Here is a 72,089-nt window from a genome sequence, read left to right as displayed (position 1 = left end):
CAAAACATTTAAAAAGTGAAAATAAACATAAAAAACATAAAAAACTGGTATGAGTGACACTAAAACATATCCACATTTAAAAATCCCACTGACGTGCCAAGTGACACCAAAAATTGGCAACTATAATTCCGTTGACTGGAAAAATCAGAACATATAAATACAAAATATATATATATATATATATATATATAGATGTGCAGCAATAAAAAAATGTATAAATTTGATAAATTAGTTTGTGATTGTGTGCAACCAAAAAACGTGTAATAATTTTATGTGCACCAATAAAAATTGTCCAATAAAAATTGTCCAATAAGTGTGAAAAAAAAGTCCCTGTGTACAGATGGTATGTGTATCCAAGTGATCCCCAGCAGGTTTTCAGTACTGATGTTATCCGTTTTTTGTTAGGCCCCCACTTGTGCCCTAACTCACCGGAACGCCCAACCCCTGCAGGGGTAATGGGCATATGTGTGTAGATCCAGAAACCAGAGTCCTGAACAGCCGATATCCCTCTCTCAGGGTCCGTGATCTCCTTCCCACTTAATTCGCTATAATCCTGTTTATTTGAAGTCTTCTTTCTCAGCTGTCAATCATAGGCTGGATCTCCCTCCCCATCACCTTTTTAGCTCTAGAGGGATATGCTTTGTTCATATTTCTTGTTAGAGGTTTAAAAACACTTTATATTTTCATGATTGTGTGCAGTTACTGTAATCGCGAGAGCAGAGTAACAGATTGACCAGCTGGAGACTGAGATCAGCCTAGAGGACAGAGGCTGCTGCAATCAGCAGTGGCTCACTGATTACAGTAACTGCACACAATCATGAAAATATAAAGTGTTTTTAAACCTCTAACAAGAAATATGAACAAAGCATATCCCTCTAGAGCTAAAAGGGTGATGGGGAGGGAGATCCAGCCTATGATTGACAGCTGAGAAAGAAGACTTCAAATAAACAGACTTTCTCCGGTGGATACCATTAAAAGGATTATAGCGAATTAAGTGGGAAGGAGACCACGGACCCTGAGAGAGGGATATCTGCTGTTCAGGATTCCGGTTTCTGGATCTACACACATATGCCCATTATCCCTGCAGGGGTTGGGCGTTCCGGTGAGTGAGGGCACAAGTGGGGGCCTAACAAAAAACGGATAACATCAGTACTGAAAACCTGCTGGGGATCACTTGGATACACATACCATCTGTACACAGGGACTTTTTTTCACACTTATTGGACAATTTTTATTGGACAATTTTTATTGGTGCACATAAAATTATTACACGTTTTTTGATTGCACACAATCACAAACTAATTTATCAAATTTATACATTTTTTTATTGCTGCACATCTATATATATATTTTGTATTTATATGTTCTGATTTTTCCAGTCAACATCAGAGGAATTATAGTTGCCAATTTCTGGTGTCACTTGGCACGTCAGTGGGATTTTTAAATGTGGATATATTTTAGTGTCACTCATACCAGTTTTTTATGTTTATTTTCACTTTTTAAATGTTTTGGTGATTTGCACACTCACATCCCATATGACATATACACTGTAAAAGGGTTTAGCACGTTTACAGGAATTATCACCAAGTTTGTTGTTGGACTCTGGTGCACACTTTTTTATTTTTATTTTTAGAATTCACCTCTTCATATATATTGTCTGTGAACAGTGCCATTCCCCTATTAGCAGCCTTATCACTGCCTAACTCTTTCAGCCAATAGGTGCTGAGTGGAGGAGCAGCCATCATCAGCAGTGGCGGTGACACAGCAACTGTGTCTGTGTGTGAACACACTGAGAACGACAGGCCACCACAGCAGGCTGAGGAAAGCGTGAGGAAAGTAGAAAGCATCAAATCTGCAATGAATTCTTTGGCTCCAAAATGGTAGTTAGTCAGTATTACCCTTAACTAGGGATGAGCTTCGAGTTCGAGTCGAACTCGAACATTGGCTGTTCGCAAGTTTGCCGAACAGCGAACAATTTGGGGTGTTCGCGGCAAATTAGAATGCCGCGGAACACCCTTTAAAAGTCTATGGGAGAAATCAAAAGTGCTAATTTTAAAGGCTTATATGCAAGTTATTGTCATAAAAAGTGTTTGGGGACCTGGGTCCTGCCCCAGGGGACATGGATCAATGCAAAAAAAAGTTTTAAAAACGGCCGTTTTTTCAGGAGCAGTGATTTTAATAATGCTTAAAGTCAAACAATAAAAGTGTAATATCCCTTTAAATTTCATAGCTGGGGGGTGTCTATAGTATGCCTGTAAAGGGGCGCATGTTTCCCGTGTTTAGAACAGTCTGACAGCAAAATGACATTTCTAAGGAAAAAAGCCATTTAAAACTACTCGCGGCTATTGCATTGCCGGTCCGACAATACACATAGAAGTTCATTGATAAAAACGGCATGGGGATTCCCCACAGGGGAACCCCTGAACCAAGATTAAAAAAAAAAAATGACGTGGGGGTCCCCCTAAATTCCATACCAGGCCCTTCAGGTCTGGTATGGATATTAAGGGGAACCCCTGCCAAAATGTAAAAAAAAAAATGACGTGGGGGTCCCCCTAAATTCCATACCAGACCCTTCAGGTCTGGTATGGATTTTAAGGGGAACCCTGCACCAAAAAAAAAAAAAAAAACGGCGTGGGGTCCCCCCAAAAATCCATACCAGACCCTTATCCGAGCACGCAACCTGGTAGGCCGCAGGAAAAGAGGGGGGGACGAGAGAGCGCCCCCCCCGAACCGTACCAGGCCACATGCCCTCAACATTGGGAGGGTGCTTTGGGGTAGCCCCCCAAAACACCTTGTCCCCATGTTGATGAGGACAAGGGCCTCATCCCCACAACCCTGGCCGGTGGTTGTGGGGGTCTGCGGGTGGGGGGCTTATCGGAATCTGGAAGCCCCCTTTAACAAGGGGACCCCCAGATCCCGCCCCCCCGTGTGAAATGGTAAGGGGGTACCCCTACCATTTCACTAAAAAACTGTCAAAAAATGTTAAAAATGACAAGAGACAGTTTTTGACAATTCCTTTATTTAAATGCTTCTTCTTTCTTCTTTCTTCTATCTTCCTTCATCTTCTTCTTCTGGTTCTTCTGGCTCTTCTGGTTCTTCCTCCGGCGTTCTCGTCCAGCATCTCCTCCGTGGCGTCTTCTATCCTCTTCTCCTCGGGCCGCTCCGCACCCATGGCATGGGGGGAGGCTCCCGCTCTTCTCTTCATCGTCTTCTCTTCTTCCTCTTCTTCTTCATCTTCTTCTTTTCTTGCCATGGGTGCGGAACGGCCCCGCCCCATAGCACCTTGTCCCCATATTGATGAGACAGGGGCCTCTTCCCGGCAACCCTGGGCTGTGGTTGTCAGGGTCTGAGGGTGGAGAGCTTATCGGAATCTGGAAGCCCCCTTTAACAAGGGGCCCCCATATCCCTGCCTCCCTATGTGAATGGGTAGAGGGTACATCGTACCCCTACCCATTCACCAAAAAAAGTGTCAAAAATTAAAAACCTCAAGAAACAGTTTGACAAATCCTCTATTAAAAAATAAAAAATAAAACAATAGTGTCTCTCGATGTAAATCTATTGTCAATCATGTCGCGAACCACTGCTGATGCAGAGGAGGAATGCCTGCAATGCAGAATGGAGGAATAGCACTTATGCACTAAAAAAATTTAGTGCTGCTGCAAAAATATAATAATTAAAATTAAATAAAAAAGAAAAGAAAGCAAAAACCAGAAAAGGGATACCACTGCTGACACAGGAAGAGGAACACCTGCGATGCAGAAGGGGGAACAGCAATTATGCCCTAAATATTCTTATTGCTGCTGCACCCCCCCAAAAAAAATAAAATAAGGAAACCACTGCTGTGCTGAGGCAGAAAGAGAAACACCTGCAACACAGAAGGGTAGTACTAATAATGCAGCAAAAGAACCTGATGCTGCAAAAAAAAATTATCAATGAAACAAAAAAATGGGATCAGTGGTGACACAGACGCGTTGTACACACCAACATTTCAGTGGCACCACTACACTGTTATTCACAACACTACACTACACTGTGTTATTCACAACACTACACTGACTGCACTAAACTGACTGAACACACCATCCTAATCTCCACTAACACGCTACATAAGGCTGCCGTCTAAGCATCCTTATACAGTGTGGGGCATGGACTTAGCCCCAGAGCCATGATTGGCCAAAGGCACCCTGACTGGAGTAAGGGATGATCATAACCTCTGTCAGGTTTTTTTTTTAGTGTCTGTGTCCTATTGGGGAGGTTTCCCTTCACTTACTGTCCCATAGCTACAATAGGAATTGAGAGAAGATCCTTCTATGTGGTACTGCTGTGAATACCAGGTATAGGAGAATTTGTTTTGGGTTGTTCTTTGCTGGTGGGTCATGATAATGGCAAGAAATATACATCCATTAACATTTACCACCAAATGCAGGCCCATGTACAGTTTTACTAACATGTCATTTAGGAAACTGAGTTCAAGCATTTCTTCTATAGTAAGGTGTCACACACTTCTCCACCAGCCTTCTACTATATGTAAAATAATGCCCTTGCTCCGACGGGACCACACTCACCAAATGAATGACTTATACCAAGGTAGGTCAATAAGGCTTCTTCCACAGCCCTGCTGTGCATGGCAGTTTTCCTTTGGTTGCAGCCTATGTGTCAGAGATCCATAATCGTTCATATGCAGGAAAAGATTCATACAGAGAGGCAACTCATAGAGCATACCATTTAATGAAATCCACAGTTTAAAAACAGGAATTAAGAACAGTCACAATCTCTGGTGCCTCTCCTGGCACCTTGGGATCATCTGCCGATTTTTTTGTGTGTAGCCCATCGCCGCTCCACATGCGGGAGTCGGCATGCGTTCCAGTCCATGGAAACGGCTGTCAGACAGAGTGGATTCCCGTCCCAACTTGGCCAATGCCTTGAGCTTTTACAATGTCATGGAAGTTCCCCTTAAAATTTATAGGAGCTTGGCAGAGGCTCTAACCCATCTATGCCCTATCAAAAATGAAATATAATATTTTGCCTGGAGTTAGGTTTTAAACTTTAAATAAGGGCTAGCAATTTTTATTGAATAGATTTTTTAAAAGAGCAAATTCCTGTTTAAAAGTGAATTTTCTTTAAATGTTAAATCTGTTTCGCAGGAATGTAGGTGTCTTCTTTAAAAAATAAATATATAATACTATTAGAAGAAAGACTGAATTGTAAGGGTATAGTATTTGAAATATTTCTTCCTTAAACCAAGATTTTTTCTAAATTGGAGAGACTTTTAAAAGGTGGCTACTTTCCCGAGATTGCAGTCTAGTGTTGTTGTCACTGTTGTCTTAGGGGTCCTATAATTATTCTTGGAAAGGCTTGGAAAGACAAGTAGAGTATTCTACATGATTTTGAGTAAAGGCACAGCTCTAATTGCTGATGTTTCAAGAGTCTAAGTCTGTGTTGTAGCAATTCTCAGCTTTCTTTCACATAGGTTGACATCATCAGCAAAGGGCAACTGAAAGCCCAAAACCTGATACTGATATGTGCATAAATTAGGGAAGCAGGCACAACATTGCAAACCATTGAATGCCATTTTATTAAATGGTTAGAATTACCATTAGACCACACAATGAGGAGCCTACCTTCCTAGCTGTTGTACAATTGACTTCAGAATAAATACAGTATATTGCCAATTTTTTACACACATTACTGAATTTTTTTTTCATAAATATTTGCTTTATTTGTATGGAGTTACTGTAATTGTCTGAACACTCCCTTCTCAGAACAGTCTTTCCTCCCTAAACGTGTAGTTCTCTTAAAGTGACTATGCCACCTGCATGAGCTCACAGGCTGCATGGATTCTGCATATTCCCCTGTCTCTTAAACCAGGAAAGCTCTGGCCCTTCCTGCTAATATTGAATCTTGCCCACGTCATCATGCCACATGCATGTACCTATTTGCACATGAGGTCACCCATCATAATCGTGAGCCAATAGGATTGTGTGGGAGGTGAGAGTGAGTGAGCAAGCTACCAGGAAGTGTTAGAGCTTTGCTTAATTAGAACAGTTCAAGGCATGACTCTGAAGATAGGACTACAGAATAGGTACCTGCATGCTACACTTGAGAGCAAATTTATAAAAATAAATGATAGGCTCAATAGTGTTCATTAAAAGAATCAGAAAAAGTCTGTTTTAATAATAACCGTTTGCTACCTCTTGACAGCATCACATAATCAGATAAAAAGTACAGGTAGAAGATTGATATACGTTGTTAAGATACATTTTATTATAGCATTTTCAATTACATTGGTGTCAGCCTGTGCCACAAGAATGGCTGAACAGAAGGGATATTTATACAGTATGTATTTTACTCTCAGCCACAACCAAATCTAAAGGATCCATAGGCTGCCCATAGCCAGTCACATGTCTCAGTTAAAGGTGTCATGGAAAATGCCTTTCTTTTCTTTCTTTTATCATTTCATATTACCATCATAGCTGTCCAGATGTTGTTCCCATCTCCACAAAGCAAAAGTAGGGCATTTGAATAGTTCAGTTGCCTTCTTACTGCCCTTATCAGTACCAAACCACTGAGCTCTGTGCCTCCGCTGCTGAATGGTATAATGCTCTGTACTCCTAAACCTGGCAGCTTACAGCCTGATAATGTAACCCAGAGACGTAACTAGAACCTTCAGGGCCTCTATGCAAGAAACCATGAAGGGCCCCCCTGACCCCCTCCTGGGGCCCTTTTCATTGGTCCCGGGGCCCTTGCCACTGGTCCCAGAGCTCTTTCCACTGAATCCAGGGCTCTTTACTCGTGTCATGGGGGCCCGTTATCATGGTCCTGCTGCAGTGGGCCCCCTTCCTGCATAGACACCAGCCTTTCTAAAAAAAAATTCAGGGACACCTTTTTTTTTGCTATGTGTTCTGTCAGCCACTTTAGGCGGAAAACGTATCAACACCTTTGCGCCACCATATGCATATATGTGGCCTCTTGAAGGGTGGGCCTTAATGCCAAGAGGCCGCTTATATGCATACCAAAATGTCAACAAAGCTGTGCCAAGAGCACGCACCCTGTGCGCTCCCAGCTCAGTTTCCATTGGGTAACGGATCACTACTTGTGATCAGGAGCATTCCGACCATGTGACCGCTGTCGAGAAAATATGTTTAATCCGTGCTACCAGTTTCAATTGAATCCTATAACATGTGATATTAATTATATGGTATTAATGGATGGCTGCAAGCAATCTAATTGTGTTCCCACAATGTTATTGCTATAGTTTGCACAGTTTTATTTTGAATACGATAAAAAGAATCACTAATAATGCAGACCACATTACTGAGATATTTCAAGATATATTTTCTGTCCACATTTAATCATTTTTTGTTTATTATCAATCGAGGAACAAACAAACACATTTATTTGAGTACAAAGGAAGTAAATTATAGCACACTTATTTGAAGAAGTATCAGTATTTTTCACAGAATAGGTGCAGCAACATTTATTTGGTTTTATCATGTGACCGCTGTAAAAGACATTCACGGCGGTCACATGACTGAAATCCCCGCCTCCACCTCTGCCTCCTGGCATATGAAACCTCTTAAAGGTACGTCTTTGCACACCCTCCACACTCCTAACTAATCTCTGTGCCCACTTGCTCATCTCTGCACCTTCAACCCTCCCCCAGCACACCTCCAACCCACAGCATATCTCTTTAACCCCCCAACACACACAGCAGTGTACTTTAGGTACCTTGGTTACCCCCCTGGCCACTCACCTCTGCTGCACATATTTATCGTCAGCTTTGTAGTTCTCAACATCTCCCACTGCACCTCCAGCCAGCAGTTCAATATGCAGTGGAGCAGGAGGGGGCGATTGGCAACTCTGTGGTGCCATGGCATTTCACTCTGCTCCTTCAGCCAGCAGTGCAGCGGGAGGGGAAGAGGGAGATGTCGCGGCATGACAGAGCTGCAGATCGACCCCACTGTATAGTGAACTGCCGGCCAAAGGTGCACGGAGAAAATCCAGGTCTGGCCCCCCCCACCCCCCGCCCCCACAGTGTCACAGAGCTTAGCTTTAGACCTAATTAAATTATGGAGGATGACATGCACATCTATCACTCTGAGAACACTAGTTACCTGGCTGCCATGCAGTAGATTTAAGATTTCTGTGTCAATGGCCCTGAGTAAGTTTTGATCTATGAAATGTTACTTTTTTTCCTACTTGCATTTGCTGCATTCTTGTTTCAGGTCTAGAAATGGTCTAGAAATGGGTGGAAACCCCCCTGTTCAGTTTGCAGCAGAACTCCCGAACAGGGGAAAAGTTCTGACCCGAACGACGAACCCTATTGAAGTCTATGAAGTCTTAAAAGAGATATGGAGGTCTGGGTACTGCTCTGGGGGACATGTATCAATGTTTTTTTAATTATAGTTTTTTCAGGAGCAGTGATTTTAATGATGCTCAAAGGGTAACAATAAAAACGAAAAATTCCTAAAATACAGTGCCTGGGGGTCCCCTTAGTCTGCCTGTAAAGTGGCACATTTGTAGCATGTATGGAATATGCTGCAGAAAAAATGAAATTTGTAAAGAAAAAAAAAAAAAAAGAGTCATATCACATTTAAAGCAGAGTTCCGCCGAAAAAAAAGTCAGCAGCTACAAAAAGTGTAACTGCTGACTTTTAATAATCAGACACTCACCTGTCCCACGGTCCATCGATGTGGGCGTACAAAGTCCCGCTCCTCTCCCCCTCCTCTCCAAGGCGCCAGCATTCTTACTATGGGCGCCCGGCTGTGGCTTCACAGCCAAGGCACACACTGCGCATGCTCGAGCCGTGCTGCGTGCTGTGAATGGCCGGGCAATCTTCTGGGACCTGTGACATGTCCCAGAAGATTGCAGGGAGGGAGGGGAGAGGTGAACTTCCTTCCGGCGCCGCGGAAAGTGGGAGTTGGATGCCTCTAAAAAGAGGGTATCCGCTCCCCCCCTAAAAAAATGACATGCCAAATGTGGCATGTCAGGGGGTCACCTTCACTTAAAGAGGAAGTTCCATTTTTGGGTGGACCTCCGCTTTAACCAGTTCCAGACCAGCTGATCAGTTCTGTAGTGAATCCGATCATTGCGGCCGCCTAGGGGACGCGCGACGTATAGCTACGACGCTTCGCCCAGCCGGGACAACCTGCCGCAGTATAACTGGGCGAAGCATCGTAGCTATATGTCACGCGTCCCCTAAGCGGCCGCGACGATCGGATTCGCTACAGAACCGATCAGTCTCCAGGCCCAGGCCAATGATTTCTGGCCTAGACCTGGTGATCGGTCCTGGTGAATGAAATCCTTCCCCTGCATGTGTAAGTGTAAACACAGCAGGGGAAGTGATGTCATCTGTCCTCATGGAACTCTTTTCCTTTCCAGAGAGAGAAGAGAAGACATCTCAGAGTAAGTGCACCAACACTACACTGAAACCAGTTCTCGTAGGCACACTTGTCACCCCCCGATCATCCCCCGATCACCCCCTCAGTTAACCCCTTCACCCGCTGTCACTGTGCCACCCAGTGCAGTGTTCATATTTTTTTTGATCACTGTATTGGTGTCATTAGTGACAAAAATCAGTGTTAGGGTACTTAGTGGTAGGCCCAGATAGGTCTAGGGACCCCCCCTACCCCACCCTAATAAAGGTTTAACCCCTTGAGCACCCCCTGTATTAGTGTCACAGGTGACGCTGGTTAGCTAGTTTTTTATTATAGCATCAGGGCACCGGCGTATATTACCTAAATAAATGGAAAACACAAAAACTGTGCTAAACTTGTAGGAAAAAAAAGTTTAACCCCCTGATCACCCTGTGGGTGATATCAGTTAGGTTTTAGTGTCAGATAGGGTCTGCGTCGCCCCAGGCAGCATCAGTTTAGTGCCAGTAGCGCTAACACCCATGCACGCACCTCCCTAAGTTGTATAGTGTCTGAACGGATTAATATCTGATCTGATCAGATCTATACTAGCGTCCCCAGCAGTTTAGGGTTCCCAAAAATGCAGTGTTAGCGGGATCAGCCCAGATACCTGCTATCACCTGCGTTTAGCCCCTCTGCCCTGTCCAGCTCACCCAAGTGCAGTATCAGTTGATCACTCTCACTTACAAAAACACTAAACATATAACTGCAGCATTCGCAGAGTCAGGCCTGATTCCTACGAACGCTAACAGTTTTTTTGTAGCATTTGAAGCAGTCGCTGACAGTCAGGCGCTCTTTTTTCTGTCAGTCTCACTACCAGTAACCAGTACCAGTAAATCTAGAGACCAAAATGTCAAATCGAAGATACAGTAGTGAAGAGGCCTACACGTTTCTGAGCATGACAGATAGTGAAGAGGAAGTCACCCATCTGTCAGATTCAGGCTCAGAATACGAACCGGTAGACAGCAGTGGCACCCTGACAGATAGGTCTGATGTTGGAGGAGTGGTCCCTGCCAGGGTCAGGCGTACCCGACCATTCTTCTGCTGTCGTTGAGGTGCAAGAACCGCAGGGCTCTTGTATGGAGCAGAGAGCCAGTACTAGTGCCACTTATCCTTCTGGTGAACTGGCAAGCACCAGCGGCCTAGTACGTCCTGGTCGTACATCCAGCACTGCAGTAACACTTGGTCATGTGGCGAGACCCATAAGTGCAGTTCAAGCTGGTGAGGTAAAACTAATAAAGATAGAACCCGCATTGTGGAGAAAAATAAATAAAATTGTAAACATTTTTAAATAAATATTGAATAAATACAAAATGTACATATATGTGTGCGTTTACACACACCCATGTACATATGTAGTAGGGCTGCCGCTGTAGTGCAAGGTGAGTACCCCAAAAGATGTGACAACAGAAAATTTTATACTCAGCGCTGCCCCTCTAAATCATGAATATACATATACTCACATCAAATATGTGTCATGTGACAACATGTATAGCAAAGTGCCAATCAAGTGCAAAAAAATTAATTCAATAAAGTTCAAAAAAAGGTGCAAAATAAAGTGCAATCAATAAAGTTCATCAAGTGTGAGGTATAGGGCTGGTGACACGTTGATGTAATCTTGGTGACTTCCTGTGCTCCCCTCCTGGGTCCCCACTCACCAGATGAAGATGATAAATACGCCTGTGTATATCAAGATGATGTCTCCTGTCCAGCAGATATATGGGTTGGTTGTGCCTCAGAGAATGGAATCTCCTGTCCTCCACCACTTGATGTAGATCCTATATACTTTACTTGGTCAAAGACGATCGAAGTAGTAAAGTCTGGACAAGTGAAGAAAAGAGGGCATATAGTGTAATACTGCAAGGTTTATTAAAAGGTTTAAAATTATTACACTTACATCAGAGTCTTTAACCGGTTCCCGACCGGTGCACGCCAATGTACGTCGGCAGAATGGCACGGCTGGGCAAATGGGCGTACCTGTACGTCCATTTGAATTCCCCGCCGTGCCATTACGTCGCCGGCCGGGAGCTCCGTGAGTCGGGTTGCGGGTCCCGCGGACTCGATCACCGTGGGGATACCCGCGATCCCTCACGGAGAGGACAAACGGGGAGATGCTGATGTAAACAGCATCTCCCCGTTCTGCCTAGTGACAAGTGCCACTGATAACAGCTCCCTGTCATCGGGAGCTGTGATCAGAGTAATGACACACACAGCCCATCCCCCTGACAGTTAGAATCACTCCCCTAGGACACACTTAACCCCTCCCCACCCCCTAGTGGTTAACCCCTTCACTGCCAGTGTCATTTACACAGTAATCAGTGCATTTTTAATCGCACTGATCGCTGTATAAATGACAATCGTCCCAAAAATATGTCAAAAATGTCCGACATGTCCGCCATAACGTCGCAGTCACAATAAAAATCGCTGATCGCCGCCATTACTAGTAAAAAAAAAATTATTAATAAAAATGCCATAAAACTATCCCCTATTTAGTAAACCCTATAACTTTTGCGCAAACCAATCAATAAACGCTTATTGCGATTTTTTTTTACCAAACATATGTAGAAGAATACAATCAGCCTAAACTGAGGAAAAAAAAAATTTTTATATATTTTTGGAGGATAATTATTATAGCAAAATGTAAAAAATAATGCGTTTTTTTCAAAATTGACGCTCTTATTTTGCTTATAGCGCAAAAAATAAAAATCGCAGAGGCAATCAAATACCACCAAAAGAAAGCTCTATTTGTGGGAAAAAAAGGACATCAATTTTGTTTGGGAGCCACGTCGCACAACCGTGCAAATTGTCAGTTAAAGTGACGCAGTGCCGAATCGCAAAAAACGCTCTGGTCAGGAAGCAGTTAAAATGTGCAAAAAATGCCACCTTGGCATCCAAACAGCCTTCACAGATTATCCTTAGCTTGACATGCTTCGCCCCTCCCACTGGGCATCATCAGAAGCTTATGAAGTCTGTGATTGGCTGTCTTATATACTTTAAGTACTGACTACTACACCCAATGACTCCCACTACTCTCATTGATGGTGCAGTATGAAATTGGCCTCACTTCCGGTTTCCGCCGGAACCAGAAGTGAGGTATCTGCCGATACCGGAAGTGATCAGCAGCACAGGAAGTGATGTAATCTTTGTTGACAAAAAGTGAACACCAACTTCCTACTTCCTGAATTACCAGGGAGTGATTAGAGGCCATCTAGTGTTAGTAATTCGGTATTACATAAAAAACATAAAAAGCAGATCTTAGTATATTACATTATGTGAACCATTGTGACGATAGCAGTATACTCCATATGAAAAAATATAAATAGTTAAATGATTGGAAATGATATAATGGAGACCTGGTCTGACAAATAATAAACAAAACACATCAAATAAATAAAAATAAAATGAAAATAAAATAAAATAAAAATAAAATAAAATAAAAAATAAAATAAAATAAAAATAAAGATAAATACAAATAAAAATAAAAATAGAAATAAAAATAAAAATAGAAATAAAAATAAAAATAAAAATAAAAATAAAATAAAATAAAATAAAATAAAATAAAAATAAATATAAAAATAAAAATAATAAATATATAAATAAAAATGAAATAAAATAAAATAAAAATAACAAAAATAACAAAAAGGGTTATTTAAGGGTGTAAGGGTGGAAAGAAAAAAAAACTACACACTTCAAATCTAGAACAACAGGACAAATATATGAAATCTCCAAATTTATAACCTGTGGCACCACGCATGTCACATACCTTTTGGAATGTGAATGTGGTCTCCAATATGTGGGAAGAACCACAAGAGAACTAAAAGTTAGACTGAGGGAACATATAAATAACATTAAAAAGGGTTTCCGTAAACACAGTTTATCATATCATTTTAGGAGATGCCACAATAGAGATCCATCAAAAGTCACATTTTGTGGCACTGATAGGGTTGAGAAACATTGAGGAGCACCAATCTTAAACAAAACGAGACCCAATGGATATACAAATTACAGTCCTTAACGCTGAAAGGGTTAAATTAGGACTTTTATTTTAATTTTTTAAAGGGTTTATTAGTAATTTTTGACTGTTTACTTTTGTTATTTTTGTTATTTTTATTTTATTTTATTTTTATTTAAATATTTATTACTTTTATTTTTTTATTTTTTTTATATTTATTTTTATTTTATTTTTATTTCTATTTTTATTTTTATTATTTTTTATTTTATTTTTATTTTATTTTCATTTTCTTTTTATTTTTTTATTTATTTGATGTGTTTTGTTTATTATTTGTCAGACCAGGTCTCCATTATATCATTCCCAATCATTTAACTATTTTTATGTTTTCATATGGAGTATACTGTTATCGTCACAATGGTTCACTTAATGTAATATACTAAGATCTGCTTTTTATGTTTTTTATGTAATACCAAATTGCTAACACTAGATGGCCTCTAATCACTCCCTGGTAATTCAAGAAGTAGGAAGTTGGTGTTCACCTTTTGCAAACAAAGATTACATCACTTCCTGTGCTGCTGATCACTTCCGGTAGGCCAATTTCATACTGCGCCATCAATGAGAGTAGTGGGAGTCATTGGGTGTAGTAGGCGGTACCTAAAGTATATAAGACAGATAATCACAGACTCCATAAGCTTCTGATGACGCCCAGTGGGAGGGGCGAAACATGTCAAGCTAAGGATAATCTGTGAAGGCTGTTTGGATGCCAAGGCAGCAATTTTTGAACATTTTAAAGACTATGATGTAAGTGTAATGATTTTAAACCTTTTAATAAACCTTGCAGTGTTACACTATATGCCCTCTTTTCTTCACTTGTCCAAACTTTACTACTTCGATCGTCTTTGACCAAGTAAAGTATGTAGGATCTACATCAAGTGGTGGAGAAGAGGAGATTCTATTCTTTGAGGCACAACCAACCCATATATCTGTTGGACAGGAGACACCATCTTGATATACACAGGCATATTTATCATCTTCATCTGGTGAGTGGGGACCCAGGAGGGGAGCACATGAAGTCACCAAGGTTACATCAACGTGTCACCAGCCCTATACCTCACACTTGATGAACTTTATTGATTGCACTTTATTTTGCACCTTTTCTTGAACTTTATTGAATGCATTTTTTTGCACTTGATTGGCACTTTGCTATACACGTTGTCACATGACACATATTTGATGCAAGTATATGTATATTCATGATTTAGAGGGGCAGCGTTGAGTATAAAATTTTCTGTTGTCACAAACTGGTGCGGTGGCTAGCACGAGTAGTGTCTCGCAGCCACCAAGAAGAAGACAAACACAGGCCCATCGAGCCCATAGTGTCCTTTCTGCTGCATTTGCCAATCCTAATTGGGAGCCCACAACTTCAACAGTACCTGTACTTCCCCCATTCACTGGCCAACCCGGAAAAAACAGTTGATTTTACGTCCCTTGATTTTTATTCACTGTTTTTCATGGAAGATCTCTATAGATCTATTGTGGACCAAAGCAATTTGTATGCTGGTCAATTCATCGCCGCTTATCCCCAGTTGACCCTTGCCAGAGATTGGAGACCTATTACGGTCTCCAAATTTAAGACCTTCCTGGGCCTATCCCTCCTCATGGGCTTAACTAAAAAGAGTGAGTTGCGGTCAAATTGGTCCACTGACCCAATTCACCTCTGCCTCCATAACCAGGACACGATACGAGCAGATCTTGCGGTTCATGCACTTCAATGATAATGAACTCTGTCATCTTCGGGGTGACCCTGGATTTAATCGGCGCTACAAAATTTGGCCCCTCATAAACCACTTCAACCAACAGTTTGCAGCCTTGTTTACTCCCGATCAAGTTTTCTGCATTGATGAGTCCCTGATTACATTTTCTGGCCGCTTGTCTATCAAACAGTATCTTCCCACCAAGCGTGCCAGATATTGGGTCAAGATGTATAAGCTCTGTGACAGGTCAACAGGCTATACCTATAGTTTTATGGTTTATGAGGGAAAAGATAGTCATGTAGAGCCGGAGAACTGCCCAGACTAAATAATGAGCGCTGGTAAGATTGTGTGGGACTTGGTGACTTGGTGTCACCCTTATTTCGGAAAGGGGTACCACTTGTACGTGGGCAATTATTACACGAGCATGACAAATTTGAATGAAAATTTGTTAGCAGTGAAGTGGAGGGATTCACGGAATGTTTTCGTTCTGTCCTCCCTTCACGCAGATACAACAGTCCAAATTCCTATGGCGACTGGTGTTGTGGAGAAACCACTCTGTGTCCACAAATACAACCTTAACATGGGAGTGGTGGACCTCAATGACCAGTTGTTGGCGCCATACCTAATTGCCCGTAAGGCCAGACGCTGGTACAAAAAAGTGTCTGTATACTTATTTCAATTGGCTCTGCTGAAAGCTTTTGTGCTATACAAAGCTTCAGGACGAACTGGATCCTTCCTAAAATTCCAGGAAGAGATCGTCACAGCCCTTCTGTTTCCAGACGGTGCTAGGGCCCACCTTCCCAACCCAAATGCATTGAACCGGCTGCATGAGAGGCATTTTCTGTATGTCCTCCCTGGTACCCCTACCCAAAGAACACCCCAAAGAAGATGTTGTGTCTGCAGAAAACGTGGATTTAGGCGTGATACCTGCTTTTATTGTCCCTCCTGTCCTGATCAACCTGGTCTCTGCATCGGTGACTGTTTCAAACGATACCACACACTAGTGGAGTATTAGCATAGGGTACAGCACTACACAGTCCTAGGGCACACTAATATAGGGTCTCAAAAGATGAGATGGCCATTGCATTTTGAGAGACCCTAATCTGGAACTTTCACAGTTTACAGTTTTTATGAAAGTAAAAAAAAAAACACACAAAAACACAAAGAAAATATAAAATAAAAAAGCCAAAAAAAGTTGTGGTTTTATTTTTCTTCTCTCTCTCTATTGTTCTCTCTCTTATGTTTGCTCTCTACTGTCCGCTCTATTGTTCACTCACTATTGTTCTATATCTATTGTTCTCGTTCTGTTGTTAGTGTATTTTAGAACTGTAATGTTTTATTTTTACTATGTTTTATTGTATTTGCTTTGCAGGTATGGTATGTCTTACTGTTATACTGTAATGTTGCTTAGTTTTATTGTTAACCATCATTTGCTTAGCAGGTACGCCATTCAGCTGCAACGCAGGTTTATTTATTCTGACAGCAACAGCGTTTGCTCCCACGATATGTAAAGCTGTGACTCCAGCGCTGTCGGAGGTAATTTCACCACCACAGTTAAAAAAACCCATATATGCCGAAGCATGGGGGCAGGGGTGGAGGAGTGATTTGCTTCTAACATTAGGGGCGGATTGCCCCCATGTTTCGGCATATATTTTTTAGGCACAGATTGTGTTGTAAAACCTGTCATAACTATTGCTATCATAGGGGATATTTACATTCCCTTAGATACCAATAAAAATTATTAAAAAAAAAAAATGAAAGGAACAGTTTAAAAATAAAATAAAAAGCAAAATAACAAAAAAAAACCACACCTCTGTCCCCCCGTGCATACGCACAAAGGCTAACGCAAGCGTTGGTCTGGTGTCATATGTAAACGGCAATTGCACCATGCATGTGAGGTATCACCACGAAGGTCAGATTGAGGGCAGTAATTTTAGCAGTAGACTTCCTCTTCAAATCTAAAGTGGTAACCTGTAAAGGCTTTTAAAAATGTATGTAGTTTGTCGCTGCTGCGTGTTTGTGCGCAATTTTAAAGCATGTCGTGTTTGGTATCCATTTACTCGGCATAAGATCATCTTTTTTATCTCATCAAACGTTTGGGCAATATAGTGTGTTTTAGTGCATTAAAATAAAAAAAGGTGTGTTTTTTCCAAAAAAAATTGAAAAATCGCTGCGCAAATACTGTGTGAAAAAAAAATTGCAACACCCACTATTTTAATCTGTAGGGCCTTTTCTTTAAAAAAATATATAATGTTTGGGGGTTCAAAGTAACTTTCTTGCAAAACAAAAATATTTTTTCAAGTAAACAAAAAGTGTCAGGAAGGGCTTTGTCTTCAAGTGGTTAGAAGAGTGGGTGATATGTGACATAAGCTTCTAAATGTTGTGCATAAAATGCCAGGACAGTTCAACCCCCCCCAAATGGCCCCTTTTTGGAAAGTAGACATCCCAAGCTATTTGCTGATAGGCATGTTGAGTCCATGGAATATTTTATATTTTGCCACAGGTTGGAAAATGACAAATGTATTTTTTTTTTGCACAAAGTCATCATCAATGATATATTGCTCAAACATGCCATGGGCATATGTGAAATTACACCTGAAAATACATTCTGCTGTGTGAGACTTTTTGGAAGCCCAGCCGTGTACAGGACCCCGAAAACCAATCACCGCCTTCAGGATTTCTAAGGGCATAAAATGGTGATTTCACTTCCTCACTACCTAACTACCTAACAGTTTCGGAGGCCATGAAATGTCAAGATAGCACAACCCCCCCCAAATGACCCCGTTTTGGAGAGAAGACACTTCAAGCTATGTGCTGAGAGTCATGTTGAGTTCATGGAATATTTTATATTTTGCCACAAGTTTCGGGAAAATTATAATTTTTTTTTTTTACAGAAAGTTGTCACTAAATGATATATTGCTCAAACATGCCATGGGCATATGTGAAATTACACCCCAAAATACATTCTGTTGCTTCTCCTGAGTATGGGGATACCACATGTGTGAGACTTTTTGGGAGCTTAACTGCGTACAGGACCCCGAAAACCAATCCCCGCCTTCAGGCTTTCTAAAGGCGTACATTTTTGATTTCACTCCTCACTGCCTATCACAGTTTCAGAGGCTATGAAATGCCCAGATAGCACAACCCCCCCCCCCCCTCCAATAACCCCATTTTGGAAAGTAGACACCCCCAAGCTACTTGGTTTTCAGGGTCCTGTGCGTGGCTAGGCTCCCAAAAAGTCTCACACATGTGGTATCCCCATACTCAGGTGAAGCAGCAGAATGTAGATTTAGATTAGATTAGATTTTAGTAATGAGAACAGTATCATTAGCAGTAATCAGCATGGATTCATGAAGAATCGTTCTTGCCAAGCTAATATATTAACCTTCTATGAGGAGGTGGGTTGCCATCTAGATAAAGGAAGGCCCCTAACCGGTTGACCCCGCCCCCCCATGACATCACGGGGAAAGCCACAGGGAAGTCCTTGTGCGTCAAAGGGGGCGGGGTCACTGGGTGGCCCCACCCTCAGTTATATAAGAACTGTCAGAAGAACAGAAGCGTCACACTGCGGGAACCTCCCTTGGATGCGGATCGTCCGGAGAACGAAGAGGGGAAGAAGACGTCGGAGAAAGATGCGGATGAGAAGACCGAAGGAAGAAGCAGAGGATCAGAGGAAGAAGAGGAAGAAGCGGGGGAAGAACAAGATGGAGGAAGAAAACTGAATGAAGACCAGAAGAAGATGGAAGAAGAAGCGGGGAAAGAAGAAGACATGAATAAAGGAATTGTCAAAAACTGTCTCTTGTCTTTTTTAACATTTTTGACCCTTTTTTTGTGAAATGGTAGGGGTACATTTGTACCCCATTACCATTTCACACAGGGGGAGGCCGGGATCTGGGAGTCCCCTTGTTAAAGAGGGCTTCCAGATTGCGATAAGCCCCCTGCCTGCATACCCCCACAACCACCGGGCAAGGGTTGTGAGGATGAGGCCCATGTCCCCATCAACATGGGGACATCCTCCCCACGTTGAGGGCATGTGGCCTGGTACGGTTCAGGAGGGGGGGTCCCACCTCTTTTCCTGCCAGGTTGCGTGCTCAGATAAGGGTCTGATATGGATTTTTAGGGGGACCCCACGCTATTTTTAAAAAAAATTTTGGCACAGGGTTCCCCTTAAAATCCATACCAGACTTGAAGGACTGGTATGGATTTTGAGAGGGACCCCCATGCCATTTTTTTTTAATTTTGGCGAAGGGTTCCTCTTAATATCCATACCAGACCTGAAGGGCCTGGTATGGAATTTGGGGGGACCTCACGCATTTTTTAAAAAATTTTTGGTTCGGGGTTCCCCTTAATATTCATACCAGACCCAAAGGGCCTGGTAATGCACTGTGGGAGAATCTCAGGCCGTTTTTTTCAATGACTTTTATGAGTATTGCGGAGACCCGACAATTCATTATAGCTGCCGGTGCTACCACTAGTTCTTTTAAATGACATTTTTTTCCTTTAGAAATGTCATTTTGCTCTCGGACTGTTGTAAACACGGGAAACATGCGCCACTTTACAGGCATACTATAGACACCCCCCCAGGTATGAAATTTTAAGGAATATTTCACTTTTATTGTTTCACTTTAAGCATTATTAAAATCACTGCTCCCGAAAAAACTGCCGATTTTAAAAACTTTTTTTTTGCATTGATACATGTCCCCTGGGGCAGGACCCAGGTCCCCAAACACTTTTTATGACAATAGCTTGCATATTAACCTTTAAAATTAGCACTTTTGATTTCTTTAAAATTAGCACTTTTGATTTCTCCCATAGACTTTTAAAGGGTGTTCTGTGGCTTTTGAATTTACCTTGAACACCCCAAATTGTTTGCTATTCGGCGAACGGCAAACAGCCAATGTTCGAGTCTAATACCCCGTACACACGGTCGGACTTTCCGATGGAAAATGTCCGATCGGAGCGTGTTGTCGGAAATTCTGACCGTGTGTGGGCTCCATCGGATTTTCCGACACACAAAGTTGGAGAGCAGGAGATAAAATTTCCCGACAACAAAATCCGTTGTCGGAAATTCCAATCGTGTGTACACAAATCCGACTGGAAAAGTGCCACGCATGCTCAGAATAAATAAAGAGATGAAAGCTATTGTCCACTGCCCCGTTTATAGTCCCAACGTACGTGTTTTACGTCACCGCGTTCAGAACGATCGGATTTTCCGACAACTTTGTGTGACCGTGTATATGCAAGACAAGTTTGAGCCAACATCTGTCGGAAAAATCCATGGATTTTGTTGTCGGAATGTCCAAACAAAGTCCGACCGTGTGTACGCCCTATAACTCATATTTGACCCGAACAGACAGCCCATCCCTAGTTATGAGGAAAGGTTGCAAGCACTGAACTTATTCTCTCTGGAGAAGAGACGCTTGAGAGGGGATATGATTTCAATATACAAATACCATACTGGTGACCCCACAATAGGGATAAAACTTTTTCGCAGAAGGGAGTTTAACAAGACTCGTGGCCACTCATTAAAATTAGAAGAAAAGTGGTTTAACCTTAAACTACGTTAAGGGTTCTTTACTGTAAGTGCGGCAAGAATGTGGAATTCCCTTCCACAGGCGGTGGTCTCAGCTGGGGACATCGATAGTTTAAAGAAACTATTAGATAAGCACCTGAACGACCGCAACATACAGGGCTATACAATGTAATACTGACATATAATCACACACATAGGTTGGACTTGATTCAACCTCACCTACTATGTAACTATGTAATGTATTTTGGGGTGTAATTCCACATATAACCATGGCATGTGTGAGCAATATATCATTTAGTGACAACTCTGTGTAATTTTTTTTTTTAATTTTTCAATCACTTGTGTAAAAAAATAAAATATTCAATGGGCTTAATATGCCTCTCCCACCCCAATTTCCTTGGGGTCTACTTTCCAAAATGGGGTAATTCGGGGAGGTTTGTACTGCCCTGCCATTTTAGCACCTCAAGAAATGAGATAAGCAGTCATAAACTAAAAGCTGCGTAAATTCCAGAAAAAGTACCATAGTTTGTAGACTATAACTTTTGCGCAAACCAATAAATATATGCTTATTGAGATTTTTTTTTTACCAAAGACATGTGGCTGAATACATTTTGGCCTAAATGTATGACTAAAATTGAGTTTATTTGATTTTTCTTATAACAAAAAGTAGAAAATATTTTTTTTCAAAATTTTCGGTTTTCCATTTATATCGCAAAAAATAAAAATTACAGAGGCAATCAAATATCATAAAAAGAAAGCTCTATTTGTGGGAAAAAAAGGATATAAATTTTTTTTGGGTACAACATTGCATGACCGTGTAAATACCAGTTAAAGCAGCGCAGTGCCAAATTGTAAAAAGTGCTCTGGTCATTGAGCAGCTTAATCTTCCCGGCTGAAGTGGTTAAATTGACCTGCGGTTTCAATTGCCGGCACCCAGCTATTTAAAAAAATAAAACGGCGTGGGGTCCCCCCCACCTTCAAGTCTGTTATGGATTTTAAGGGGAATCCCATGCCAACATTTAAAAAAAAAAACGGTGTGGGGTTCCCCCCACCCAGTCCATACCAGGCCCTTCGACTATTTTTTTTTTATTCAACTGTCAGTGGGGAAGCTCATTGACAGCTGATGAACCATCCGTTGTTAAGGATGCCATGGCCGGCTTCCCGGCCCTGCTCCTTGACAAACAGTTTTTACTGTTTTAATACCCTGAATGGGTGTTCCCCGAATGGGGCGTATGTTCAGCCCGAGCATGCATTCGCCCAACTGTATTCAGGTCAAGGACTAAGAAAAAGTCAAGCCAGACACTGCCTGGAAGCTAACATTTTTAAAGGAGGCTAACAATGGTAGCCCCCATATTTCTTTTACAAAAGCACTAAGCTCACGAGAGTCATTAAAAGAGGTGTATGGGATTAAAAAAATAAATGAATAAAAATACATACTCACTTCTGTGCTGCAGCATCGGTGGGCTGCTGCAGCTGGCCTATGTTGGCTCTATGCCTCAAAACTGAGCGATCACATGACTGCTGATCACTCAGTTCTCTGTCTGCTTAGAGCAGAAAGCAGTGAATTTTAGTCATTGCTCTCTTCTTTGCCCTCCAGTAGTCAATGGAGTGCTGAGCTGGAAAGGGGGCCGGCAGGTGCAGCTGGTTCCAAACTCTAAGCCTCACAATTAGGGATGAGCTTGATGTTCAGGTCGAACATAAGTTCAACTCCAACATCGGGTGTTCGCCCATTCGCAGAACAGCGAACATTATGGGGCGTTCATGGCAAATTTGAGCGCCGCGGAATGCCCCATAGTGCACTTCAAGATTACAGTGCATTGCTGTATGATGATTGGCCCAAGCATGCACCTGATCTGCATGCTTTGACCAATCACAGCGCCCTCTGCTATACAGTCAGTCTAATATATATATATATATATATATATATATATATACTCTACATTTAGCATAGCCTATTAATTCAGTGTTTACTCTATATTCAGTCAGTGCAGGCAGTGTATTAATATCGGCGTATAACAAGCGCCGGCGTATAACATGCGCCGGCGTATAACACGCACCCCAAGTTTAGGAGGGAATTTTAAGGAAAAAAACCTTTTAGCAGGAAAGTTTAAGGAAAAAAAACTTACATTTAAATGCCCATCAATGCAGCCTTATCATTGTCCATCTGCAGCCTTGTCCATCATTGCATAATAATCAGTGACCATCTGCAGCCTTGTCCATTGTCATTTGCAGCCTTTCGCCCAGAGCAATTTGCAGCCTTTTGCCCAGTGTCATTTGCAGCCTTTTGCCCAGTGCAATTTGCAGCCTTTTGTCCAGTGTAATTTGCAGCCTTTTGTTCAGTGCAATTTGCAGCCTTTTGCCCAGTGTCATTTGCAGCATTTTGCCCAGTGTCATTTGCAGCCTTTTGCCCAGTGCAATTTGCAGCCTTTTGTCCAGTGTCATTTGCAGCCTTTTGCCCATTGCAATTTGCAGCCTTTTGCCGAGTGTCATTTGCAGCCTTTTGCTCAGTGCAATTTGCAGCCTTTTGTCCAGTGCAATTTGCAGCCTTTTGTCCAGTGTCATTTGCAGCCTTTTGTCCAGTGTCATTTGCAGCCTTTTGCCCAGTGTCATTTGCGGCATGTAACCATTTTAAATTACTGCCGCCGAGATAGACAGAGCTTGTGTACTCAGCTGTACTCGGCTCGTCTTGCAGTCCCTACAGAGACACCATTGGCCTGGCTCCTATGATGGACATAGCGCAGGTCCAATGGCGGGACTGGACGGGACTGCGAGCCGAGCCTAGCCGAGTACACAGTACGGCTCGGTCTTTTTCGGCAGTGCTCGCAGTCCCCACAGAGACAGTAGGGAGGCGGGACTGCGAGCTGAGCCGAGTACACTCGGCGCTGTCTTTTTCGGCAGCGCTCGCTCCTCTTCCCCTCAGAGACAGCAGGGAGGCTGGACTGCGAGCGGGTCTTTTTCGGCGGCGCTCGCTCTTTTTCGGCGGCGCTCGCTCTTCTTCCCCTCACAAACAGTGGGGATTGGCGTATAACACGCACCCACGATTTTCCCCTGCTTTTAAGGGGAAAAAAGTGCGTGTTATACGCCGATTAATACGGTATATATCAGTCTCGTATTATATATACTCTGCATCCAGTGTAGCCTATATCTACAGTGCATTCTGTGGTGTACTGTTTCTAATACACTTCAGGCGGTGTCTTAATAGATATATACAGTCTTGTTTATATAGGAAGGCCTGTTTACTGGCCTGAAATTATGGGAGGAGCCCGGAGGGTATTTAACCAGACCACCCACGATGGTCTGTGTCGGTTCCAGTGCGTGGTTCCATGTCACAAGGCCGACTTTCCTAAACTCACCGCACTTTTGTGAGTTCCTACTCTCGAGATCCAGCGCATCGCAGTTCCCCGTTTGCAGTTCCCCGTTCGCAGTTCCCGAATTTTGACCGTTGCACTCGCTGTCGCAGGTAGGAGCTATTGTTACCGTTTATAGAATTGAATTGTTATGTTATCCATACGGAGTCACTTACGGATCAAGTCGCATTAGCAGCGCACGGTCCCGAAACCTTGTTCCACACTTCACCCCCTCCCCCCCTTTACTAACCATACACCTTCTACGAAAACCCCCACTTTCATCTAAAACTGACTCTCTACACCTCTCACTGCACAAACACTCACCAACAGAGTGCTAATTTCATCTGACTGTTCCGAGTCCAGTTGCAACACCAGCTCAATGATTCGGATCCTTGCCAATCCAACTTTCACCGACCGATCCGAGTCCAGTCGCATACTGGCTCAATGATTCAGGATCCCCAGCATTACAAACCCCACCATCCAATCCGAGTCCAGTCGTAGCACCGGTTCAACGATTCGGATCCTTGCCAATCCAACTTTCACCGACCAATCCGAGTCCAGTCACATACCGGCTCAATGATTTAGGATCCTCGGCATTACAAACCCCACCAACCAATCCGAGTCCAGTCGTAGCACCGGCTCAACAATTCGGATCCTTGCCAATCCAACTTTCACTAACCGATCCAAGTCCAGTCGCATACCGGCTCAATGATTCAGGATCCTCGGCATTACAAACCCCACCAACCAATCCGAGTCCAGTCATAGCACCGGCTCAACGATTCGGATCCTTGCCAATCCAACTTTCACCGACCGATCTGAGTCCAGTCGCATACCGGCTCAATGATTCGGGTCCTCTACATTTCAACTCCACCAACCAATCCGAGTCCAGTCGTATCACCGGCTCAACGATTCGGATACCTCACAAACAATACCATAAACACACAACTCACACCATCTATTTTGTACCAATGCTGCGCACGGTTATTCCTACATAATCAAATTTCCACTAAAACTTTATTTCGCCTTTCAAAGGCTGCTTACTTGCAATTGCTACAAACATTTACGAAATGGCTCTAAACAGCCACTCATCTACAGTAGCAACATGGCTACTCATTGATTTCTCTATCACTTTCCCCTTTTTCAGGTCAGTAGAGTTCTCCAGTTTGTCCATCCTGCACCAGGTGTGGACAGTATCTTCCTCAGGTTAAAAAAAAAAAAAATATAATAACTTGTCGAGGGCTTGCATCTCTTCCCCAGGGGGCCAACTTCTGCCCCAAACAGCTCTTTAGCACTCCCTCCCAAAAAAAAAATAAAAAAAAAAATCTTCCCAAAAAAAAATCTTCCTATGTCACCCCTATTACAGGTTCCCGGTTGACCCAAGTCTCGACCCCAAACCAAGACTCCACTACTAGGGCTTCAAGGCAGGTGCGTAATTCAAAGGGATCCCCCTTTGCTTTTTCAAAGACACACCTTTCACGACATATTTACTTCACATACACAATTTGATTCATTTCCGAGGCGTTAGCAACTGTCACATACTTCTGTGCACTTCACTCTGTTTTGGAAGAGCGATCCGAGATCCTTCACCAGACAAGGTCGCCTAACATCCAGCTTGCTGGCAGTGCAAGCGTTAGCAGACCGAACATACGTCAATTAAGTACAGATCGCAACATTCCTACTTAGAACACCAGACTTCAAAATACTCGCCCCAGTCCGCCCTGGGGGCTCTGGTTCATTAGTCTGTGCCGAGCACAGGCGACACCCGAGCTATCGGTTACCTAGCCAGTCACCTCCTGGCTCACCTCGGTTGTCACGCATTCTTTCGAGTTTTCTAAAATCACACTCAACAGCGCTCGTACGCAAACTAGCTGTCACTACGGCTGTTGCTCCTTCTCCTATCCTTTCATTTTTCTTCTACCTTCCGTCTCATCTACCTGAAAATCTATCCCCTCCTACCTTTATAAACTTGTCTAAAACATATGCATTTCCCCCCTATCTTAGCTGATGCCATGTCGCATGCCGACAGCAAGGACTTCGCCTCCACCCCGTCGTCACCCGGGGCAGGCTCAGCAAACGACGGCTTACTGTCTCTCAGAGCTTGGACCATCCCCAAGCTTACAGCTGAACTACGGCGCAGGAGTATTCCCTACCCTGCGACTGCTAGGAAAGCTGAGCTCTTTAGGTTGCTGTTTCCTCCGCCAGCGGCAGCCTAACCAGGCACCCAGGCGTCACTACAGTCAATCTCTTCAGCAATCTCTCAGCTGTACTCCTTGGTCACCACACTGTCGACAGCAGTCCCCGAGTGGGAACCCTGGAGGTACATCAAGCTGCACCCCCACCATCTACAGTAACCACCCCCATGCCTCTCCTTACAGGTATGCCCGACATCTGTATCTACGTCTTCCCCGCACATCCCGTCCCAGCAGGCATCAGGAAGGACATCATGGATGGGAAGGACATTAACTTAGCATCCCTCCTCATTGCAGTACATGACTTGGCTGAAAACAAGTCCTATTCAAGTTCTAGACATAGGCTTACCCGCAAACTCAATATTGCAGAGTTTGTGCTAGCCTTTGGGATGTTCAGAGATGTACTATGCATGGTCAACCCCAACAGGAGGGAAGAGCTGGATCTATACTTACACGCAGTAGTGGATCTAGGTTATAAATATGGGGGATGCTCATTTTATGACTATCACAGGTCATTTTCAGCAAAAGCAGCAGCCAGACTTTCCCAGTTCCAGGCAACTACCAACTAGAGTACCATCGATACAGAGCTGTTCTGTCGCCATTTCGCTGGCCTACGTTCCCCACTCTGTACTAACTGCCAGTCGTCTACCCATATGGCTAACTGGTGCTCCGAGTCAGGTGGCAGACGCCCCCCCCAACTTTCCCTCCATCTCTAGTGCCGCTCACAACCCAACGGCATTTACTCAGCCGGCCCAGGCAGACAGATTAGGACGACCCGTCCGTGCACTAGGTTGAGCAACCATATGCAATAATTTCAACTTCAGGGGTTGTAACTTCCCTCACTGCAAACTCCTTCATATCTGTCTCACATGCCACAAAGCTCACCCCAGGTACACCTGCAGTATCAAACAGCTTAAATCCGCATGACTAAGCCGAGTGCACGTCACTTGGCTCGGGTTTTACCTCTCCTCACACCCAACACCTTCACCGGCAGCCTTCCTCATCCAGGGATTCACGACAGGCTTTCACACCGGACTTATCACACTCCCCAACACAACTCACGAGTGCAAAAACTTGCTTTCAGGCGCTACCGACGAGGAAGCCATCACCAACCTGCTGCAGACAGAACTAGACAGGGGGTACATGATCGGTCCCTTTACACAATCACCTTTCTCTGTATGGAGAATCAGCCCTATTGGGCTTGTGAAGGGCAAGTTTTCAAATAAACTTTGTTTAGTCTATGATTTGTCCGCGCCTCATTGTTCTCACATACCCAGTTTAAATTCCCTAATACCTTCAGAAGAGTTTTCACTTAAATATTCATCTGTAGACTCAGCTATTCAATCTATCATTTTTGCAGGAGTAGGTGCCTGGTTGTCTAAAGCAGACTTCTTGGATGCATTCAAGGTGTTACCAATCGATTCGTACCTATGGCGATGGCACGGAATCAAATGGAAAGGCCTATACTATTTCGCCACCAAATTAACTTTCGGCTCCAAAAGCAGCCCGTGGCTATTTGACACTTTTGCTCAGTCCCTTTCCTGGATTCTGTCACAATACGCGTACTGTCAGAAAGTGATTCACTACTTAGACGAGTTCCTACTCATAGAGAAACCTAGCGAGCCCCCAGCTGATCTAAACAGCCTAAGAGATATCTTCCACAATCTTAACGTGCCTTTAGCAGATAAGAAGGTGGAAGGCCCGGCACAGATCGTCACTTTCTTGGGTATCATACTCAACACTCACACCATGCAGGCTAGCCTACCTCCCGACAAGTTGACCCGCATCAGGACAGTCATCCACACTTTCACTAATACACAAGGCTGCACTAAAAAGCAACTACAATCCCTCCTTGGCATGCTTAACTTTCCCAAAAGGATCATCCCTCAAGGGCGATCCTTTGTCTCACGCCTCCTGGTGTTCCTCTCCCAGGTACAAGACCCTGACCAAATATTTAAACTAGACGAGGCAGCTGTAGCTGACCTGGCCATGTGGGACGATTTTCTAACAAATTGGAACGGCATTTTGACGTTTTTTCCATCAGCATCTCCCACTTCACCTCAAATAATCATGGACGCCGCAGCCTCCGCAGGCTTTGCAGCTATTTTTGGCCATCACTGGTTTGCAGCACCATGGCCGCCAGAAACACTCTCGATCCCCGGGTTCAGTCAGTCCTCCTCATTGTTTGAGATCTACCCCATTGTTGCAACAGCCCAGGTCTGGGGCAACAACTGGGTAGGACAAACAGTGACATTTTCCACAGATAATCAAGCCACAGCCAGTATTATAAATAAAGGTCGGTCCAAGTCCTTGGCCATCATGTCCTTCCTATGCAGGCTGGTGCAACTCTCACTACAGCACCAATTTAACGTCCTCTGTCCACATCCCAGGCAAATGTAACACCTCGGCCGACGCTCTATCTCGTCTTAACTTCGCAACGTTCTTTTCGCAGGAACCTGGAGCCGACCCGACCATGTCTGCTATCCCACATTGGTAACAAATAACCCTGGATTGAAGCGACATCTTCATAACGCCACTATTCTGATTAACCAGTCACTATCTCACAATACCCTGAAAGCCTACCATACTGCCTGGAAGGTCTATCACAGTTTTCTACCCGCTTACCCCAGGGCAATACCAGGAGATCTCCATCACATCCTGGCCTTCATATCGTACTGCCACACTCAGCTGGCGTTATCCTACAATACCATTAGACTCTACCTAGCTGGCATCCAGCATTTCACCTCCTTACAAGATCCTACCAAACCATCTTTGTTCGCTGCCCATGCGGTCAAGGCCATCCTGTGAGGTATCCACAAGCAACAGCCCCAAGTCAGCGGTAAACGCTTACCGGTCACCAGTGCCATGTTTCGAGACATGTCCACTATCCTTTCACGTTCCCCTTTTGGCTTATTGCCCAGCTTGGTCATCCAAGCAGCCATCTACCTGGCATTTTATGGCTTTCTACGACCCACAGTCAGCGGCCACAGTCATAGGATATTACGTAGACGCCACCTCACGCTTCACCATAGTCATTTCACATTGCACCTCAGAAATCCACCTGCTTCGCTCACTACATTCCCAATCCACAAGCAGAAATGTCACGAGCCTTTGGCAAGCTTGCCCTGTAGTATGTCAGTAAACTTAAATAAATCATTACCTCCCTAACCAAGTCTTTTTGCGCCCTTCTCTGGCATACCGCCCAGCAGATCTGGGTTTACCATACAGCAGACCAGGGCACACTTTAGGTCTATTTTGTGTTGTTAGTCTTGTGGCGTGTTCATGTGCTTCATGTCTCTCAGGGCTCCGACTATATATATATATCTATATATATATAGATATCTATATATATATAGATATCTATATATATATAGATATATATATATACTCTGCATCCAGTGTAGCCAATATCTACAGTGCATTCCATGGTGTACTGTTTCTAATACACTTCAGGCGATGTATTATCCCCATTTTGAGGATTTTGAAAACAGCCAGCATACTGATTGGTCAGGTATGTGCTGGGCTTTTAGTAGTAACCTGACCATAGTTTTGGGCTCCACCTTGGCAGATAGGAAGTCTGGTCAGGAGGGCTCCACGGGGGAGCCAGTGGAGCAAGAGGCTGCTATCGATATGCACCAACAGTGAAACAGTCTGTACGAGACAGACAAGGGCCTGAAGTGTAAGGCTAGAGCAGCAGTGCTGCAAGTGAGAGCCAACTAGGCTGAATGTCATTTTGTTGATGGAAAGGAATGCTGAAAACCCCTGCGAGGGAAACCTATGTTTGCTGAACTTGCTTTTAATAAAAATGTGCAAACAAAGCCCTTAAAAAGAAGGACCAGCGAGTGGCGGTGTCCTTAAGCGCTACATTTGACGCTAGTCCTTTACTATATATATATACTCTACATCCAGTGTAGTCTATATCTACAGTGCATTCTGTGGTGTACTGTTTCTAATACACTTCAGGTGGTGTACACAGTATCTAATACAGTGTGTACAGTGTCTACTACACTTCTGGTGGTGTACACAGTATAAAATACAGTGCAGCCATAGTACAGTTGCTAATACAGTGCAGGCAGTGTACACAGTACCTAATACAGTGTGTACAGTTTCTACTACACTTCTGGTGGTGCACACAGTACACAATACAGTGCAGCCATAGTACAGTTGCTAATACAGTGCAGGCGCTGTACACAGTATCTAATAACAGTGTATACAGTTTATACTACACTTCTTGTGGTGTACACAGTACACAAGACAGTACAGCCGTAGTACAGTTGCTAATACAGTGCAGGCAGTGTACACAGTATCTAATACAGTGTGTACAGTTTCTACTACACTTTTGGTGGTGTACACAGTACACAATACAGTGCAGCCGTAGTACAGTTTCTACTACTTTTTCTGGTGGTGTACACAGTATTTAATACAGTGTGTACAGTTTCTACTACACTTCTGGTGGTGTACACAGTACACAATACAGTGCAGCCGTAGTACAGTTGCTAATACAGGGCAGGTGGTGTACACAGTATCTAATACAGTGTGTATAGTTTCTACTACACTTCTGGTGGTGTACACAATACAGCGCAGCCGTAGTACAGTTGCTAGTGCAGGTGGTGTACATAGTATCTAATACAGTGTGTACAGTTTCTATTACACTTCTGGTGTAGTACACAGTACATAATACAGTGCAGCCGTAGTACAGTTTCTACTACTTTTCTGGTGATGTACACAGTATCTAATACAGTGTGTACAGTTTCCATTACACTTCTGGTGGTGTAAACAGTATAAAATACAGTGAAGCTGTAGTACAGTTGCTAGTACAGTACAGGCGGTGTACACAGTATCTAATACAGTGCGTACAGTTTCTACTACACTTCTGGTGGTGTACACAGTATCTAATACAGTGTAGTGTGGTGTTGCAAAACAAAATATACATCATGTCCGGAAGGCCACCAAGGAGAGACAGACGCTCACAGGCCACTAAAAGAGGGCAAGCAGCCTCTGTCTCTACAGTCAACAGTGACGTGGACATGGTGCATCCTCTGCAGGTGGCCGTGGGGCACGCTTGTCCTTTTTTTTCTGCTGCTGGCCATGTTATTGAGCCAGAACATGCAGAAGAGTTAGTGGAGTGGATAACAAAGCCAGCCTCAACCTCCTCATCCTCTGTCACCCAGGCTCAGAGTAGTTTGCCTTTCAACCCAGCTGCCAAAGCGGCCTATTCCACTGGCTCCTTGTCCACAGTCACTCCTTCCGTAGCCCCACCATCATGTACGGAGGAGTCCCAAGAATTATTCGACCACAGTGTCGGGTACATGCTGTTGGAGTATGAGCAGCGATTTGAAGGCTCCGATGTTGGTTTCCAGGTTGAGGAAGAGAGCCTCGATAGAGGGGGTGGCCAAGAAGGACAAGAAACTGTCAGGCCTGTTCCCTCAGCTGCAGCATAGTGCCAAGTTTGCTCCAGTGATGAGGAGGGAGGGGATGATAAGGTCACTGACTGGAAGGCCACCAAGGAGAGACAGACGCTCACAGGTCACTAAAAGAGGGCAAGCAGCCTCTGTCTCTACAGTCAACAGTGACGTTCGTGGACATGGTGCATCCTCTGCAGGTGGCCGTGGGGCACGCTTGTCCTTTTTTTTCTGCTGCTGGCTAGGGATGAGCTTCGAGTTCGAGTCGAACTCATGTTTGACTCGAACATTGGCTGTTCGCAAGTTCACTGAACAGCGAACAATTTGGGGTGTTCGCGGCAAATTCGAATGCCGCGAAACACCCTTTAAAAGTCTATGGGAGAAATCAAAAGTGCTAATTTTAAAGGCTAATATGCAAGTTATTGTCATAAAAAGTGTTTGGGGACCTGGGTCCTGCCCCAGGGGACATGGATCAATGCAAAAAAAAGTTTTAAAAACGGCCGTTTTTTCAGGAGCAGTGATTTTAATAATACTTAAATTTTCGTACCTGGGGGGTGTCTATAGTGTGCCTGTAAAGGGGCGCATGTTTCCTGTGTTTAGAACAGTCTGACAGCAAAATGACATTTTGAAGGAAAAAACTCATTTAAAACTACCCGCGGCTATTGCATTGCCGACAATACACATAGAAGTTCATTGATAAAAACGGCATGGGAATTCCCCAAAGGGGAACCCCGAACCAAAATTATGGTATGGATATTAAGGGGAACCCCGGCCAAAATTTAAAAAAAAAAATGACGTGGGGTTCCCCCTAAATTCCATACCAGACCCTTCAGGTCTGGTATGGATTTTAAGGGGAACCCCGCGCCAAAAAAAAAAAAACGGCGTGGGGTCCCCCCAAAAATCCATACCAGACCCTTATCCGAGCACGCAACCTGGCAGGCCGCAGGAAAAGAGGGGGGGACAAGAGTGCGGCCCCCCCTCCCTCCTGAACCGTACCAGGCCACATGCCCTCAACATTGGGAGGGTGCTTTGGGGTAGCCCCCCAAAACACCTTGTCCCCATGTTGATGAGGACAAGGGCCTCATCCCCACAACGAGGGGGCGGGGCCACCCGGTGACCCCGCCCCCCTCTGACGCACGGTGACTTGACGGGACTTCCCTGTGGCATTCCCCGTGACGTCACAGGGAAGTCCCGTCAAGTCACCGTGCGTCAGAGGGGGGCGGGGTCACCGGGTGGCCCCGCCCCCCCCGTTATTTAAGAACTGTCGGACGAGGAGCGCCGTCACACAGCGGGAGCCTCCCTCCATGCCAGCATGGATTGCGGAGCGGCCCGGAGAAGAAAATGAAGAAGAAGAGAAGAAGAGAAGAAAAGAAGAAAAGAAGAAAAGAAGAAGAGAAGAAGAGAAGAGCGGGAGCCTCCCCCCCATGCCATGGGTGCGGAGCGGCCCGAGGAGAAGAAGATAGAAGACGCCGCGGAGGAGATGCTGGACGAGAACGCCGGAGGAAGAACCAGAAGAACCAGAAGAGCCAGAAGAACCAGAAGATGAAGGAAGATAGAAGAAAGAAGAAGCATTTAAATAAAGGAATTGTCAAAAACTGTCTCTTGTCATTTTTAACATTTTTGACACTTTTTTCGTGAAATGGTAGGGGTACTTATGTACCCCCTTACCATTTCACACAGGGGGGGGGGCCGGGATCTGGGGGTCACCTTGTTAAAGGGGGCTTCCAGATTCCGATAAGCCCCCCGCCCGCAGACCCCCACAACCACCGGCCAGGGTTGTGGGGATGAGGCCCTTGTCCTCATCAACATGGGGACAAGGTGTTTTGGGGGGCTACCCCAAAGCACCCTCCCAATGTTGAGGGCATGTGGCCTGGTACGGTTCAGGAGGGAGGGGGGCCGCACTCTCGTCCCCCCCTCTTTTCCTGCGGCCTGCCAGGTTGCGTGCTCGGATAAGGGTCTGGTATGGATTTTTGGGGGGACCCCACGCCGTTTTTTTTTTTTTTTGGCGCGGGGTTCCCCTTAATATCCATACCAGACCTGAAGGGCCTGGTATGGAATTTAGGGGGACCCCCACGTCATTTTTTTTTTTTAATTTTGGTTCGGGGTTCCCCTTTGGGGAATTCCCATGCCGTTTTTATCAATGAACTTCTATGTGTATTGTCGGCAATGCAATAGCCGCGGGTAGTTTTAAATGAGTTTTTTCCTTCAAAATGTCATTTTGCTGTCAGACTGTTCTAAACACAGGAAACATGCGCCCCTTTACAGGCACACTATAGACACCCCCCAGGTACGAAATTTAAAGGGATATTACACTTTTATTGTTTGACTTTAAGCATTATTAAAATCACTGCTCCTGAAAAAACGGCCGTTTTTAAAACTTTTTTTTGCATTGATCCATGTCCCCTGGGGCAGGACCCAGGTCCCCAAACACTTTTTATGACAATAACTTGCATATAAGCCTTGACAATTAGCACTTTTGATTATTCATGTTCGTGTCCCATAGACTTTAACGGTGTTCGCATGTTCGAACGAACTTTTTTCCTGTTCGCATGTTCTGGTGCGAACCGAACAGGGGGGTGTTCGGCTCATCCCTACTGCTGGCCATGTTATTGAGCCAGAACATGCAGAAGAGTTGGTGGAGTGGATAACAAAGCCAGCCTAAACCTCCTCATCCTCTGTTACCCAGGCTCAGAGTAGTTTGCCTTCCAACCCAGCTGCCAAAGTGGCCTATTCCACTGGCTCCTTGTTCACAGTCACTCCTTCCGTAGCTCCACCATCATGTATGGAGGAGTCCCAAGAATTATTCGACCACAGTGTCGGGTACATGCTGTTGGAGTATGAGCAGCGATTTGAAGGCTCCGATGTTGGTTTCCGGGTTGAGGAAGGGAGCCTCGATAGAGGGGGTGGCCAAGAAGGACAAGAAACTGTCAGTCATGTTCCCTCAGCTGCAGCATACTGCCAAGTTTGCTCCAGTGACGAGGAGGGAGGGGATGATAAGGTCACTGACTGTACTTGGGTGCCTGAGAGAAGAGAGGAGGAGGAAGAGGAGGAGGAGGCACAACACCAACGAGGCAGGATGTATTCTAGGGGGCACTCTAAGGGCAGCCACCCTATTGCATCACACTGCAGAGCTCCGCCGGTGCAGGACGCTGTTGACTCCCTGCTGACTCCCTGCTGACTCCCTGCTGACTCCCTGCTGACTTTTAAAAGATCCTTTGTGTAGGCCTTTTTTGACATGTGTGCAGCAGATCGCACTGTTGCTGTTTGCAATCTATATCTGAAGTGGATCAAGTGTGGCCAGAACAGCAGCCGCTTGAGCACCACATGCTTGACCGGACATATGACGACCTGCCATGCAGTCCGTTGGCAACAGCACTTGAAAGACCCACATCAAAGAAAAAGGCGGACTTCTCCTTGCTCCTCATCTGGGATCTCCAACCCCACTATACCTTCAGTCCTCTCAAAAACCTGCACTGAGAGGAATGAAGGTATAGCAATAGGTGTCCAAAGTATTTGCAGCCAATCTGCTAGCAGTACACCACCATCTAATTTTAGCAGGCAAATTTTCCTACCCCATTTGACGAACCGTAAAAAGAAATTTGGTCCCAGCCATCCACATGCTCAGTGTCTAAATGGTAGCTTGGCTAAATTGCTAGCACTGTAACTGCTGCTTTTTCAGCTGGTAGACTCTGCCCCCTTTTTTGAATTTGTAGAATGTGCTGTACCTCAGTGGCAGGTTCCAAAACGCCATTTCTTTTCACTGAAGGCCATTCCGGTTCTCTACCAACATGTGGAAGGCAATGTTTTGGCCTTGTTGGACAGGGCGATCAGCAGTAAGGTGCATATTACCACTGATTCATAGTCCAGCAGGCATGGGCAGGGACATTACCTTTCCTTCACAGCTCACTGGTAACTTTTCTGGCAGCTGGGAAGGATGCAGGACAGGGTTCAGTATTGTTGGAGCTTGTTCCACCAACACACCTCCAAAATGCTAGTGGTGATTCTGCCACAGCTCTCTCCGTCACCCCTTCCTCTTCTTCCTCCTCTATGGCCTGTTCTGCAGATTTGTCCTTTGAACCAGCAGTGCTCCATAAGTGTTCAAGGGGCTACACAAGCAATCAGGCAATAAAATGCCATGTGGTGCTTGAGCTGGTCTACTTAGGGGACAGGAGCCACACTGGGGCAGAGATTCTGTCAGCTCTGCAGGGGCAGGCTCAGAGGTGGTTGATGCCACGCAAGCTTCAACCAGGAATGGTTGAATGCGACAATGGCACCAACCTTCTCTCCACCCTCCAACAGGGACACTTGACCCAGGTTCCATGTTTGACAAACGTCCTGAATTTGGTGGTGCAGCGGTTCATGAGCAGGTACCCAGGTTTACAGGATCTCCTGAGGCAGGCCAGAAAAGTCTGTGGTCATTTCCGTCGGTCATACAATTCCAGTGCTTGGCTGGCTGACATTCAAAGGGAATGCAACCTGCCCACTAACCGCGTCATTTGTGACATGCCCACCAGGTGGAACTCAACATTGGCAATGCTGCAGTGTATGCACACGCAGAAGAGGGCCATCAATGAGTATCTGTACCAAGTATGGCACCATTGCAGGGTCAGGGGAGCTTGGCTTCTTTTCGCCATGCCAGTGGCTACTGATCAAGGATGCATGCATTGTCCTGTCACCATTTGAGGATGCCACAAGGATGTGAGCAGTGACAATGCATGCATCAGTGACGCTGTCCCTCTAGTCTTCCTGTTGGAGCACACGCTTCGTGGAATAATGGACAGGGCACTTGAGGCAGAATAGCTGGAGGAAGAGGAGGACTTCCTTACCTCTCAAGGCCCCCTTTATCTAGATAGCATTTCTGCGGGCCCGACAAACACACAGGAAGAAGAGGAGGAGTATTGTGTCAGCATGGATGTAGAGGATAACACTCAGCAGCAGTCTTCAAGGGATGGTTTTCAGACCCCAGAAACCCAAGGAGTTGTACGTGGCTGGGAGGAGCTAGTTACGGATCATGCGATCCTTAGTGACCCAGAGGACTCAGAATCAAATGCCTCTGCAAACTTATGCTGCATGGCCACCCTGATTCTGCAAAGCCTGCGAAAGGACCCTAGGATTTGTGGTATCAAGGAGAGGGATCACTACTGGCTGGCAACCCTTCTTGATCTACGTTACAAGGGTAAGGTTGTAGAACTCATCCTGCCTTCGCAGAGGGAACAGAGGATGAAACAGCTTCAGGAGGCCTTGAAGAAAGGTTTGTGCAATGCATTTCTAGACCCTGGGAGGTTACAATTTCTTGGTGCTGGACAACGTGTTGCTGAGGCTTCTTTCAGTCAGAGGAAGAGAGAAGGTGGCTGGCTGACCGATGCCTTTAAACTATTTTTCAGTCCTCAGCGCCAAGGTCTGATCGGTTCAAGCAACCATTGCCAGCGTTTGCATTACATGGTGCAGGAATATCTAATGGTAAGAGCAGACTTGGAGACCTTTCCAACAGAGCATCCACTGGGTTACTGGGTTTTGAGGATGGACCACTGGCCAGAACTTGCTCAATATGCAGTTGAGCTACTGGCCTGTCCTGCATCCAGCATTCTTTCTGAACACACATTTAGTGCTGCTGGAGGGTTTGTAATGGTTTATAGAGTACGCCTGTCCACAGAATCGGTTGATAGGCTCACATTCATAAAAATGAGTCAGTCCTGGATCAGCAGTTATCAAGCACCAGATGCTGATGTAACTGATTGAATTTTCTATGAATGCGGGATCCCCTTGAAGACTGCCTATGCTGACTATCCTATTCCTTCTCAATCTTGTTGATGCTAGCTTCCAACAATATTTTTGGTTTAGGGCACCACCACCACCGCCCAAGGCCCAATTTTTCTTTCCCTGTTTAACAGGGGCATGTAATTACAATTTTTGATCTAATATTTCACAGCAGGGCCCATTCCTGTGCCTAACAAGAGTATGTGTGAGGGGTTACAGTGTTGTGGCACCACCACCGACTAAGGCCCAATTTTTCTGCCTCTGTTTAACAGGGGCATGTAATTTCTGATATAACATATGATGACTTAACATATACACCTAAATTTCCTTAAGTCCTAATAATAAATAAAATATTTCTTTATGAAACAATACTAACACCATTTTACATTTTACAATTGCATTATTGAACAAATATTTTAAATAATTAAGGTCACTGATAGAGAAGCATGTGGTCCTCTGTGATAAAAACATGCTGAAAAGTGGGTAAATGGAGTCAGGTATTCCAGTAAATGAATCAGTTGTTCCAGTCAATTCAGTCATGGATTTGACCTGCCCTGCCATGTAAAAATGTTCTACTATAGATTGTCCTACAAAGATCAGTGTAGAAACACACCATGCAAATGAGATCCAACATAACCCTGCAAAAGGCAACAATGATGTACTAAGTGTGGTAACTTAGCTCCCGTTGACACCGAATCTGACTTTGAAATTGTGTGACTTCACTTGAAATCGCAGGATTTCAAAGCTGCATGTCAGTGCGATTTCAGGCGCAACTTGGCTGACATCTGTGTGACTTTATGCACAGATGTCTATGCAAGTCACACCTGGAATTGGCAAATATAGTGCCAGGAACCTTTTTTTCAAATCGGTGTGGCACTGCAAAGTCTGCGTGGCACCGATTTGGACAGTTGCATTGCCTATAATAGGGTGCGGCTTGTCATGCGATGTGGATCTGTCAAATCGCACGACAAGTCACAACGGTGCAAACAGGGGCTTGGAGCAATCCAACATCATTATTATATGTTGTCACACCCACTGTTCTGTAAGGCAGTCATTGCTTTTATCATATCAATTTTATTTTTATAAAGCAGGATTTTTAGCCCTTGAGGTTAAGACTGACCTGTAAATTGTAAATCCCATCTCAAAATGCTGTAAAAAACACATGCAGGGAAAAAAGTTAGGTAATATATTTACCTTACTCTTTCTTCTGCCCATGACACATAGGAGAGGGTGACATCACCATCTTTTTAGTGAAATCCTGGGATATGCTGAGTAGTCGAAATCTCATAAGAAGAAGCTACTAGCATCATCCGATGAGATTTGGGCTACTAGGCATTCCTCAGATCTTGAAAAAAGGATGGTGCTCTCACCCCTGCAGTACGGAATCTGGGGGGAAGGTAAGTATATTAACTAACCTTTTTTCTCCCACAGGTGCAGTGGCACAATATATAAGCAAATCTTGCATGGAGCGCAAGGTCTGCAATACCACCCAAAAGACTTGAGCACCAGTAGATAACTCTTAGGCCCCTTTCACACTGAGGCGGTTTTCACGCGTTTTAGTGCTAGTAATAGCCTTGAAATAACGCCTACAAACCGCCTCCACTTCTTTGGGGTTAAAAGCACCCCACTAGTGGCCAAACAGCAGTGCAAGAGTGCCACCTAAACAGCGCTAAAGCACCGCTAAAACGAGTGGCGCTTTAGCGATAACATGGCCACGGCTCAGTGTGAAAAGGGTCTTAGGCTGGGTATACATATGATTATTTGATGTACCATTTTTTTTCTTGTGTCTTTTCCTTTGATGTTTATGAACAAGAGTTTGTTTAAAATGTTAAAATGGACAAAACCATGATTGTTCATTTTTATTTTCACAACCATCAATAGTATACCCTCTGTTCTTCGACCAGTCTGCAAAGGGTTTCCCAGCAGGAAAGCTCAATCCTCAACCAGCAAAGCTCTTTGGGTTACAGGGACACACAAGCTTTCCAATATCAAGGTAGTGATCTTTCTGAGGGGAACCTGACAGCTACCAAAATAAGATTTCCATTATTCAAGGCAAAATATGTTCTGATTAGCTGATATATGTAAAATGAAGTATTTTATATATTTCTTTTTGATTTATTTAATACAATGTAATTATGCTGTGAGCACAGCCTAGTTTTTTCCTGTTGTACTTATATTATACCCCAGGCTCTGATGTGTAAGTGATCCTTAGTATATCCTAACATGTATTGCATATAAATATAGCCAAGATGTATAATTGAAAAAACAATAAAGAATATGAGAATTAACAGGCTCTGTCTGCTCTGTTTCAATTATTTTTTCCCTCCAGCTCTGATAGGTTCATATATCACAGCCTTTCTTAGGAATCCTAAAGTGGGTGTTTAAACAAAACATTGCTGGATAGTCAATGTATTCTTAAAATGGTGGTAAACATTTTTCTGTGGGCATTCAACTGCAATCAGCCATTTTACATGCTTTATTTTTATTTCCCTAGTGTTTCCAGTTCAGCTTTTGGGAGAGTCCCCAGCTAAAACTAAAATTTGCATTTAAATTGAGATTTTTGTTTTAATGAGCAAGACTCGTGGGGGACCAAGACTATTATATATCCTTATGAGAAAACCTGGCATTGTATCACCTTTTAGTATTTGATTCAGACCTTAAAAATAACAAGAAAAAAAAGCATATTTAATCCTTCCCAGTTCCTGTAAGCTTACTATGCATTGCAGAACAAAATTGCACCACAGGACCTACTACCAAAGTGGTTAAGAAGCAAATGATAAACTAATAATTGTGGTTGCCCTAGCAGCAGAACTAATATTCATTCATGTGAGCTGTGATAAAGATTTGTAACTGAAGCCATACTGGTGTGTTCTGGATGGTGCTTAGAATTCATAATTTTTTTCACAGTTTGATGATGGAGTGACATAGCCGTGAGATTTCATTGCGACCAATGACTTTACGTGCTGATTTGAAATGCAGTCTGGAAATTCTATATAATGTAAAATATCTACTGCATATATGATGGTAGAAGTACATGAGTCCCAGGGAAGCTGGAGTGAAAACAAAGCAAAACCATAAAGTTTCTTTGAAAGTTTAATGAGCTTACATTCACCCCAAAACATTAGTGGACCAGATTAGTCTACCTTTATCTGCTAGGACTTTAGCGCCTTTAGAACATTTGTGAATACACAGATGAAATACACGGGTGAAAATACCTGTCAAAAATACTTCCCAAAGGATTTGTATGTGTGTCTATCCAGTTTGCTGCTGTACTTCAGTCTCTTCCCAAGACTGATGAGTTTATCTATCGATCTGCTCTCCTATCAGCATAGTCCATGCGCTGCAGTACAATTGAGTGGCTCCATGTGCTGCCTATTCCTGACCCAATCTAAACTCTGTTGTACAGGTTAAGAAACAGGCTAATATGAAGTCAAATTCAGGTATTTAAATTCCTTGGATTTAATAATCCAATTGAGATGTTCCTAATCTAATTAATTCATTTATTAAATTTTCACATACATCAAATATTACACATTCATGTAAATTTACATTGCTATATTTATGCACAAAGACATGATAGGAAAAGGAAAACAAACACAAAGAAAAAGTATCTAGATAACTCAATACAACTGGCCTTTCTCAAAGTGGAATCTTTGCTCTTCTTCTTATCACAATCACTTCTACTCTTCTAGTCTATTACACTCATTGCCTCATAATCATTCAGAGTTTCCCTACAATTTTACCCCCCTCTACACAACAGAGCTGCAATAAATTGCATCTTCTATATTTGTCTGGAGGTCAACTTTAAATGGTAACTCCACTTTTGTGGGGAAAAATATTGCAAATAAAAATAATCATATAGCATATGCAATTGGGACACAAGCCATGTTGTAATTTAATGTTATAAAAATTACTTTTCCTTTTCAATCTGCAGTGCTACTGTGATTTTCTGAAAAATTCAATGCAGTATGGCAACCTGGAGGCGGTCCATACACAGTTGGTGTACAGAACGCCGCCAGAAATGTCATTTCCTGTTTCACTGACTTTTTCAGAAGTCTGCACTGAGATAAGTCAAATGTTAGGTATCGTCTGCAAAAAAAAATCATTTTTGATGAGACGCTCCCAAAAGGTTAATCACTTCTACAGGAATGCACACCCTGGCACACTCCTCATTAGAACACTGCAAGATCAAAGCTGAATAGTAATGAAAAAGTCACTCCTATTCAGGATCAGTATCCAAAAGACATAAGGAAACAAACAGCTTTTTCTTCAGAGCAAAAACAGGTATGTCTCTGCAACAAAGTTTGTTAAAATCCTTGCAATGTACATTGATCACCCAGAGGGGATTGTATTTTTCTCAACAAAAGTGAAATGTCTCTTTAAGTATATAGCCTTTTTGTTATTATTATTGTTGTCAGTCATGGTAGTATTTGTTTATTCTGTGAACATTAACCCCTACTCAACAGGTATATGCATTTATGTGAAGTTACAGAAATGGATCTTTATCTGTGGGGTCGCATAGGTACATGGGCCCCACACCCATGTGTACATGGGTTTGTGCTGAGAGCGCGCTGCACAGCGCACTCCCAGCACAGAGACCGGCCTCTCACCAAGAGCCCTAGGTCTCGTACCAATGATCAGGAACCTGGAGGCCTGGTTCCCGATCACCTGATCATTGTACTAGACTCTCATTGGTTATCACAGTCATCAGCTACTTTTTAGTCTACCCCTGTATTTTTATTTATTTTTTCCTCTTGAATGGAGACAAAGATACATTGTAACTTTTTCTCCTTGCTAGAGGAGAAGAATGTAAAAAAAGCAGCGTGTACAAAAAAAAAAGGAAAAGAAAAAAAAACTAGATGAGGGATTGATCTAGGTCAGGATTTGGGCCATGGTCAAGGTCAAAGGTCAGGTCACAAATGTGATAGTGTTGCAATCATCAGCTGCATCAGGAGCAGTAGAATTTATTTTGGGTTACTCTTTGGTGGTAGATTATGGTAATCTTTAAATTTAAAAAATGATTTATTTTATTTTGTGCTGTTTTTCCCTTGATAATAAAGAAAATTCAGAGATATCAATTACCATTTACCACCAAATGAAAGCTATCCTGAAAAAAGTTGCGATGATATATACCGTTTTACTAACAGATGTCAAAGTGTCAAAACTGTGTTCACATGTTAAGATTTGTTTTACCCTCTGTCGTGTAGGGCAGTGTCATAGTAAGAAGGGTGCGGGGTGCGGTCCACACCTGGTGCAGTCAGACTCCCCAAGATATATTTACTTTTTTATGCTTTGCCTCATTCAATGTCAGAAACTGAAATAACTGGTACATCTAGGTATGGAAAAGCATGAGACTTACTTCATTTGACACTGATGGCCTAACCAGTCCATAGCCCTGTGTAATCAGTGGAGTCAATAAAATATGGCTGCGAGGGGCACAGGACAGGCAGGATCGACAGGTATTTTTTGGCACTTCTGTAACAAAAATAACAAAATTATTTTCATGGTATTTAACAGAAAAAAAAGGAACAAATAAGGGAAGTTCATTGTTAAACTCAACATGGGTAATTAGTGAATGTTTATTGATTGTCTGCAATTCAATAGATCAATAGTTTTTAAAAAGAAAGAAAAAGTGCCAACAAGCAGGTGAACAAAATAAGACCTCTGCAGTTTTGGTCAAAATGAGTGAATGAGATTGCAAGCAATGTTTGAAATTATATATAATTAAGTAAAAACTAAGTAGCCATTGAATGTCAATGACTACACTATCAAACTGGGTAAGGCCCTTCCAGTGCATTGTAGAAAATATGCCCTTAAAATTACTATACGCGTGAGTAGAGAAAAAACTTTTTATAAATGTGAATCATTTTCCAACAGACATTCAGTGTAGAAAAATGGAAAAATGTGTGTGCTAATTAATCACAATAGAATGCAAAGTAGTTATTATTATTATTATACAGTATTTATATAGCGCCGACAGTTTACGCAGCTCTTTACAACATGAGGGTAGACAGTGCAGTCACAATACAATTTAATACAGTAGGAATCAGAGAGCCCTGCTCAATACAGCTTACAATCTAAGAGGGAGGGTCAAGAGATACAAGAGGTAATAACTGTGGGGGGTGAGCTGGTGGAAAAAATACACGTGCAGTTGTTAGATGGGGGCCAGATAGGCTTCTCTGAAGAGATGAGTTTTCAGGGATCGTCTGAAAGTGGACAGAGTAGGAGATAGTCAGACAGATTAGGGTAGAGAGCTCCAGAAGATGGGAGAGGCACTGGAGAAGTCCTGTAGGCAGGCGTGGGATGAGGTGACAAGGGAGCTAGAGAGTAGGAGGTCTTGGGAGGAGATAAAAGAACAATTAGGTTGGTATTTTGAGACTAGGTTAGTGATGTAGCTGGCGGCCAAGTTGTGGATGGCTTTGTAAGTTATTATTAGTATCTTGAATATAATTTGTTGGGTGAGTGGAAGCCAGTGGAGGGATTGGCAGAGAGGGGTAGCAGACGCCGAGTGGTTTTTAAGGTGGATGAGCCTGGCAGCAGCATTCATGATGGACTGAAGGGGGGAATGCCTATTTAGAGGTAAGCCAATGAAGAGGAAGTTGCAGAAGTCGAGAGATGACCAGGGAGTGGATTGTAAGCTTTGTGGTGTCATTGATTAGAAAGGGGGGTATCTTGGAGATGTTGCGGAGGTTGAGGTGGCAAGCTTTGGACAGTGATTGGATGTGGGGCCCAAAGGATAGTTCAGAGTCCAGGATTACACTTAGGACCTTGGCATGGCGGGACAGGTTAAAAGTTGAGCCGTTGATCGTGACAGAGAAATCAGGGGAAGAGGCACGTGGGGGAGGAAATATTATGAGCTCTGTTTTGGATAGGCTGAGTTTGAGGAAGTGGTGTGACATCTAGGCTGATATGTCTGTTAGTAAGTTGATGATGCGTGAGGAGACTGACGGAGTGAGCTGAGGGACAGAGAGATAGATTTGGGTGTCATCTGTGTAGAAATGGTATTAAAAGCCATGAGAGGCAATCAACTGACCCAGGATACCCTTTAATGCTTTAAACAGGTACTCTAGTCACCTAATAAAAATGTTATTTTGGTAGCTCTGTAGAAAGGCTCCAATAAATGTGTTAAGTCTAGGGGGCTACAACAGAGAAATAGACATACAATATTTCTCACTCCCACAGGCTTCCTTCCCACTTGGTGAATGGTCACACAAAATAACTCTTATTCAGCAGTTGTTTGTCCTCCAACTCATCAACATCATCACATGCAATGCAAGGCCAGCAGTTCTGCATTGTATGTGAGGATGATGAGGACCCAGCCACATTGTGGGGGAAAAGAAGAGAGTCAACTGCTGGGTGAGTGAGAAATAAGGTGTAAGGATTTTTCTCTGCTATAGTCCCCTAGACTTAACTTTAGAACCCTACTATGGAAGTGGAACGCTACCAAAAGGAGATTTTTACAAACTGTTTGGAGTTCAGCCTTAAGGGATATACATTTAGTTTAAGTTAAACATAACATAAGAAAATGAAACATAAGCAGATTACTAAAATGTGAACCTTTTCTAAAATGTGTTATTATTTTTCCAGAGTGCTTCGTATTTACAGCAACGTCTGTGTTTTTTCTTTAAAATAATGAAATCACAATGGGGTGTGCAGTTTTGCCAATTTTCATCATTTGAACAAATTGTATGATTCTTTCCCTACAAATTCAAGACTGTTTCATCTGTATTGCAAGTTTTTTCCTTCTAACCACAATATATTCATGGGAAATACTGCAAATGTGCTATAAATAAGTTGCAGTGTTGCATGCTTAGTTTCAGTAGACTAAGCACTGGGGAAAATAATGCATTATTTTTTAATAATTGTATCCAAGGTCAGTAGAAATGTAGTTGCTGAGTAATGCCCCGTACACACGGTCGGATTTTCCGATGGAAAATGTCCGATCGGAGCGTGTTGTCGGAAATTCCGACCGTGTGTGGGCTCCATCGGACATTTTCCATCCGATTTTCCGACACACAAAGTTGGAGAGCAGGAGATAAAATTTTCCGACAACAAAATCCGTTGTCGTAAATTCCTATCGTGTGTACACAAATCCGACAGACAAAGTGCCACGCATGCTCAGAATAAATAAAGAGATGAAAGCTATTGGCCACTGCCCCGTTTATAGTCCCGACGTACGTGTTTTACGTCACCGCGTATAGAACGATCGGATTTTCCGACAACTTTGTGTGACCGTGTGTATGCAAGACAAGTTTGAGCCAACATCCGTCGGAAAAAAATCCTAGGATTTTGTTGTCGGAATGTCCGAACAAAGTCCGACCGTGTGTACGGGGCATAAGGGTGAAAGTAGAAAGTAAATGTTCCATAAAACAGGTTCATGTTACAGTCGGTGTGACTTATAGATTGTTTTGAACAGTATCAACTGCACTTTTCTAACAAACAAAATAAAAACCTACATGAAAAATATAGGAATGAACATTGTAAAGGTAAATAATATGCCATGAACACTATGCATGTCCATATACCAAAGAAAAAAGAAACACTGTTCTACAAAATCAAGTGTCATCTACGGGAATAAGAATTTATCTTAATTACTATCTGCTTGTTTCATATGTATTCTGTCTAGTAAGCATACATTTATCTCTGTAAATAAACAAACATGTTTACACATAGATATCATGTTAGGTTGGTAGAGATCTTAATAGGCTGACAAAATTATTAATATATGCTCAGAACTTCTGTCACTTAAACCTGAACTCTAGGCAGCTATATAAGACACAAATTGATGCAGTTCTGTAACCATAAATACATCATCAAATGTATTCTTTAATGTAAGTAGTATAAGGCCTTGTACACACAATCAGATTTTCAGAAGACCGTTGGTCCGTTTTTTGTTGCATGCTAGTCTCATGTCGAAAGCGAAGAGGCTACTCACCATATGAAAATTTCCGTACAACAGAATAAAACTTCAGAAGTGACGTAATGTGTTGAATAGTTTTATATATATTCTTTCGTTTCTGAGCATGTGTAGTCTTTCTCTTGCGATTTTTTTTTTTGTACGAAAACTGTACTAATTAAATGAAAATTGGACGTTGAGCTCACGTAGGACAAAAATGTTATAGTCTGCACATCCAGCTTTTGTCTGACGAAAAACCGGAATCGGTTGACGAAAGCCCATACTAACGATCCGAAAATCGGCTTAGCGTGCATCCGACAAAATTTAACTTCCGATTTTTGGATCCTGTGTACAGGCCTTAAGTATCTGAACTTGACATGGTATAAGCCTCTTTTAGTCTCTGTATAGCATTGCTGGAGTGTAATGCCCCGTACACACGGTCTAATTATCCGACGGAAAATGTGTGATAGGACCTTGTTGTCGGAAATTCCGACCGTGTGTAGGCTCCATCACACATTTTCCATCGGATTTTCCGACACACAAAGTTTGAGAGCAGGCTATAAAATTTTCCGACAACAAAATCTGTTGTCGGAATTTCCGATCGTGTGTACACAAATCCGACGCACAAAGTGCCACGCATGCTCAGAATAAATAAAGAGATGAAAGCTATTGGCTACTGCCCCGTTTAGAGTCCCGATATACGTGTTTTACGTCACCGTGTTCAGAACGATCGGATTTTCTGACAACTTTGTGCGACCGTGTGCATGCAAGACAAGTTTGAGCCAATACCCGTCGGAAAAAATCCTAGGATTTTGTTGTCGGAATGTCCGATCAATGTCCGACCGTGTGTACGGGACATAAGAGAAAGAAGCAGTACAAAGAGCCAATAAGTTCATATGATGACAGAAGCACGCTGATAGGAGAAAAAACAGAATGACACAAAGAAAAGCCTATTGCCCTGCTAGTATATACTGCTAAAGATGTGACTTGAAACATAAATTAAATTATACATAAAGAAAAAATGTGTTGTGGGTGTATGGGACTTTCAAAGCACCCAAAATCATTATACTCTCATAGTTACAAAACATACTGATATAGAGAACTCAATAAACATTTGGGCTTCAACACAAATTAAAGCAGGGGTCCACCTATCTATCGTTTTTTTTTTTTTTTTTAGTTCATTCACAAACTTTTCTTCTCAGCATTACATACTCACATATTGTGTGTAATATGTCTGCCTGTGTCAGATTTCGTCGGAAAGAATAACTTATATTATTCACTGCAGGCGGTTTCCATCTTCATTGTGGGCATTTGAAGCCCACAAGCATTTATTTCCTGGATGTGGTGAATGCTGTGCTCCCAGCATTCACCGCTCGTTCCTGCACATGCTCAGTGGCATCCTGGGAAGCCTGAGACTAGCTCCCAGGAGTCTGGGAGAGGCTAGAAACACGCCTACTCCCACGGGAGGAGAACCAGGAAGTGCAAAGAAGAATAGAAAAATAAAGGGTAATTACGGCGATTTAAATTTTTTTAAACGGCATGTCAGCATCTAGGCAAGGAAGAGAATACATACAGATATTGTTCAAAATTTGGGTGGAACCCCGCTTTAAATGTCAATGTGTACTTTAGATGTCTGACGTGTTTAAAATGTTCTCTTCTTGTTTGTGTTGATTAAAACACTTTGTAACAGGTCCTAATTGATTATCATATATACATCATATAAAGAGTGATGGAAATGTATGTTTCTTTTTCACTTGTTTTTGTCTGTTTTTATATCATCATTATAAAGCCTCCTGAGCCTAGGGCCTCAGACTCAAAATCTCAACATCTATTATAATTTTTAGGTATTGTCTAACTCGAAGATTTCAAATCAGAAACAGTTGATGAAAACTGTCAGAATTTAGGATTCTGTTACTCTTTTTTTTAGTTTTAATTTTAATATGTTAAACTGAACAACAGTCATATGTTAGTGTAAGTAGTAAATTATAGGAATTAATCTGATTTAATCTATTCACAGAATCCACCAGTCTCTCCTTAAGTCTAAGCCAAAAGACACTGTCAATGCTTTTGTAACATAACACATGGTGCAAGAGCGTGAAATACTAAAGGGATAGAGAATATTCTAATGGGAATGCAGGCCACACCTACCCTCCCCGAATACCATAAAGTCAAATACCTATTTAAATAATGACATATAACAACTTATTGGCAAAAATTGTCCACGGCACGTTTATAGGTGTATTCAAATCAATAAATAATAACATCTTGATAATTTTATTAATTCATAAAATTCTTAAATTTCAAACAATAAACTTAAAACAGCTCAATCTTAAAGGACTCGAGCATAAAGAATATTTATAACCAAAGTACCCCCTACAAATATGAAGGGTGAAAAACCACATAACGTGCTTAGTGACTAGGGAGGGAGGGTGGAGAGCTTGTTGCATCGACGCTGATTAGATGACACTGGTGTGAATATTTCTGCAAGAGGGTCCGATATTTAATAAGCCCCCTTTCCAGAACATTCCCAGGGGTCACATGACATTCTGGGAAATTCCCAAATGTCATGTGACCATGTTTTTCAACCCCAATCCCCTTTATAGTTTCTTAAAGGGACCTTGACCCTAATAGAGTAAATATGTATATATCCATTTTTTTTCCATGGGAATGCAGGCCCCACCTACTTTCCCTGAATACCATAAAGTCGAATAACTATTTAAATAATGACACATAACAACTTGTTGGCAAAAATTGGCCGCAGCAGGTTTATTGGTGTATTCAAATCAATAAATAATAATAACAACATCTTGACAATTTTATTAATTCATAAAATTCTTCAATTTCAAACAATAAACTTAAAACAGCTCAGTCTTAAAGGACTCAAGCAAACAGAATATTTATAACCAAATTCCCCACACGCCGGCTTTGAAATCTCAAGCCCGGTCTACCCCATAACCACGGCCAATTCAATGCAGTTTTGCAACCCTACATTAAAGATATCTACTCCTATTTCTGACAGATGAACGCCATCTGATCTATATAATCCAGCAAAACATCAGGGGACAGCCATATCTCAAGCAACCTGGAGAGATAGAAACACAAATTAGACACTTGAAGACCTCTAATTCCTTTCCAGCATATCTGAACTTTTCCAGGATCCAGAGACAAATTGAATGTATACCAGTGCTTCATGGCTCTTTTATTTGTCCAATACACACAAGAGTGGCCCAGGATCCAAATATATCTTCTAGTGCCTGGAATTAAATAGAGAGATCAGGTCTGACATAAATTTGAAAATGTTGCGATTCCCATCTACCCAACCTTTTGATTATTGCATCATCCAATCCCATCTTAGCGGCCTCCGTAGCTGCACCGATCCTGAAAGAGTGAGAGGTAAACTTAAATTGTTGTAAATCCAGCTTCCTTATGCATGCTTTTAAATAGGGATGGGCTTTATGTTCGGGTCGAACATGAGCTCGACTCGAACATTGGCTGAATAGCGAACAATTTGGGGTGTTCGCTGCAAATTCGAACACCCTTTAAAAGTCTATGGGAGAAAACAAAAGTGCTGATTTTAAAGGCTAATATGCAAGTTATTGTCATAAAAAGTGTTTGGGGACCTGGGTCCTGCCCCAGGGAACATGTATTAATGCAAAAAAAGTTTTAAAAATGGCCGTTTTTTGGGAGCAGTGATTTTAATAATGCTTAACGTGAAACAATAAAAGTGAAATATTCCTTTAAATTTCATACCTGGGGGGTGTCTATAGTATGCCTGTACAGTAGAGCATGTTTCCCATGTTTATAACAGTCCGAGAGCAAAATGAAATTTCTAAAGGAAAAAAAGTCATGTAAAAGTGCTTGCGCTAGTGCCAGCTATTAATAAATTGTCGGTCCCGACAATACACATAAAAGTCATTGAAAAATTAAAAAAAAATGCTTGGGGGTCCCCCAAAATTCCATTACCAGGCCCTTCAGGTCTGGTATGGATATTAAGGGGAACTCTTAAATTAAAAAAAAAATGGCATGGGGTTCTCCCAAAAATCCATACCAGGCCCTTTAGGTCTGGTATGGATTTTAAGGGGAACTCCGCACCAAAATTTTTAAAAAATGGCGTGGGGTTCCCCCAAAAATCCACACCAGACCCTTATCTGAGCATGCAACCTGGCAGACTGCAGGTAAAGAGGGGAGGACGAGAGAGCACCCCACTCCTGAACCTACCAGGCCACATGCCCTCAACATTGGGAGGGTGCTTTGGGGTAGCCCCCCCAATGCACCTTGTCCCCATGTTGATGGGGAGAAGGGCCTCATCCCTACAACCCTTGCCTGGTGGTTGTGGGAGGGTTATGGGGGTCTGCGGGATGGGGGCTTATCAGAATCTGGAAGCCCCCTTTAACAAGGGGGACTCCCAGATCCCGCCCCCCCATGAGAAATGGGGTACATTGTACTCCTACCATTTCACCCAAAAAGTGACAAAAAAGGTAAAAAAAACACACACACACACAGCTTGGCACAAGTCCTTTAATAATAATAAAAAAAATTCCAGCGATCCACGAATGATACAGCCTCCTCCATAGGAGGCACCCAGCAGAATGACGCATGACTCAGATGACAGTTCTTAAATAACTGAGGGCAGGGTCACCCGTGATGTGGATGGGTGACCCCGCCCCCTCTGATGCAAGGGGAAATGCCGGGGTTACCCAGTGACATGTACAGGTGACCCCGCCCTCTCTGACACATCACAAGAAACCTCTGTTGCGTCAGAGGGGGCAGGGTCCCCGTACATGGCACTGGGTAACCCCGGCAATTCCCCTTGCATCAGAGGGGGGTGGGGTCACCCGTACATGTCACTGGGTAACTCCGGCATTTCCCCTTGCGTCAAAGGGGGGCGGGGTCACCCGTACATTTCACTGGGTAACCCTGTCATTTCCCCTTGCATCAGAGGGGGGCGGAGTCACCCATTGACGTCATGGGTGGCCCCGCCCTCGGTTATTTAAGAACTGTCATCCGAGTCATGCGTCATTCTGCCGGGTGCCTCCTATGGAGGAGGCTGTATCCATGAACGATACGATTTTTTTTTTTATTAAAGGACTTGTGCCAAGCTGTGTGTGTGTTTTTTTTACCTTTTTGTCACTTTTTTGGGTTATATGGTAGGAGTACAATGTACCCCATTACCATTTCTCACAGGGGGGGCTGGGAACTGGGAGTCTCGCTTGTTAAAGGGGGCTTCCAGATTCCGATAAGCCCCCACCTGCAGATCCCCACAACCCTCCCACAACCACCGGGCAAGGGTTGTGAGGATGAGGCCCTTCTCCCCATTAACATGGGGACAAGGTGCTTTGGCGGAGCTACCCCAAAGCACCCTCCCAATGTTGAGGGCATGTGGCCTGGTACGGTTCATGAGGGGAGGCGCTCTCTCGTCCCCCTTCTTTTCCTGCGGCCTGCCAGGTTGCGTGCTCGGATAAGGGTCTGGTGTGGATTTTCGGGGGAACCCTGCGTGGTTTTTTTAAAATTTTGGCACGGAGTTTCCCTTAAAATCCATACCAGACCTGAAGGGTCTGGTATGGATTTTTGGGGGAACCCCATGCCATTTTTAAAAAGAAAATTTGGCGCGGAGTTCCCCTTAATATCCATACCAGACCTGAAGGGCCTGGTAATGGAATTTTGGGGGACCCCCACACATTTTATTTTTCAATGACTTTCAATGACTTTTATGTGTATTGTCGGGACCGACAATTCATTAATAGCTGGCACTAGCACTTTTAAATTACTTTTTTTCCTTTAGAAATGTCATTTTGCTCTCGGACTGTTATAAACATGGGAAACATGCAGTACTTTACAGGCATACTATAGACATCCCCCAGGTATGAAATTTAAAGGAATATTTAACTTTTATTGTTTCACTTTAAGCATTATTAAAATCACTGCTCCCGAAAAAACTGCAATTTTTAAAACTTTTTTTGCATTGATACATGTCCCCTGGGGCATGACCCAGGTCCCCAAACACTTTTTATGACAATAACTTGCATATTAGCCTTTAAAATTAGAACTTTTGACTTTTCACGTTCGAGTCCCATAGACTTTAACGGTATTCGCGTGATCGAACAAATTTTTTGCCCGTTCGCATGTTCCGGATGCGAACTGAACCGGGGGGTGTTTGGCCCATCCCTTTACGTAAACGGGTGACCCCGCCCCCTCTGATACTACGGGGAAAGTCTCCGTGCGTCAGAGGGGGGCAGGGTCACGAGTGGCCCTGCTCTCCGTTATATAAGAGCTGTCATCTGAACAGAAGCGTCACACAGCAGGAGACTCCCATTGAGGCGGATCGGAGGTCAAAGCGGAGAAGAAGAAGCCAAAGCAAGATACCAGACGAGAAGACCAGAGGAAGAAGCGGAGGAAGATAAAGGAAGAAGCAGGGGAAGAACAAGATGGAGGAAGAAGAAGAACACCGAAGGAAGACCAGAAGAAGATGGAAGAAGAAGCGGGGAAAGAAGAGGACATTAATAAAGGAATTGTCAAAAACCATCTATTGTCTTTTTTAAACATTTTTGACACTTTTTTTGTGAAGTGGTAGGGGTACATTTGTACCCCATTACAAATTCACATGGGGGGGCGGGATCTGGGGGTCCCCTGGTTTTTTCATTTTGGCGTGGAGTTCCCCTTAAAATCCATACCAGACCTGAAGGGTCTGGTATGGATTTTTAGGGGAACCCCATGCCATTTTTTAAAATTTTGGCACGGAGTTCCCCTTAATATCCATATCAGACCTGAAGGGCCTGGTAATGGAAGAAGCGGAGGAGAATAGAGGAAGAAGTGGGGGAAGAACAAGATGGAGGAAGAAGAAGAACACCGAAGGAAGACCAGAAGATGATGGAAGAAGAAGCAGGGAAAGAAGAAGTCATTAATAAAGGAATTGTCAAAAACCGTCTATTGTCTTTTTTAAACATTTTTGACACTTTTTTTGTGAAATGGTAGGGGTACATTTGTACCCCATTACCAATTTACACAGGGGGGGCCGGGATCTGGGGGTCCCCTTGTCAAAGGGGGCTTCCAGATTCTGACAAATTCCCCGCCCGCAGACCCCCACAACCACTGGGCAAGGGTTGTGTGGATGACGCCCTTCTCCCCTTCAACATGGGGACAAGTTGCTTTGGGGGGGCTACCCCAAAGCACCCTCCCAATGTTGAGGGCATGTGGCCTCTCTCGCCCCCCTTTTCCTTTGGCCTGCCAGGTTGGGTGCTCAGATAAGGGTCTGGTATGGATTTTGAGGGGGACCCCCACGCCATTTTAAAACAAATTTTGGCACGGAGTTCCCCTTAATATCCATACCAGACCTGAAGGGCCTGGTATGGAATTTGGGGGGACCCCCATGCATTTTTTAAAAAAATTTTGGTTCGGGGTCCCCCTGGAATCCCATGCTATTTTTATCAATGAACTTTTATGTGTATTGCCAGACCGACAATTCATTATGGCCGCGAGTAGTTTTAAATGACTTTTTTTTCCTTTAGAAATGTCATTTTGCTGTCAGACTGTTCTAAACATGGGAAACATGTGCCACTTTACAGGCATACTATAGACACCCCCCAGGTAGGAAATTTAAAGGAATATTACACTTTTATTGTTTCACTTTAAGCATTATTAAAATCACTGCTCCCAAAAAACCGCCATTTTTAAAACTTTTTTTTGCATTGATACATGTCCCCTGGGGCAGGACTCAGGTCCCCAAACACTTTTTAAGACAATACCATGCATATAAGCCTTTAAAATTAGCACTTTTGATTTTTCATGTTCGTGTTCCATAGACTTTAACGGTGTTCAGGTGTTCGAACAAATTTTTTGCCTGTTTGCATGTTCTGGTGCGAACCAAACAGGGGGGGGGGTGTTCGGGCCATCCCTACTTTTAAAATGAAATTGAACTTAAACCTGGTGAGAGGGGACCCATCTAAATGAATCAGAAAGACTCCTTCATCAAAGAAGCCTAGATGCTAGATATCTGTTCACTGATCTGACTGGACAGATATCCACATCTTCACAGTGGCATAGAGAGATCCAAGTACCCTTACCTGTCCTATCTGTTTTTAAACAGGAAATAACAGTTGTATCCTTGTCTCAGAAATGATCACATGGTGTTTCAGTAAACCCGAAACTCATTTTTTGTTTTTTGGTAATATTTTGGATATTCGGAGGGCACCAAAAAAAGCTAGAGCAGAAACAGCATTAAATAGCACAACCTCGAAATCCGAAGAACACACCAAAGGAGTAGTTGAACACAACTTTTTTAGTAACTGAATCGAAATAGGTCTCCTATTATCTGGAAAAGAATGACTCTTCTTATATCCTTGAAGAGCCTGCTGGATGGAAAAGGATGCTGTACATGGAAGTAAGTTTCTTAACCTAAAGAAAAATGATACACCAGCCAGGATTTTGGCAATGTGACTATGAGACTGCATTAAACTACATAGAAGCATCTGAATATCTGTTTCAGAAGCAGAATCAAATTGTATGTCAAGTTCCCTAGCAAAGTTGGTCCACCAGTGCCATACGGCTGAATATTGAGCCCATGTACTATCCGCAACAGACTGTCTTGAATTTGCAAGAACGTCTAAATTAGGCTCCACAGATGTTCTGGAGACGTGTGACCTTCCTTGTCCGCATTGGGCAGAAATTGATGGAAACTGCATACCTGAAATCGAGACAAGGCATCTGCAATTTGATTCTCCTTCCCTGGAACATGTCTGGCTTTTAGCCAAATATTACATTTTAAGCAAAGAAATACTAATGCCGCGTACACACGGTCGGACTTTTCGGCTACAAAAGTCCGACGGACGCCGACGGACTAAGTCTGGCGGACAATCCGATGATGTGTGGGCTTATCCGGACTTTCAGCTGACTTTTCCAGCCGCAAATCTGACGGACTTTAGATTTGGAACATGCTTCAAATCTTTACGTCGTAGCTCCGCCGGACCCCGAAATCCAGTCGTCTGTATGCTAGTTTGGCGGACAAAAAAACGACGCATGCTCAGAAGCAAAAACTAAACAGAAGCACTCGGTCTAGTAAAACTAGTGTTCGTATTGTAGGTAGCACATTCCTTACGCTGCAAATTCTGTGATCGTTGAATGCAGCGCATTTAATGTCTTCTTTAAAATAATGCTATAATAACGAAGATGTTTTGCTGTTTCTATTCACACAGAGTTCTCCCAAACTGATTTCTGGATTCTTTTTCTCTTTGATCTCATGAATGATATAGTATTTTTTTGAAAAGCCATACCTCCATACTTAATACTAATTTTTACACTTTTTATTTTTGGGGGAGTCATCTTTTATTGTAGATTTTATCCTGTTTTTTTTTTTATGATTATTGTCAAAATTATTTTATCTTTATCTAAATTTTTTTTTTGTGTGTGTTTGTAAAATTACCACAAAGAACCATTTTTATTTAGATTTTTGTAGTTCTTAAATTGAACACAAATACATTTTTCTTTTATTTATTTTTTTAATTTTTTTTGGTTTAAGTTACCACAAAGAACCATTTATTTTTGTATTTTGATTTTTTCTTTGTATATAAAGTTAACACAAAAGAACCTTTTTTGGTTATGTATATATATATATTTTTTTTAGTTACCACTAGAACATTATATATTTTTTGGCTGTTTTTGAAACCTCAAGGAGATTGTTGTCCCTTGTTAATTTGAGATTGTCTCTAAATCAGTGATGTTAATTAAAACACATAAAGTCTTTTCACAAACTAAAATATCCATTTATTTATGGTAAAAAGAAAATAAAGAGGAAGTCAATGCTGGAAAAAGTCTGTGGACAAGAAAATTGGGATCTTGAGGAGTCCATATAAGAGGGAGCACAATCTGGTCCAGGAATCCCAGAGATCAACAGCAGCAGCAGATGATATAGATGTCCCCAGACTGTGGTACTACAACAACCTGCGTCTTCTGTCAGACCAGACTCAACCCAGGTCATCACTTTCTTCTCTTCCCTGCAGCCTTCCCTCCACGCTGCCCTGCACCCTTCCTTGCACCCTTCCCTGCAGCCTTCTTTGGGGGCTGTGGCTCTGGTGGTTGAGTTGTGGCAGGAGGAAAAGGAGGAGGAGGAGAGGGGCTGCATCATTTATTTGTGTGTTGGCAGTTAGCTCGCCTATCAGCCCCTTGTGTATCATTTCTGCAAAAAGTTTTTCACAAATGATGCGTTGGCCCCACTCCATTTGAAGCAGCCTGCTGGCTAAATAGCATCCATAGACCTCTTCAGCTTCGGGGAGCTCTTCAAAAAATTGGTGGCCTCTCGCATGAGGTGCAGGGATGCCTCCTGTGTCACCGTCCCCTTCCTGGCCCTTTTTGTAGGAAGGCGGAGGGGAGCCACTTGGGATTGGGTCAGGCTCCTACTGGGCCCAGCCACCTCCTGCCTGACACTGGGTCTGGCCTCCTCCAGGATGTCACTGGGTCTGGCCTCCTCCTGGCTGTCCCTGGGCCCGGCCTCCTCCTGGCTGTCCCTGGGCCCGGCCTCCTCCTGGCTGTCCCTGGGCCCGGCCTCCTCCTGGCTGCCACTTTCCACACTTTCCTCCTGGCTGACCTCATCCTGTGTATAAAAAAAGGACAGTTTTAGTTTTTTGTTTTTGGTTCATCAATGACACACAATTTTCTTCTCATGACTTGAAATTTCAATGTTAAGACATCTATTACTAAAAGAGTCTAGAAATCAGACACCATAATTTTTTGAAGCAGGTGACAAACATATTTGGCCACTACTGTCAATTGATATGTATACATCATTTTTAGGCAAAAATTATTTTAATCAATTTTAACATCTAGTTAACATCATTAATATTAGGACAGTAAATATGTTTGAAAAAAATTTACCGGACTCCAGATGGTCACATCCGGTTCTTCCACGATGGAAGACCCAGCTTGGTCCTCATCAGCCTCTGCTGGGGTGGAGGGAAGGGCGCATGGAAGAGTGCATGGAAGGGTGGAGGAAAGGGTGGAGGGAAGGGTTGAAAGTGATGCCCTGGCTTCAGTCTGGTCATCAAGAAAACGTAGTTTATTGTAGTACCACAGCCTGGGTACATATACATCATCTGCTGATGCTCCTGATCTCAGGGAATTCTGGATCTTGTTATGCTCCCTCTTATACATGTTCCTCAAGATCCCAATTTTCGATAACAGCATCTCCATCGTTGCTTCTGGGATGTACGTCTGGACAAATGTCAGAAGTCTCTCCAGCGTTGACTGCCTTACATGTTTAAGATAATATTGAGGGTGTTTTACCTCCCACAGATTCCTCATCTCTCTGTATTGATTGATAAAAGCCTTCAGAAATTCAGGTTCCTTAAATTTAGCATTCATAATTTCTGTAAACGATAAAGACACAAGACAAAAAACACTTATGTTTCTGCCAAACCCTCATCATCTTATCCCAACATAGGCCTCATCAATCTGTCAAGCCATATAGGCTGCTTGCTACAAAGTTTTTACAAAATTTCAAAATTTTAAATTAGCTTCGTTTTCTAGCGTCCCGGTCCACTATGAACTACGCACAGAACGTACGTACAACACAATACGTAATAACGTTTTATACACTGTGCATGCGTAAAACTCTGCCTGCTTTGCCCTCCCCTGACGTTCTTTTTCTTTACGCATATTCTCCGCCCCTTGTCTCTACGCACAGAACGTACGTACGACACATGCGTAATACCTCTCTTTATACACTGCGCATGTGTGAAACTACGCCTGCGTTGCCCGCCCCTGATGTTCTAGTTTAACGAAGATTCTCCGCCCATTCTTTCTATGGTGCGTAGTGGGGTAAACAATGGCGGAGACACATCAGGTGTGTACTACCCCAGGTAGCGACGAAAGCCTGGAGGCCGGAACGTCCCGATCTGGGAAGCAGAGATTTAAGGCCTCCAGTATGTCCTTTAAAGAGATGGTGGAAATGGTGGCAATTCTTAGAAAAAATTACTATGATGGGAAGTATGGACCGTACGCCCCGCCTAATTTTAAAAAAGCAAAAATAATGGCGAAGGTGGTGAAGGCATTACATCTTTCTTTTGGGGTACAGCGCTCAAAAGATCAGATTAGGAAAAGATGGTCCGACCTCAAACTCCGGGAGCCGGATCAGTACAGACGGATCCGTAAAGTGCTGAAAAAAAGTAAGTACTTGTCGTGTGTTCATATTCTGTTTATAATGCGGAATCGGCTGGATCGTATGCAGCAGGAAATGAAGAACATGATCGATGTTTTGGGGAGAATCTAAATGCCCTTTTTCAACTAAAAAAACATCGATCATGTTCTTCATTTCCTTGTTTGCTGACCCCATTCTGGGCCTTCTCTTATCTCTTGTAAAAATGATATGCCTTTTTTCCAAAAAAAAAAAAAATAGAGGCCTGTTTAAAAAAAAAAAAATAGAGGCCTGTTTAAAAAAAAAAATAAAATAGAGGCCTGTTTTCAAAAAAAAAAAAAAAGAGGCCTGTTTAAAAAAAAAATATATAGAGGCCTGTTTAAAAAAAAAAAAAATAGAGGCCTGTTTAAAAAAAAAATAAAATAAAAAAGAGGCCTGTTTGTTAAAACAAAACTAAAATAAAATATTGTAAAAAAAAAAAGGACCTAATTCTATTGTTAATAATTTATAAATATAGATATATTTTGGACTATCAAAAATTTTTACAAACGCATAAGTGAATGTACACAGAATATTTAAAAATCTGTGTAGTAAGTAACAAAATGTGTGGTTTCTTATTTCAATGCTCAGTATCAGTTTGTTTAAAGTTAAAATAGTTGTTTACAGTGACAATGGTGCTTATTTAATAAATGAAAATACACTTGGCACTAAGAGTGCTCTACGATAACCTAGGAGAAAGCCAAAAAGAAAGGCAAGCAATAAATATAATTCAAGATTTGATCAAGATTTTTTATTTTGACAAATTAAATATTCTGGGGCATTGCAATGGCCCCCCTACCCATAAAATGATCTACATATTGCTCACGAACGTGACGGGCACTTTGGGGGGGCCAAGCCAGTACGGACAGTATCCAGGCCCGTCAGATTGTCACTAATAATAAGTCCGGCCTCAGGCCCAACTGGCAAAATATAATTTGGGGAATGTTTGTTCAAAAAGTTGTGCAGGATGCAGCACGCTAAAATTATGTAATTAAGTTTGTATTCCGCAAGGTTTATCGATGTCTGAAACAGGCGGAACCGGCTGGCCAGAATCCCAAAAGCATTCTCAACAACTCTTCTCGCTCTGGTCAGCCGGGAATTAAAAACCCTCCTCTCCGGGGTGAGGGTCCTTTGGGGGAATGGCCTCATGAGGTGCTTGCTCAGAGCGAAGGCTTCATCTGCTATGAAGACAAAGGGGAGTCCTTCCACGTTAGCCGCATCAGGTGGCAATCCCAGGCCACCACTCTGGAGACGCTGGTAGAACTCCGTCTGGGCAAATACTCCTCCATCCAACATCCGGCCATTCTTCCCCACGTCCACATACAGAAAATCATATTGTGCCGACACCACCGCCATTAAGACAATACTATGGAACCCCTTATATTTAAAATAGTATGACCCCGAATGGGGTGGTGGCACGATGTGGACATGTTTCCCATCTATAGCCCCTCCACAGTTGGGAAAGTCCCAACGGGTGGCAAAATGGAAAGCCACAGTCTGCCATTCCTGTGGCGTTAAAGGAAACTGGGGAATCAAACAAGAAACCAAAAATCAGTAATTTTGAAAAGAACATTGCAAGAACATTACACTTATTAAAACAATATTGCCCAGCATCAGTATAACATTAAAAAATTGAAATCTTCTTGAATATATAATATGGAAAGGCACACTTATCAGATTGCTCACCCCCTCTGAGGGCACACTGTTACATTTTAGGGGGTGGTGAAATTAGAAATTAAGTTTAAGGACACGCAGGGTTTGATTGACTAAAGGCTACAAAGACTGTGCAGTTTGAAAAGTGCAGTTGTTGCACTCTGCAAGTGCAGTTGCTCCACAGCTTAGTAAATGAGGTAAGGTAAAAAGGCTTCATGTTGCAAGGAGTACCCAATCACATGCAAGGGCAATTAATCCCAAAACTTTGTGGCTTGCACATGATTGGATGATGGAAATCAGCAGAGCTTCTGCTCATTTACTAAAGCCCTGGAGCAAATGCACTTGCAGAGTGCAAATGCATTTTGCAAAGTGCAACATATATATGCTTTTTTAAAATCAACACCTCAGAACATTATAGCAAATTATTAGGGGGGGGGATTGGAAATTGAGTTTAATGACACACACACTATTTGGATGGAGTTGGGGGGGGTTGGAAATTGAGTTAATGACACACACACTATTTGGATGGAGTTGGGGGGGGGATTGGAAATTGAGTTAATGACACACACACTATTTGGATGGAGTATAGGGGGGATTGGAAATTGAGTTAATGACACGCACACTATTTGGATGGAGTTTGGGGGGGGAGGGGATTGGAAATTGAGTTAATGACACACACACTATTTGGATGGAGTTTAGGGGGTGGAGGGGATTGGAAATTGAGTTAATGACACACACACTATTTGGATGGAGTTTAGGGGGGGAGGGGATTGGAAATTGAGTTTAATGACACACACACTATTTGGATGGAGTTTAGGGGGGGAGGGGATTGGAAATTGAGTTTAATGACACACACACTATTTGGATGGAGTTTAGGGGAAAAAAACTACAATGCAGCTGACAAAATACATTCAAAGTGAGTAGACTAGGTGGATATGTGCCCAGCATTGCATGCTGGGGAGGTTAGTGCAGGCAAATATACATGCAGGACAAAAAAAACCTGAAAAAATTACAGCATGCATGAGGACAAAAAGGGGACATTCACACTATATTGCAATGATGGTAAGTAGTGTTTGAGTTAAGAAATACATTACATTATCAAACATTAAATAAAATAACATGTGATGCTAATAAAGGATAAAATTCTTACCTTAATATACTCCCTGTCGCCAAGTACCGCAACTTGGCGACTAGCCTCTGCTCCGGAGTGATGGCTTGCCTCATGCAGGTATCCTGCCTGCTGATATAAAGGGTGAGCAAAGCCACCAAACGGTCAGAAACGGGGTCCGTCATCCGGAGAAAGTTCCTGAAATCCTCAGAATTATTCTCACGGATCTCACGGAGCAATGGCATGTGACAGAATTGGTCACACTGGAGCAACCAATTCTTCGTCCATGAACTCCTCCTCGCCCTGTTCATGGACTGGTCTTGGGCTGAAGAATGAACTACAGCACCAAGCACATACAATGCAAAAGCTCTACGACGAGTACGTACAGGTAATGGCTTCAAAACGGTCGGCTGGTCAGAACGCACTTAACAGAACGCACTGAAGAACAGCAAGGCCTGTGAAGAGCGACCTGAAAATCAGCAACGAGCGGACAATAAAACAAATGCCAACTGACCAAACGCACTGAAAAGCAGATACAAACCTCACAAGCACAGACTGAACAACAGTTAAAACGAACTGAAAAATACGAGTCTCACAAGCGCGAATCGTCTCTCTCCAAACTTCTACTAACACAAGATAAACACGAGATTAGCAGAAGGAGCCCAAAGGGTGTCGTACGGGCTATTGAACTTCCGTTTTATAGTCTCGTCGGACTTGGTGTACATCACCGCGTACTAGGCTGTCGGACTTTTGTGTGATCGTATGTAGGCAAGTCCGTTTGTTAGAAAGTCTGCCGCAAGTCCGCCAAAAGTCCGTCGAAAGTCTGTCGGACAGGCTGTTAGACTTTTGTAGCCGAAAAGTCTGACCATGTGTACACGGCATTAGTATCTAAGCAATTTGACGATCCAATTTTATGGATTTAGCTGACAAGCAATTCACGACATATATAACTCCTTTATTATCTGAATGAATCAGGATTCTTTTATTGGCAAATTGCTCACCCCAAATTTCTACAGCTACTACTAAAGGGAATAGTTCCAATACTACTATACTTTTGGTGGCTTTAATTTTTTCCCACCTATCTGGCCACTTACCACAGCACCAGTGAGTTTTCCAAATTGCAGAGAATCCACATGAACCTGCAGCATCTGTATATAATTCAAGGTCAGATGAAGACACAAATTGCTCCTGAAAAAATTATCGACCATTACATATATCAAAGAATTTTAACCAAATTAACAGGTCCTCTTTGAGGTCGGCTGTCAATCTGATGTGGAAAAATGGAGATTTCATGTCTGACATAGCTAAATACAAGCATTGCGAGAATATCCTGCCAACAGGCATGATACTTGTCGCAAAGGCCAATACACCTAATAGTGATTGTAGTTCTTTTGATAAAACTTTTTTACGCCTAACAAACTAGGCATGTGCATTTCGTTTCGTTCCGAATCGAAATTCGGACGAATTTTTCATTATTCGGAAATTCGGATGCATCCGAATTTCCGAATGACAAAAGTAAAGAATTTAAACGAATCCGAAAAAAAAACGAACGAATTCGAATCGAATTCGAAAACATATTCGAATCGAATTCGAAAACATATTCGAATCGAATTCGAAAACATATTCGAATCGAATTCGAAAACATGATGCTATTCTTTTATACTTTCTATTCTATCCTAATCTTTTCTATTGGAATTCGATTTCATTCTATACGAATTTCAAATTTCGCAAAATGGTTATATATAGTTTACTTTTTCAAATTCAGTTATTGTTTTTTTCGAATGTGGTAGAAATTTTTCGAATTTGACAGTTTTTTTCGAATGTGGTAGAATTTTTTCGAATTTGATAGTTTTTTCAAATGTAGTAAGAATTTTTTCGAATTTGATAGTTTTTTTCGAATGTGGTAGAAATTTTTCGAATTTGACAGTTTTTTTCGAATGTGGTAGAATTTTTTCGAATTTGATAGTTTTTTCAAATGTAGTAAGAATTTTTTCGAATTTGATAGTTTTTTTCGAATGTGGTAGAAATTTTTCGAATTTGACAGTTTTTTTCGAATGTGGTAGAATTTTTTCGAATTTGATAGTTTTTTCAAATGTAGTAAGAATTTTTTCGAATTTGACAGTTTTTTTCGAATGTGGTAGAATTTTTTCGAATTTGATAGTTTTTTCAAATGTAGTAAGAATTTTTTCGAATTTGATAGTTTTTTTCGAATGTGGTAGAAATTTTTCGAATTTGACAGTTTTTTTCGAATGTGGTAGAATTTTTTCGAATTTGATAGTTTTTTCAAATGTAGTAAGAATTTTTTCGAATTTGATAGTTTTTTTCGAATGTGGTAGAAATTTTTCGAATTTGACAGTTTTTTTCGAATGTGGTAGAATTTTTTCGAATTTGATAGTTTTTTCAAATGTAGTAAGAATTTTTTCGAATTTGACAGTTTTTTTCGAATGTGGTAGAATTTTTTCGAATTTGATAGTTTTTTCAAATGTAGTAAGAATTTTTTCGAATTTGATAGTTTTTTTCGAATGTGGTAGAAATTTTTCGAATTTGACAGTTTTTTTAGAATGTGGTAGAATTTTTTCGAATTTGATAGTTTTTTTCGAATGTGGTGGAATTTTTTCGAATTTGATAGTTTTTTCCGAATGTGGTAGAATTTTTTCGAATTTGATAGTTTTTTTCGAATGTGGTGGAATTTTTTCGAATTTGACAGTTTTTTTCGAATGTGTTAGAATTTTTTCGAATTTGATAGTTTTTTTCGAATACGGTCGAATTTTTTCGAATGCGGTCGAATTTTTTCGAATGCGGTCGAATTTTTTCGAATTCGAATACGAAACTAAACGAATTCCGAAAACGAATGTAATGAATGCAACGAATTTAACTAAACGAATTAAGTTAAATAACGAATCGAAACGAAACGAAACTAAACGAATTTTTTCATCCTGCACATGTCTATAACAAACACACAAATCATGGCTTTAATTTTGTTGATTTTTGACTCAGGTAACAGACACCGAGATATTTGAATTTCAGTCTTGATACCTAATGCCCCGTACACACGGTCGGATTTTCCGATGGAAAATGTCCGATCGGAGCGTGTTGTCGGACATTCCGACCGTGTGTGGGCTCCATCGGACATTTTCCATCGGATTTTCCAACACACAAAGTTTGAGAGCAGACTATAAAATTTTCCGACAACAAAATCTGATCGCGTCAATTCCGACCGTGTGTGGCCTGTTCCGACGCACAAAGTGCCACGCATGCTCAGAAGAAATTCCGAGACGGAACAGCTCGGTCGGGTAAAATTAGCGTTCGCAATGGATACCACACTTTCGTCACGGTGCAATGGTAAAAATGGTTTAATACAGCGCACTCTCTTCTCTATAATGTGAGAAGAATGAAGTAGTTTTGCTGCTCACACAGACTTTTTACAAACTTCTTTCTTTATTATTTATCGGGATTCCCTTAATATATTTTGATTTGTCACATCTGACAAAAATATTTTTATTATTTATTTATTTTTTTTTTTAAAGGCAGATTTTTTTTATATTTTAAGTTTGTATTTTTTCCAAGACTGATCTTTGTTTTATTTTATTTTTAGTTTTACTCCAGAATATTTTTGTGTGTGTTTTGTGTGTCAAGTTACCACCACACCATTGATATCTTGTATTATTTAATCTCAAGGAGATTGCTTGGTGTTGGTGTCTCTTGTTAATTTCACATTGTATTTTTGAAATGTACCTGAATCCTCACAAACTGTCCTTTTTGAAAGAAAACACACATAGGCAAGTATAATTGAAACCAAAAATCCTTTGTTAAGGGCTCAGAACCAAACAAATAAGGGAGGCAACGCTGGATAAACAGCAGAAATTAGCGAAGCCTTGGACCCCCAGGGCTGACATCAATTCTTGAACATCAAAATTGGTGGCCTGAGGACTCCATATGTAAGGGAGTGCAGTCTGGGCCAGAAGTCCCAGAGATCCAGAAAGCAGCAGATGACATCTGTGTCCCCAGGCTGTGGTACCACAAGAGGCTGCATCTTTTGGCAGACCAGACTGGATCCAGGGTCATCACTTTCTGGTCTTCCTTCCACGCTTCATTCCTGGCTGTGGCTCTGCTGTTGGAGATGTGGCAGGAGGAGGAATAGGACCTGGAGGAGGAGGAGGACTAGTAGGATCTGGAGGAGGAGGAGGAGAAGTAGAAGGACCTGGAGGAGGAGGACCATGTGTGAGGTCACAAATGTGGGTAGCAGATGTTATTTGGCCCCTCAACCCCTTATTGAGAGCTTCCAAAATTAATGACTCACACATGAGTTGTTGGCCCTCCTCCATCCGCTGCATTTTACATGCAATTATGCCAGCAAAGTCCTCCTCCACAGTGTGTGGTGCTCCCAGGGCCTCTGTAGCCTTCTAAAAGAGGCCTATGGCAACCTCCTCTAGGGCACTCCTCTTCCTGCCACTTTCTCTTTGCTGGTGTAGGGGAGGGACCTGCATATCAGGCAGCCTGCTCGGCCCGGCCACCTCCTGGCTGAGACTTCCCTGTGTATGAAAAAGGGACATGGTTTTAGTTTCTGCATCATCAATCACAATCATAAATTAGTACTCCAAACTAACATGTAGTTAACATCATTGATTGGACAACCGGAAATATTTAGAGGAATGCTATACCTGGCTCAAGCTGGGCTCCTCCACATGTTGCTGCCTGGAAGGCCTGGGTTGGGCGTCAGAAGCCTCAGCTGGGGGGGAAGGAAGCGTGGAAGGAAGACTGGAGAGTAGGGATGAGCTTCGAGTTCGAGTCAAACTCATATTCGACTCGAACATTGGCTGTTCGCAAGTTCGCCGAACAGCGAACAATTTGGGGTGTTCGCGCCAAATTCGAATGCCACGGAACACCCTTTAAAAGTCTATGGGAGAAATCAAAAGTGCTAATTTTAAAGGCTTATATGCAAGTTATTGTCATAAAAAGTGTTTGGGGACCCAGGTCCTGCCCCAGGGGACATGGATCAATGCAAAAAAAAGTTTTAAAAACGGCCGTTTTTTCAGGAGCAGTGATTTTAATAATGCTTAAAGTCAAACAATAAAAGTGTAATATCCCTTTAAATTTCGTAGCTGGGGGGTGTCTATAGTATGCCTGTAAAGGGGCGCATGTTTTCCGTGTTTAGAACAGTCTGACTGCAAAATGACATTTCGAAGGAAAAAACCCATTTAAAACTACTCGCGGCTATTGCATTGCCGACAATACACATAGAAGTTCATTGATAAAAACGGCATGGGAATTCCCCACAGGGGAACCCGAACCAAAATTTAAAAAAAATGATGTGGGAGTCCCCCTAAATTCCATACCAGGCCCTTCAGGTCTGGTATGGATATTAAGGGGAACCCCGGCCAAAATGTAAAAAAAAATGACGTGGGGTTCCCCCTAAATTCCATACCAGACCTGAAGGGTCTGGTATGGATTTTAAGGGGAACCCCGCGCCAAAAAAAAAAAAAAACGGCGTGGGTTCCCCCCAAAAATCCATACCAGACCCTTATCCGAGCACGCAACCTGGCAGGCCGCAGGAAAAGAGGGGGGGACGAGAGTACCAGGCCACATGCCCTCAACATTGGGAGTGTGCTTTAACAAGGGGACCCCCAGATCCCGGCCCCCCCGTGTGAAATGGTAAGGGGGTACTTACCCCTACCATTTCAATAAAAAAACTGTCAAAAATGTTAAAAATGATAAGAGACAGTTTTTGACAATTCCTTTATTTAAATGCTTCTTCTTTCTTCTATCTTCCTTCATCTTCTTCTGGTTCTTCTGGTTCTTCCTCGTTCTCGTCCAGCATCTCCTCCGCGACGTCTTCTATCTTCTTCTCCTCGGGCCGCTCCGCACCCATGGCATGGGGGGAGGCTCCCGCTCTTCTCTTCATCTTCTTCTTCATCTTCTTCTCTTCTTCCTTCTTCTCTTCTTCATTTTCTTCTCCGGGCCGCTCCGCATCCATGCTGGCATGGAGGGAGGCTCCCGCTGTGTGACGGCGTCTCCTCGTCTGACGGTTCTTAAATAATGGGGGGCGGGGCCACCCGGTGACCCCACACCCCTCTGACGCACGGGACATGACGGGACTTCCCTGTGGCATTCTCCGTGATGTTACAGGGAAGTCCCGTCAAGTCACCGTGCGTCAGAGGGGGGCGGGGTCACTGGGTGGCCCCGCCCCCCCCGTTATTTAAGAACCATCAGACGAGGAGACGCCGTCACACAGCGGGAGCCTCCCTCCATGCCAGCATGGATGCGGAGCGGCCTGGAGAAGAAAATGAAGAAGAGAGGAAGAGAAGAAGAGAAGAAAAGAAGAAAAGAAGAAGAGAAGAGCGGGAGCCTCCCCACATGCCATGGGTGCGGAGTGGCCCGAGGAGAAGAAGATAGAAGACGCCACGGAGGAGATGCTGGACGAGAACGCCGGAGGAAGAACCAGAAGAGCCAGAAGAACCAGAAGAAGAAAAAGATGAAGGAAGATAGAAGAAAGAAGAAGCATTTAAATAAAGGAATTGTCAAAAACTGCCTCTTGTCATTTTTAACATTTTTGACAGTTTTTTAGTGAAATGGTAGGGGTAAGTACCCCCTTACCATTTCACACAGGGGGGGGGCCGGGATCTGGGGGTCCCCTTGTTAAAGGGGGCTTCCAGATTCCGATAAGCCCCCCGCCCGCAGACCCCCACAACCACCGGCCAGGGTTGTGGGGATGAGGCCCTTGTCCTCATCAACATGGGGACAAGGTGTTTTGGGGGGCTAACCCAAAGCACCCTCCCAATGTTGAGGGCATGTGGCCTGGTACGGTTCAGGAGGGGGGGCGCACTCTCGTCCCCCCCTCTTTTTCTGTGGCCTGCCAGGTTGCGTGCTCGGATAAGGGTCTTGTATGGGTTCTTGGGGGGACCCCACACCGTTTTTTTTTTTTTTTGGCGCGGGGTTCCCCTTAAAATCCATGCCAGACCTGAAGGGTCTGGTAAGGAATTTAGGGGGAACCCCACGTCATTTTTTTTTAAATTTTGGCCGGGGTTCCCCTTAATATCCATACCAGACCTGAAGGGCCTGGTATGGAATTTAGGGGGACTCCCACGTCATTTTTTTTTTTTTTTAATTTTGGTTCGGGGTTCCCCTGTGGGGAATTCCCATGCCGTTTTTATCAATGAACTTCTATGTGTTTTGTCGGCAATGCAATAGCCGCGAGTAGTTTTAAATGGGTTTTTTCCTTCGAAATGTCATTTTGCTGTCAGACTGTTCTAAACACGGGAAACATGCGCCCCTTTACAGGCATACTATAGACACCCCCTAGCTACAAAATTTAAAGGGATATTACACTTTTATTGTTTGACTTTAAGCATTATTAAAATCACTGCTCCTGAAAAAACGGCCGTTTTTAAAACTTTTTTTGCATTGATCCATGTCCCATGGGGCAGGACCCAGGTCCCCAAACACTTTTTATGACAATAACTTGCATATAAGCCTTTAAAATTAGCACTTTTGATTATTCATGTTCGTGTCCCATAAACTTTAACGGTGTTCGCGTGTTCGAACAAACTTTTTTCCTGTTCGCATGTTCTGGTGCGAACCGAACAGGGGGGTGTTCGGCTCATCCCTACTGGAGAGTGATGACCTGAGTTCAGTCTGACCTGCCAGAAAATGCAGCCTGTCATAGTACCACATTCCGGCGGCTATAGATGACATCTGCTGCTCTGGATCTCTGCGAATCCTGGACTTTCTTGTGCTCCCTTAGATATGTGCTCCTCAGGCCACCAATTAGGATTTTCAAATAGGTCATGTCTGCCGTGGGGATCACCTGCTTCACAATTTCAAACAATTGATCCAGTGCTGCCTTCCTCTTTGTTTGGTTCTTATAATGTGGGTGGTTGATCTCCCACAGACAAGGCAGCTCCCTGAACATGTCAATGAAGATTGCCATGAAGTCGGTATTGTTCAAGATATCCATTTTCACTGCAAGACACAACACAAGACAAACCCTAATGTCAGGCAAAACTCCTAATCTAGTTACAATATAGGCCTCAATCTAGAAGCAGTATAGGCCCAAGTTTGGCTCTTACCTTCGTTATCACGATCGGCGCCTCCGATACTCCTTCCTCTGCTCACAGATCGTACGTACTACGCACGCGTGTTACGCTTTATACACACTGCGCATGCGTGTAACTCCGCCCGCCCCTGACGTTCTTTCTAGTCTATTCCCCGCCCCTTTTCGTTCAGCGCAGTGGGTGAAGAGCACATGGCGGAGTCAGAGCAGGTGCGTGCTAATTATAGCAACGAGGAGGAGGAAAGCCCGAATCCGGAAATGTCCCAATCCAGAAGGAGACGATTTAAGGCCTCAAATATGTCCTTTGGGGAGATGTTGGAGATGGTCGACATCCTGAAGAAGGCCGACTATGACAGGAAGTATGGACCTTACCCCAACCCCAATATCAGAAAGGCCAAGATCATGGCGAAAGTGGTCAAGAGTCTGCACCGGAATTTCGGGGTACAACGATCGAAAGATCAGCTCAGGAAGCGGTGATCGGACCTGAAATTAAGAGAGCCCGAGCAGTACAGAAAGATCCAGAGAGTGCTGCAAAAAAGTAAGTAGTTGTGTTGGGTTCCTATTCTTTTTGTCTTTATTACATTTGTGCTGCTCCATATGCTTTTCTTAAGTGTTGTACAGTTTAAAATGGCAACTTTCATGTTCATGGGCCCATTATTTGTTTGTATCAAACATTTTTCTTTCGGCCTATAAAACACCATTGTTTAGGCCATATGCATTTGCCAACATTTTTTAGGGCCTACTTGTATGAAAAATATTTGGTTGTGTAGGGTTTTTATTAGGGGGCCCACACAGGTGCTCCAGTGTATACTATAGGGGGGTCTCCATCTGTGAAGCTTGGACAAGACAGGTAAAGTCTTGAAGCTTGAAAACAGACAATAAAAATGCTACATCTTGGAACTCTGCCAAAATAAACAATTGTATCCCACTTCCAAGCAATGTTTCATCTTTATATTTCGGTCATCAAATATCTGTGTGCTAATTATACCATTTTTGTTTTACATAGGGGAGAAAAGACTCGGAGGACACCCCTCATCCGAGGAGGCCACAGACCCCCCACCTCTGGAAGAAGGGGAAATACCCCCAACCCAAGCAGAGCAGGAGGAAGAAGAAGATGTGGTGGAAATTGTCACCACAACAGGTGAGTGTCTGCAACCACAGGCTCAGGTAAGAGATGGATGCCGGCATATTTTTGATACCTGTTTTTGTTTGGTTTCTCTCTTTTTAGGTGATCGTGATGTTGTAGATCCAGATCCTTTCACATCAGAAAGTGCCCAGATCCTGATCAGGGAGATCATGGGGTGTAATTTAGAATTGGAAAACCTCAAGAAAAAAATCAATGATGTTATTCAAAAAAATAATAACATCATTGATGTTTTGGGGCGAGCTTAAAACCCCTCCAAATCAGTTTGTTTTTTTGTGTACTACAATCTTAAAAATGTTTTAGCGATTTTTAGAAAAGCCAAATTTTGAGGAAGCACACAGTGTGCCAACATGTGCTATCTGCCATCACGGGAGATCAGTGGACGCGTTTTGGGGGTGCAACTCTTTCCTTAATAATAAAGTAGCTGAGAGGAAGGGGTTGCTCCCCCAAAACACGTCCCTTGATCCCCTGTGATGGCAGCTAGCACATGTTGACATTCGTAAATTGGTGTGCATCTTCAAAATTTGGCTTTTCCAGGGGTGACTTCACCCCATCTGAACGCAATATCAAACACAGTTCCTAAATACTCATGTCTGATATTGCCTTCAAGTTTTACCATATGTGAACTTTGTAAGTTCAAGATTTGCGTCTTTCTTGTTGGTTTTACACATGCCTGTTTTATCTTAAATGGACATTTCTATTTTTGATAATGACACCCCAAAAATTGTTATACAACAAACATGTTGGTTTGTTTTAAAAACCTTTTCTAGACCCTTGGAGAATTCAGCACCCCAGCACAAAGGACTACACATTCTACTCAACAGTACACAAAATTTACTCCAGATTGGATTACATCATGGTCGAACATAGAAACTTGGAAGAAATAGAAGAAACAAAAATAGGCATAATAACCGCCTCAGATCACAGCCCAGTAACCTTGAGAATGAAAATAAAAGGAGAAGTCCTTGAAAGGGGTCCATGGAGAATCAACGAAACTTTATTAGAAGACAGTGAGACCGAAAAAAGCATCATAGAAGAAATTAAAAGATATTTTGAGGAAAACAATACACCAGAGGTATCGAAAGCAACAATATGGGAGGCGCATAGATCTGTTATTAGTGGCAAGTTAATAGCCATAGGGGCAAGAAAAAAACAGGAAAGGAAAACAAACATGCAACAAATAATTAAAGAAATTTATGAATTGGAACGAAAACATAAAAATCAAGTAAACAACAAAATCTTCGGCCTACTATCTCAAAAGAGAGAGCAATTAAAAGACTGGATGGAACAAGAAGAAAGGAAGGACTACAACAGAGTAGTACAAGAAAAATATAAATGGGGTAATAAACCAGGAAAATACCTAGCAAAAAAAAGAAGTCTTTGAATTACATTGAGAAGATCAAAAATGAAAAAGGAGAAGTGGTAAATAAAACTACAGATATAGCGATAACATTTCAAAAATACTTCAGCTCCCTTTATGCAATAAAAGGACAGGAAAGTTGGAAAGAAGCGAATACAAGAACAAAGAAGATACAAGAATATTTAAAAAAAGCAAACTTACCAAAACTAAAAATAGACCAACTAGAAGAATTGGAAAAAAATATTACGCATGAAGAGGTAAAACTGGCATTAAAGGAAACTCCCGTAGGAAAAAGCCCAGGTCCAGACGGGTTTACGGTCAAATACTATAAAAAATTTGAAGAACAGCTGACTCCAAAACTATTAGAATAT

The sequence above is a fragment of the Aquarana catesbeiana genome, linkage group LG02, assembly GCF_042186555.1.
Source record: "Aquarana catesbeiana isolate 2022-GZ linkage group LG02, ASM4218655v1, whole genome shotgun sequence".
Lineage (NCBI taxonomy): Eukaryota > Metazoa > Chordata > Amphibia > Anura > Ranidae > Aquarana > Aquarana catesbeiana.
Note: the sequence above shows the minus strand (reverse complement) of the source record.